Source organism: Silurus aristotelis (genome assembly GCF_946808225.1).
Source record: "Silurus aristotelis genome assembly, chromosome: 9".
Classification (NCBI taxonomy): Eukaryota; Metazoa; Chordata; class Actinopteri; order Siluriformes; family Siluridae; genus Silurus; species Silurus aristotelis.
In genome coordinates, this window is record NC_139582.1 from 25,752,179 (window position 1) to 25,824,267 (window position 72,089).

The 72,089-nt window shown below is 38.4% G+C and overlaps 1 protein-coding gene and 1 pseudogene across 2 annotated transcripts; both read left to right on the forward strand.

Moving 5' to 3' along the window:
* The first annotated feature begins 1,758 nt into the window (after positions 1-1,758).
* On the forward strand, positions 1,759-34,183 carry filip1l (filamin A interacting protein 1-like). The gene is made up of 7 exons (XM_083550617.1): positions 1,759-1,836; positions 1,954-2,050; positions 8,320-8,651; positions 9,340-9,510; positions 11,282-11,460; positions 20,434-23,167; positions 33,702-34,183. The coding sequence occupies exons 3-7, from the start codon at positions 8,334-8,336 to the stop codon at positions 33,888-33,890; spliced, it is 3,591 nt and encodes a 1,196-aa protein (XP_083406743.1). The 5' UTR covers positions 1,759-1,836; positions 1,954-2,050; positions 8,320-8,333; the 3' UTR covers positions 33,891-34,183.
* Positions 34,184-60,080: 25,897 nt separating this feature from the next.
* Positions 60,081-62,490, forward strand: LOC310731576 (annotated as a pseudogene). Its single transcript has 2 exons — positions 60,081-60,326; positions 61,164-62,490. The product of its transcript is annotated as an uncharacterized misc_RNA (transcript).
* The last annotated feature ends 9,599 nt before the right edge of the window (positions 62,491-72,089 follow it).

Below are 72,089 nucleotides of genomic sequence, written 5' to 3' on the forward strand. Positions count from 1 at the left end.
TTTCTTTAAAGCTCACGTGAATAATATCACCAGGATCGCCTTCTTTCACCTTAGTAATATTGCTAAAATTAGAAATATGATGTCGTTACAGGATGCAGAAAAACTTGTTCATGCTTTTGTTACTTCTAGATTAGACTACTGTAACGCTTTACTATCTGGGTGTGCAAATAAGTGCATAAATAAGCTTCAGTTAGTTCAAAATGCAGCAGCAAGAGTCCTAACTAGATCTAGGAAATATGACCACATCACCCCTGTTTTAATCAGTCTACACTGGCTCCCAATCAATCTCGCATTGATTATAAAATACTACTACTGATGTATAAAGCACTTAATGGTCTCGCACCGCAGTATCTGAGTGAACTTCTGTACCAGTATGATCCTCCACGCCTACTTGGATCAAAAGGTGCTGGCTATCTGTTGGTTCCTCAAATAATGAAGACTACAGCAGGGGGCAGATCTTTCTCTTATAAAGCCCCACAGTTATGGAACAGCTTTCCAACCAGTGTTCGGGACTCAGACACAGTCTCAGTGTTCAAGTTGAGGTTGAAAACATATTTATTTAGTCAAGCCTTTGATCAGTAGATTTTTTTTCTTAGGTAAAGGCTCAGATCTGGAGGGAACATGGATATAGAGTGTTTGGTGAACTGGGATATTTGTTTGCTGTCGTCCCCTCACATTCACACGTTCACTCAGGTTTGTTGACGGTGGTGTGGTGGGTTGTATTTTATCCCAGAGATCCCTCATGTCGGTGTTACCTTCTGGTTCTCCCTTTTAGTTATGCTGCCATAGCGAGTCTTGCCGGAGTCCAAACTGCACAGTGACATTAACTTTCATACAACAATAAGGACACTTAATAATCCATATCCTTCTCTCTCTCTCTCTCTCTCTCTCTCTCTCTCTCTCGGTCGAGTTAAACTTGCTCCTGATGCTTCAGTGACCACTGTTCCTGCCCCTCTCCCCTCCGTGGATCTTCCCACTTCGTCCAGGCCTGCCTCTGGATGGTGTTCTCTTCGACTGGAGGCCACTCTGTGCAGCCTGGGACGGTTTCTCATCAACGCCTTGGGTGGTTCCATGAAATTCCGGAGTAAGAACGGGCGCTTTGAGGATGGATTGGACTGTAGTTAATGTCAACAGTCTCCTACACTGACTCAGGAATACAGTTCGCTTCTGATCATCATCACTGCACCCCGCAACATTGTATATCTGCTTCAAATGGACATTCGGTGCAACCCAGATGAGGATGGGTTCCCTCTTGGGTCTGGTTCCTCTCAAGCTTTCTTCCTTATGCCATCTCGGGGAGCTTTTCCTTGCCACAGTCGCCACCGGCTCGCTCATCAGGGACAAACTTACTTACAAAGAACATATTTACTTTTATTCACCACATTATCTGTGTAAAGCTGCTTTGAGACAATGTTCATTGTTAAAAGCACTATACAAATAAAAATTAATTGAATTGAATACTCATGTGGTCCTTGTGGGTGACGTTGGTTGGCCTATACTATCTTGACTTCTTGACTATCTTAACTTGACCAAGTTTATACTTTTTGTAGTTGAGTATAAAGAAAGATATTTAACTTTGAAATGTAGTGAAGTTAAAGTAAAAGTCTCCCCAAATGGAAATGCTTGAGTAAAGTACAGATACGTGGAAAACTAGTTAAATACAGTAATGAATCACATTTACATTTACTGGTTACTACTGAAGTACACTGCAGGGCTTCTGGTACTCCTTTTCTCTCTCTCTCTCTCTCTCTCTCTCTCTGTGTGTGTGTGCGTGCATGCATTTGTGTGTGAGTGCAAGAAAGTATAGAGGGCTTGTTAAATATAGTGACTTGCATGGTAGGCCACTTCTCTTTTATTCACTCTCCCTCTTCATGGCTTTGGTGATTTTTACTTCCTCTGTACCTAGATCTAACAAACAGTAACCTTTTTTGTATGCTTTCTTATCTATTTAAGCTGAAATACTGAGATAGCAGGATCTTAACTACCACCCCACTTTTAAGAGGCACTGTGTGGAAGGAACAGAAAGAAGAACAGGGAAGAAGAGTAAGCGGTAAGAAGTTTGTAATACTTCATACTGGAATAGACATGTTCAGAATACAACATCAGCCAGGAATTATTTCATGCTCTTGACTCTAGAGGTAGGACTTACTTATTATTAAAAAATTACAAGCAATACAGTTGACAAGCACTAACTATCATGCTAAATGTGCCAAGCTAAATTTGTCAAAGGATTGCTATGGCTGAATAAATTGTATGTTTATAGCTTATATGCAACATTGGTTTTTCAAATTTGGCTCACTTTGGAGTCACACTTTTGTGTGACTGTGAATATTGCTAAACAAATTCAAGCTAGTAATAAATTACTTTAAAAAAAAATAATATATCAAAAATGTATTTATTGTAAGATATACAATATTAGAAAAGTGGATTTTGCTGTAACATTGCTTAACAATGAAAAATGGCTTAACATGGCATTTACTGAAATTGATTAATGTGAGGCTTTATTTATCCTGCATACTACCTACATACCCCACATACTGTTTAAGATGGGGGAGGGAGTCATGTTTCATTGGGTAGTCTGGAAACCTTCCCTTGTGTACATCTGGTAAGCAGTCATGAATATGATGGTTATTTTTATAAATACAATTTATTACCAATTATCTAATTATTTAAACTATTTATTATTTTATTATTACTTATCTGTTTAAATGATAGAAGATTAAATTAAATAATTAAATACAATTACTTAATTAGCTACATCATATGTATTTATTTATGTGTTTATATTTAATTAATATTAGCATATTTATATTACTAAACCGTTCCTTGAAACATGCAAATTCTGACTGAGAAAAGTGGATAAAATAAGTACTTGGGGGTAAAATCTATAATATTACAGTCTGCCCTACTTAGGCAGAGGTTTATAAAAATGTCCTTTAGTGCTGGATGCTAAAAGAGACTTAACAACCTTTAATGTAGTGCATTGTGGTCATTCATTCTAAATTTGTACCATAAGTGGAGGCTTAAATGACTCTGGGGCCACTAACTGACAATGTTAAAGGAGAAGCTGCTGAAACTAAATCAGATCATTAGTTCAGAATCAGTTCAAATTGTCTACAAATTGATACACTCAAGCTAGTTCAGAACTGTCTAAAAATTTATTATTTTTAAATTTTATTTTGAGACAAGCGCCTTAGTACATAATCTTTCTTTGATTTTAAACATATTAAAGAACAGAATGTATTAGTGCTAAAACATCTGTGGTCAAGCATTCTATAGACTATGCTGTTGCCTCTAGTTACCTCTTACTCTCGGTCTGGGTTAACTAGTACAAAGTTGCATACAGCATACACTATGCATAAAGCACAGATTTAGACCAGGCATCTTGTTTCATGGAGGAAAGCCACTGGAGCAGGCTCTGGGAAAAAGGCTCTATTTATAGTGATGAAATAGTTTTGCTAGTGCTAGTAATGTGTCTGTGAACAAAGTGAGCCTCTATAAGCCTTCTCAGAAAAGAAAAAGCTGTAATTACTGCTATATATATATATATATGTTTCTGCCTTTGCTGCTTTTACAGCTTTTAGCAAAATCAGTCGTTCCTTTTTATTTATGATTGGATAAAAAATTGATTGCCACTTGGCAGTGGCGGATTTAGGTGACATGGGCAGCTGTCCAGAGCACCATTTTGCCAGGGGCGGTTCACGCAAAAAAATAAAAATAATTGATCATTTTTTATATTTATTTATTTATTTATTTATTTATTTATTTATTTATATGTTTTTACCGATCATTAGCACGGTCATGGCAGTTATAATATCCTGTCACGGTGAAGGAAGCTAGGAGAAGTTCCCTTACTCATACACTCAGCAAAGGTGGGGGCTGGCTGATGTCACGTCAGTAAGGAGAGCTTCAGAAAAACCTGGAATTAGCAGGTACAATTGTTTCAAAGAAAACAATAAGTAATGCACTCAACCGCCATGGCCTGTATGCACGCTCATCACTCAAGACAGCCTTGCTGAGGGAAAAAGAAAATAAAAAAATGTTGAAGCTCATTTAAAGTTTGCTACACATCATGTGGACAAGCCTGTGAAATACTGGGAGAATATAGTCTGGTCAGATGAGACCAAAATAAAACTCTTTGGATGCCATAATACACACCATGTTTGGAGGAAAAATGGCACTCCACATCAGTCTAAAAACACAAATCCAACAGTAAAGTTTGGAGGTGGGAACATCATGGTTTGGGGCTGTTTTTCAGCAAATAATACTGGCAAACTTCATATAATTGAAGGAAGTATGAATGGAAAAATCTACCAAGACATTCTTGATAATCATTTGCTGCCATCTACCAGCATGATAAAGGAACATGCTGAAATGGACATTTCAGCAAGACACTGATCCCAAACACAGCTAAGGAAACTTTCAATTGTTTTCAGAGAAAGAAAATAAAGCTGCTAAAATGGTTCAGCCAATCCCCTGACTTTAATGCTATAAAAATGTATAGAAACTCGAGATCAGAGTTCATAGAAGTGGCCACAGAACCTTCAAAATTTGAGGACATTTGTGTAAAAGAATATATATATATATATATATATATATATATATATATATATATATATATATATATATATATATAATAAATGCCATGCTTTTCCATTAGAAATTTCAGTCAGAACATATGACTGCCATTATTGTGTCCATAAACTTTTATCCATATTAGGTATTAAATCAAATATAAGATTATTGTGTTTTTAGATGCCTTTACTCATTTCAAGCTTCAAGTTTTATTATTATATTGGCAGGTCATTTTACTTCTTTATAGTAATAAATACTTAAAGTTATTATCTGTAACTGGAACAAGAATATGTCAGCTTGCACTTGACTGAACCAATAACTGAGTTCCAATATATGGCATGCTTTTCTACCTTTGCATCAGTTCAAGTCTTGAAAGTGCATCCTTCTAAAGTAAAGTTTTAATTGTAGTGCAACCTAGCCAGTACTAAGAGTGATTCATATGTTAACAAAGCAGATGGTTTAATATTTAATAATGTGTGTTATTAGATTCTAATGTTCTCACCTGAGATCAGGAAATATTTGCAATTAGCAGAGATTATTTTGTAGTTTCTGACCATTGTAAGACCTGAATTTGGGATGAATTTGGGACCTTCACTCTTGGGAAAATCAGTTCTGAACAGTGACTGTTTTACACCTGTGAACAGTTTTCCTTACTGTAGAACAATAAACTTTAAATTGTTTGGAAAGGATCAGGGTTAAACAAAGATACATCAAAAAATACAGCAATATTTCAAAATAAAATACCAACTACCTTAACTTCAAGTGTATCAAAATAAACTACAAAATACAGCAGCCACAATATGTATTAAAATAAACTACTGTATCTTTCTATATAAAAAATACTAAGTAATACTTTTACAAGGGAGCATTACATTTCTTTGCAAACCTTCCATCAATTGACCTATTTGATCCTTCCTTCACCATTTCTTCAACACGAATTACCAAGCAGCAGAAACCGGGAGTAAAACAAAGTATAGCTTTATTGATCTATAAGAGTCAAACAAAGGAAACTATGAATGAGAGTGCAGGGAATAAAGAACTTAACTGGAGCGGGCATAATGAGGAGCAGAGGACCACAGGAGCACAGTGAAGCACAGGAGCAGTAAGGAGTCCGGGTGATCTAGGGTAAGTGTACGGTAGATCGGACAACGAGTGAAGGGAGAGAAAGCTCTTTTAAAAGGGGCTGATTAAGAAAAAACAGGTGCAGGAGATCACTACGAGGAAGAAACCTTCTCTGCTGGCCTAAACACTATCAGAAGCAGTGACCTACATTTACATAAATTCTAATATTTGTTCCATAAAAATTTATTAATTTATTCCCAACAGTTTATTCTCTTCATTTCGTAGCTTTCCTCTTGGCCGCACTGATTCCAGTACATGTATGTGGATGTTAGATTTTTTTGTCCAATCAGATTTCAGCCTCTATGTGCTGCCATGTCAATCTAATCTGCCCAGGGCCTTCAATGTCTGTACTGCTGGCCTTTTTACCTTAGAGAACTGTAACAAAGTTTTTTTTAACTAATCAGATTTTATATTTGCCTATCATATTTTATTTACATTTTGATGTTATTATAGACAAATATTGATTTTGAACTGCTCCAGATGATGTAGGGGGCACAGTTGCGGTTGTAGTGTAAAGGTTTGGACCTTGCTTTAGTAAAAATGGTATTTACCCTCCATATGTAAAATGCCTCTCTCTCTCTGTAATGCCATTTTGCCATATTGCGTTTTTCTACAGTATTGATGGTTTCTATAATTGTGACACGATAGTGGTGGTATTAAAAAGTGGATCAAGTTGGGTAAGTCCTCACTGAAGGACCAGGTACCAAATGCATGGCCCGCCACTGGCAAACACCTAGTAATTAAATTAAGATACAATTATGAGTCATTTGCAAACTGTTAAACATTAAACTGATTTTGTAAGTGTGAGAAAGAGTGCAGATTTTTGCAAACCCGAAAGCGAGGAGCATCTGGAGGTTGTGACACGTGCCATTCAGAAGCTGGATATAGCTTGGCCAGCTGATGAGCATAAAGCCACTTCATACCGGCAAGTGCAGAGACAGAGTGTTTACATGAGGGAACTGGGGTTTCGGCTGCATGCCGGGAAGAGTGTGCTTTCTCCATCACAGAGAACCATCTCGGTGTCATATGGGATTCGAAGACTATGCTCACATTTCCTCTGTCCACATTGCGTCCATCCTTACAGCTGTCAGGAAGGTCAGAACCAAGCAGTGGACACCCTGTCGAGGCAGACCCAGGGAATGGCACTTCCACCCTCATGTAGTGGAGCCGATCTGGGAGAATTTTGGCAAGCCCAAGTAGACCTGTTCGTGTCTCTAGAGACGTCCCCTATGGTTCTCCCTATATCCTTCAGCCACGCTGGAACTGGATGCTCATGGCATCTGAGGAGGGATCTTCTCTCTCAATCAGGTGGCACAATTGTCCACCCCGACCGGAGCTATAGAGGCTGTGGCCCCTGAAGGGGCCCAGCTCCGAGATTCTGCTTTCTCCACCGAAGTAGTAGAGACCATTCTTCAATCCAGAGCTCTATCCACGAACAGGTCTGCCCTGTTGGTTCAGTGCTGGAGTTCCTGCAGGAACAGTACGCAAAAGGGTTGGCTAGAAGCAGTGCATCCAAGAGAAACGCTACGAAATGAAGATAATAAACTGTTGGGAATAAATCAATACAATTTCATGTAACAAATATTAGAATTAAGGTTGTAAATGTAGGTCAGTGATTCTGATAGTGTTTAGGCCAGCAGAAAGGGGTTTGAGGCCCACTTGAGTAGTACAGGATGGAGAACACCATTTGATTTAAACCTGGGTCACTCCACTTCTTCTGATGGTTTCTATTTTCTGAGATCTATACTCTTTCTTCTATGTCATAAAGGCATTAATTTAAACAAGACATGGCCTAAGCTCCAAAATCAGTTAGAGAGACTTGTGATCATGTTCTAGGTTCCTATTTTTTTAAATTGTGCATACTTGTTTACAGTTAACAGACTCCTTAGACAATCTTTGGTATACCTGCATGGCAACAGTGCAAAATTACTATGGAAAACATGCATAGGAGACAAGCTTTTGCCTAAGAAAATCAATTTTGAGAAGGCATGCACAATATGCCCATAAGTACTACAACTATACACAGTTAAAATCCGGCAAGAAGGAAAAATACTTTGGAGGCAACCAGAATATGATACCAAAAAAACCAAACAAACCCACAGGCCTGCTACTCCCCAGGATATGGAAATTAAAGAAATGTTAACTTCAAGATATGAAAACTTTAAGAAATGGAAAATAAATAATTGTTAAATAAGTAAAAAGAAAGAATAAAAAAATTAGTAAGCAGACCAAATAGGAAGTCCTGTTGGTAATCTGATCAAGTCTCATAAAGTGGGTCAGCTATAGGATAGCATGGAATCATTCCTAAGACTTTTTTTTTAAGTGTTCATTATAAATTGGCATGATTGATCCCCAGAGCTTCAATAAAACAATTAATCAATATTACAACTTCATAATTGTCATAGAAACCTTATTAAATCTAGAACAGATGCAGTAAAATAAGCAGTAAGATTTCCTGAGTAAGAAGATTATTAATTTAAAGCTAATTTCCATAATAAAAGAAATAACTTTGATAATAACAACTTCTTATATCATGCTGCATCTTTGCTATGCAAATACTTTGAAATATATAGCTTTTACATACCTACACAAACTGTTAAATGTCCTCTTTGTTTTCTTTAGACAATCCAGAAGCCATGCGTTCCCGTAGCAGCAGTCTGGAAAATATTTCAGGGGTGAATTTCTCTCACATGCAGGCTCAGACAGAGCAAAGAGAATCCATGTGTGATGTGCCCTCAGCCAGCTTTCGGGATTCTGGACGATTATGTCACAGGGAACCGTCAAACAACACAAGTACAGTACAACACAAGCAAAAAATTAATTGCTGCAACCAGGTACACAAGAAAAACAGTAAGCTGACAGAGCAGACATCAACGCCATCATTGGGGAACAGCAAGGACCTCTCCCATGATGATCTACTTCTTCTGCTAAGCATTCTGGAGGGAGAGATACAGGTATTAATAAAGGGAATTCACTCTCAGTAAATTCATGTTAATTCACCTAGACGTCAAGCTAAAGAAGCAAAGAGTAGAAACTGATGTCAGAATGAATGTGAAATACTGTGTGAGGTTGCAGTGGAACACCTGGGAGGTAAGCAGATGTGTAGTGGAGCGCCATGCTTTTTTTTTTTCGTCCTTGGTGTTTGGTGCACTTGCAAAATGTAAAAACAAAAGACTATATATTATATATTATTTAGAATTATTACAGTCACTCAGACAGGTGATCATCTTATTTTTATTGGGGTTTCGAATTTTTGCTGTCGCAAGTATGTCGAAGTGCAGTTTCTTTTGAGTGTAACAGAAGTGTAATAACACATATGCAGTTCCTCTGTCTTGTAGTACTTTTAATGTAATATATTGTGGGAGCCTGTTAGAGATTTTTTTAGAGAATTTTTATATATCAAAGTTTTATCAGGCAGGTCTGGTATGTAAAGGATGTCAATAAAACAGGACACTTTAAAAGGGACAAAGATTTCAAAACATGGGGAAAAATAAAGAATAGTTTAACAGGAAACTACATATAACATGCTATATCATAGATAATATCAAAAAAGTTTTTTTATATTTATACTTGAGATGCTCAAAACCACTAAAATGTGCATTATCTATATCATTATCATGTGCATTATCTATATTTTTATAGGCCAGAGATGAGGTAATAACAGTGCTGAGAGCAGAAAAGATAGATATTGCATTACTGGAGGCCCATTATGGCTTTGTGACTCCTCCCAAAGTCCTTCAGGCCCTTCAGAGAGACAACATAAGCAAAGGTCATAGCTGCCGTGAAGACATCTATGAAAAGCCCATTGCAGAGGTAAGAGAAAAACAAAAACATTTTAATTGACTCTCAAATTAAAAAGGTGGCTATTTTCATTCTCAAGGTGAACCTGCAAAAACATTTTGTCCAAGCCCAAGAGCTTTATGTTAACAGATTTGCGGTTACATTTGTGCTAGGGAGTCATGGCCAGACAGTATTAACATAAATTTGTGGATTCGAAAAAAGAAATGTGAAAATTAAAGTACACATCTTTGAATTCTATGGTTTCACAAATCAGGACATAATAAAAAATCTTCCAGTCCTCAGCAGGAATTAGAATTAGGTAAATACAGCCTTGGATGAACAACAATGCATTACCTATTTTACCATGTTATTATTTATTTTACAAAATTAAATCCAAAATTGAAAAGCCAAATATGAAAAAAATCAAGTGCACCTTATGATTTAATAAGTTGTAAAACCAGCTTTAGCAGCAATAACTTGTAATTGTTTAACTGAATGACCTCACATTATTGTAGAGGAATTTTGGAGTACTCTGCTTTGCAATGTTGCTTTCAGTTAATTGAGGTTTGTGGGCATCTGTTTGTTCTCAGAATTCTTAAGGTCCTGCTAAAAATGTAATTGTGTTGAGCTCTGAACTTTTACTGGGCCAATGCAACATATTAATTCTGTTGTTTATCAGCCATTCTGTTATAGATTTGCTTTTGTGCTTAGGATCATCGTCCTGCTGCATGACCCACATTTGGCCATGCTTTAGCTTCTACACAGATGGCCAATTACTTTGTATCAACATAGAAATGTATTTGGTATACAGAGAAGTGAATGGTCAACCTAATGACTGCAAGGTGCCGAGATCCAGTAACTGGAAAACAAGCTCAAAACATCACCACTTTATCCCTGTGCTTGACAGTTGGAATGAGGTGTTTGTGCCAATATGCTGTCTATCATTTTTTTTCCATTATGGCCAAACATCTTCAATTTGGTCTTGTCTGTCCAAAATTCAATGTTCCAGATATCTTGTGGTTTGTTTAAATGCAATTTTGCAAACCTAAGCCATGCTGCCATGTTCTTTTTAATAAAGAAGACACTTCCTTGTGGACATCCTTTCAAACTAAATCTATACTTGTTCAGTATGCTAACATGCTGAATGAGGCATGTACCCACATAGCAATTTTTCTCTGGCCCAGCTCCGGCCCACACAACCAGCTTTCGCTTGGCCCACATAATAAAGGTGAAACAATAACGGTGTACTTAATTTTTTACACATGGTTTCTTCCATTTTGTCATGTTTCTGGCTCATCTAAGATTGTATTTATTACATTTTAAGACATGATAAGGACCAGATTATTTTTATTACAGTATATCCTGACACTTAAAACAATCCAATTCAGAAGGCCTTCTTTCTTTTTCACATCACTCTATATCATTTATTTTAAATTGCACAGTCCCTGTTGCACAGGCACATTTATTTTTTACCACAACAATAGCAATAGAACACAGCGCAATAGAACACTTACTCAAGTTAAGTATATTTGCTAATTGAAAAGCTGATTTTAAAGCTTTGAAAAACTATGGATGCCTTTTAAGAGTGACATTTTAATTGAGTAAGGATAGAAACTTTCAAAGGCATAATTGAAAAAAAATGTTTCCTTGCATTTTACAATATTTTACCTTTAGCACACATTTTAAGTGTCTGGCATGAAGTGCATATTTTGCTAAATATTTTCATTGTACAACAGCCAACAGCAAAATTATATTTTCCTGTAAGCTAACACAACTAATGTGTGTCTACATTTGCACTTCTTAGTTGGACAAACTTGTGGAAAAGCAGAAAGAAACATACAGACGTATGCTGGAACAGCTGCTGCTAGTAGAGCAAGCACACAAACAGGCACTCTACAGACTAGAGGATGAGAAGCGCAATCACAGCGAGTATATGAAAAAAAGTGACGAGTTCACCAACCTTCTGGAGCAGGAAAGAGAACGGTCAGTACCAACAACAAAAAAAGAGACAGTCTTTGCCCAAGCTGAAAAAGCATTATATAATGAGGAAATTCATGCAGTCCTTTGTTTGAAAACTCTTAAGAATGGACAGCCACCAAACATATCCCAGGCTCAGCTGCTTTAACAGAGCTCCTGCATGGATGTAACCTAGGCAATGCTGCTAATGTAGTAGCCTAAAATCCTGAAATGTACATTCTTTCAATTTACTAAAATAACTATTACAAATATGGGAAATTCAATATGGCAACACATTTTTGACATCAGTTTCCTTTTGCGTTTTTAGTTTTAGAAGAAGGGTCTAAGAGATGAATCAGAGATAAAAACATTTTTTAAATACTATGTCTTATGTATGAGATTTATTATCATGAGAATAATTACCGTAATTTCGGACATATATAAGCCACACCCACTGAATTTTAAAAAGATTTTTATTTTGAACATAAATAACCCGCACCTGTGTATAAGCCATATACACTGAAACTAATTAACTTTACACAGGCTTTAACGAAAGACAGTGTCTGTTACACGGGTAAAATATGTTGTGGCTCCATTTAGAGCAGAGCGGCATTTTGGGAATAGCCTGCCGCCGCATTTTTCCGCTATTACTGCATGTGTGCAAGACCGAGGAATATGTCCTTATTATTTTCTGATGCTCATTTCTAAGTTTCTTTGACTAACCCGTAACGCTGTTGCCAAGAAAAATAAAAAAGCATGAGTTTTGGAAACCTGTCTGTGCTTATATGATTTCTGTTGCAACTGGAATTAGCGAGCTATCTCTTGACCCAGACTCAACGCATTACAACGGCTTGTATCTAAACGGTAGCCTACCAAGAAAGTCATTGTTCACTGTCTTCCTCCTTCCTTTCACAACTATTTCTCTCAGGAGTTTATCTTTTGGCATCGTCGTGCGTAAAAAAACAAAACTTTTTTTCTCCCGATGCCGTGCAGCTCCCACCATCAGGAGGTTCAGAAACGTTGCACAGGATCCCTAGCAGAGGGAGTGTGAGTAACAACGCTCTGTTTCTACAGCCGGTACTTTATAGTTCCCAAAAAGGACAGAGGGTTGCGTCCTATTCTAGATCTATGTCAGCTTAAATGCTCACAAATCAGATCAGAGGACTTGTTGCAGTTGCATACTTTCATGTATCCATCTTTCCTTCTCACAGGAAGTTCTTGAGGTTTGCTTTCGGGAATCTGCAATTTTGAATAGTACCAATATCGGCTCCTTACATTTGGTCTTGGCCTCTCAACCCACACCTACACAAAGTGTGTGGATGCGGCTCTGGTTGCCCTGAGACTTCAGGGTGTCCGCATCCTAAACTATGTTGACGATTGGTTGATATTAGCTCAATCAGAGCATGTAGTGGGCCGCCATCGAGATGTCGTTCTCACATGCATGAGCTGAGGTTACGGCTGAATGGCAAAGAGAGTGTGCTTTCTCCATTGCAGAGAACCACTTATCCAGATGTCGTTAGGGATTCGGCCTTTATGCGTGCGCAGCTATCTTCTGCCCAATTTGCATCTATCCTTACGGCCATCAGGAGGATCAGAGAATGGCAGTCACTTACTGTCAAGCTGTACCAGAGACTGCTGGGGCTAATAGCAGCAGTTTCCAGTGTGGTTCCACTTTGCCTTCTGCACATGAGACCCCTTCAGGACCTGAGGGTTCTCTCGGAGGGGCAATCCGCTTCAAACAATCAAGGTCATGTGGCGAGCCATATGTGACATAGATGTCTGGAGATATCCCGGGTTCCAATCTCAGGGCCCCGTGTTGGGAGTTTCCGGTCTTGCGTAATGAGTGGCTCCTCCGCCCAAGGTCTATGGGGAGGGCCCCATATGCGGTGGCACATCAATTGCCTAGAGATGCTGGCCATGCTTCTAGCTTTGAGCTCCTGTACAAGCTGGCACTCCAGATCCTCTTGTAGGCCAATGGCTCAGGTGTGGCCGATGCTAGGCCTGTACACTTTCACCCTGTCACACTACTTCCAGGAGAGTTCTGGAAAAAAAAGTTTAGGCAGGGGGTGCAATAGTTCACCCCCACACAGAGTTGTGGAGGCTGTGGCCTTGAGGGGGCACAGTTCTGAGATTCAGGTCTCTCCACCAAAGTGGTAGAGACCATTCTCCAATCCAGAGCTCCCTTTACGAGAAGGTCATATGCTGCGAGATGGTGTCTGTTCAGTGTATGGTGCGATCATCACAGATGAGATCCAGTTAACTGCCTGGTTGGTTCAGTGCTGGAGTTCCTTCAGGAACAGTTCGCCAAAGGTTTGAAAATGTCTGCCCTCAAAGTATATGCTTCCTGCTTCTAAATATTATGCCCCCATGGCAGTGACTAGCTGGTGACATGTTTTCTCCATGGCACCCAGAGGCTTAGGCCTTTGTATTATACTCTAATATACTATATATATAGATATACTATATATAATATACTCTATATAATCTAGAGTGCCTGTGTGGTACTTAGCTGTTGTTTTGTAGGCTCTATCTGAGCCCTCCCTTCCAGCCGTTGGCCGAGGCATTTTGGGGGCATCTCACAGTCAAGACTGTGTTCCTCCTGACATTTGCTCTCTTAAAAGACTAGGGATTTGCAGGCCTTTTCCGTGGCCCCCTTTCTTTTGGAGTTTGGAGTCCTGGTGGATTATGTCTCTCACAGTGAACATGCACCTACGATGACAATTTCAGACCCCTCCATGATTTCTAAGTGGGAGAACTTGCAAAATAGCAGGGTGTTCAAATACTTATTTTCCTCACTGTACATAACCTAGAGACATTGTAATTTATGTATGTATTGTGTGATAAATCATATATGGTGAGACAGAAGTTTAATAAAATAATTTTTTTTAATCTTTAGCTGTAGAATCATAGTAAGTTTTTTGTAGATTTTTGACACTCACTTATCATTATACTTTCACGGTTTTCATTGTTTTTCATTGAATCAGTTGGACATGTTAGATAACAGAGAAAATTAAGGGACCATAGTGTTATAGATACTATGCCGACAAAAGTTTAAACATATAGCATCTGACCATGAGATTCACGTGTGCTTTTTGAACATCTCATTTCACACTTAGTTTTTATTTTGCATACTTTTACATTTTAAAGCATTTTTTTTAATTGGGAATTTTACTCTTACTTATTACTAAGAATGTTTTGTTTAAATTATTGTACTTTTCTATATTTTTAATCACAAGTCTGACAACAGTAGTGCTGACCCAGTTGAAAGCGAAACCCCATTAAATTCTGCTGAAGTTAAATAAAATTAAATGAATTCCTGTGCATATTTAACTCTTAATGACAGATCATGAGTCTTTTAACCTTGAAATGTTATGTTTTAATATGCAGATAGGTTGTTTTGCCCATAAAAAAATTGCCTTAGCTAAACTTAAGCTAACTTATTACATGGTAGTTCATGATTAATGGATGTTAACAAACATGAACAATATTTGCCTTTTGACTTGTATAATTAGCTGTAAATTCATGGCACAGGTAGCTTTGTATTTTGTTCATCACCACTCACCTCCAGACCATGACAAACACAACTGGTAAGGAGAGACGGCTTCACTTCTGCAGCTCTTTGACTGTGTGTGATGTGCCAATCAATGTGTGCTACACACTTGCACACATATATGCATATATTGATTTATTTAGAAAAAAATAAAAGGAAAAAGGGCAGGTGCTCAAGGTGATGTCTATGTGTGTATGTGTGAAGATCAAAGCAAGGAAGGCTGCAGGCCCAGACGGCATCAGCTCCAGACTACTTAAGACCAGTGCGGCATATTGCTGTACATGTTTGACCTGAGCCTGAGGCTGGGAAAGGTGCCACAGATATGGAAAACATCCTGCGTGGTGCCTGTTCCAAAGACATCGCGCCCAAAAGACTTCAGAGACTATCGACCAGTAGCACTGACCTCGCATCTGATGAAGACATTGGAGAGGCTGGTGCTCACTCATCTCTGACCTCTGGTGAGCCCATCAATGTATCCACTTTAGTTTGCCTACCAACCTGGCATTGGAGTGGATTTAGGATCTTCTTTCTAAATCGGGCTATTTCACACCTGGAAAAGGCTGGGAGCACTGTGAGAGTCATGTTTTTGACTTCTCTAGGGCTTTTAACACCATCCAACCTGCGCTCCTGAGGGATAAGATGGTGTACATGGGAGTGGACCATCATCTGTCTGCCTGGATACTGGACTACCTCACAGACCGACCACAGTATGCGGGGAAAACCAAAGAACTGGTAGTGGATTTCCGTAGGCACAAACAAACTTTATCACCAGTGAACATTCAGGGAAATGACATTGTGAGAGTGGAGTCTTACAAATATCTGGGTGTTTACTCTGGACTGGACAGACAACACTGAGGCAATTTACAAGAAAGGGCAGAGCATACTCTTTCTGCTGAGGAGACTTAGGTCTTTTGGAGTGAAAGGAGAGCTATTGAAGACCTTTTTTGGCTCTGTGGTTGCCCCTCAGCCATAAACTATGGAGTGGTCTGCTGGGGCAGCAGCATCTCTACTGCAGACAGGAAGAGACTGGACAAGCTGATCAGGAAGGCCAGCTCAGTCCTGGGGATTCCCCTGACACTGTACAGGAGGTGGGAGAAAGGAGGATGGTAGCAAAACTATCATCATTGCAGGAGAACGCCTCTCACCCCCTGTATGTAACCGTTACATTGTTGAGCAGCTCCTTCAGTGACAGACTGTTACATCCTAAGTGTCTGCGTTACAGAAGGTCTTTTCTCTCTGCTGCTATTAGACTTTACAATCAAAGCTGCTCCCAGTGAAACCAGTCACCAAAATACAACACTGTTATTACTTTTTAGCTGTGCAATAACATTACCTGTGTGCAATATTACCTGCAATATTACCTGCAATATGTGCAATACCACCTGTGTGAAATACTACCTCCAATGCATACTTTTTTTCTTCCCTTATTGTATTTATACATTATACTGTGTATATACTGTATATTATAGTATGTGTATATTCTTTTTATATATTTGCATTTATTTTTATTTCTTTCCTTTGCTGCTGTAACAAAGAAATTTCCCCACTGTGGGACGAATAAAGGTATATCTTATCTTATCTTATATGTCTGTTCACCACTGACCACAAATGTATGTCATTATAGCAGTGTATTTATTTATATATATGTATATAACTGTGTGGCAGATGTTGCAGTGCTTTTTAGGATTTGTAATATGAGTGGTGTGAGTGCAATTTACCCATAGACATATAAGACACAGAAGCCTCATTTGCACTTTCGGTCCATTGCTGTGATCAGTCAACATGTCTGCCAACCTGGTCCGGGCAAGAGTTGCCTGTAAACAAATGCAACTAACTGTGGTTTGTCTGTATAAAACAATCAGTTATGAAAGTTTGTATTTATCAATTGATATCAGTGGTTACGTAGGATACAATCTCCAGTTACATAAAATCCTGGTTAGAGTAACTAGAAAATGATATAATAAGGAATTTAGAAAACTCATACTTGTATACTTTTTGCCTTTTTTAAATTTTTGTTTAAGAATTGTATCCTAATGTCATATAATTTAATTCACAATGTCTTGTCACTGAAAAAAGAAATATTTTCTTTGTTTGACCTCACCATTTGAGCTTTCATTGTGCTTCAGTTTAGAACGTATCTCTTTGAAATACTTGAGGGGAATAAAAATAAATGTTCATCTTAAGTAATAATTTACCATCATAGAGAAAATGGAACAAACCGGTAAATACAAATCAAACTTGCAGACTCCTTTTTGTATTTTTTTATAGAACTAAAATTATGCAATTATTTACATAGATAGACTCCAAAATAGACTTTAACTAAGATAAATGATGGATTCTTTATGGAAATACATCTATGTGATATAGTACAACAACAGTTCATCAAATATATTTGCAATATAATATAAAGTGAGAAAATAATATATTTACAGTAGAATAACAATATGAATAACTATAAATAACAGTCAAAAAATAATACACTAAAAAAAATTTATTGTAAATAATAATAGATTGCTAACAGCATAGTATATAATACCCCCTCATGAGTGCTCAGTTGTAAAAATGGGAATAAACTCTGACATGGACGATTCCAAGTCCGGCTGCAAAAGGAGGAGGGTGGGCTTTCAGCTGGCTAAAAAACAGCTACGGAAATGGCAAGTAAGCCTTCAGTGGCTTTTTGCCAAAAGCACCTCAGGGCATGGGAAGAATAAAAAAGTATATAATATGTCAAGTTTATTTCCATAGCGCTTTTCACAACAGGCATTGTCTCAAAGCAGCTTTACAGAATTATGTGTTATATGTTATGTTATAGTAAAGCATATGCTTGTATGTATGATCTTTGGCATTTGATCTTTTGGCAAGTTGGTCTTATTAGCTATATTCAATGAAAATTAACTTAAACAACTTGTGCATTTAATGCTCAAGCATGTCTTACACAAACATGTTTTTTCACTGAGTCATTATGACGAAATAGTAGGACAAAAATTCGGGTGTTACCAAACACATTAATTAGGGTTCCATTACATTTAGGTTTATTAAAACCAGGTTGCTATTGTTTCATAAGGTCATATTAAATATTTGCCACTCTATTTTTTACTGTTTCTTTTCCTGCTTTTTTAAATACTGCATACACATTATATATATTGTGTATTCTACTAAAGACACTGAGAAGTTATCATGCATGGTCATCATACCATTGCTGAAACAACAACAAAAATAATAGTGGCCTTTTGACTTTCGCAAAGTACTACCACTGTATATCTTTTGATCCCGAACACAAATGTTTTTAGGATGACAGGAGCATAAACAGCCTCCCTTTTCAAACTTACTTTTAGATAAGACTGTATGTGTGTTAAAACTATAGCATATTTTTACTGAGACAAATTGAGATCTCAAAACACATTCTTACATTCTTCAAATCAGAAATCACACTTATAAAAGAAAATAAAGATGTATTTGTGAAAGATGAATAGATCAATTATGTTAGGTCACAAAGCCAATAATGGGGAGGAACTCCTTCAAATTTATGTAAATTTTCTATTGTAAATTTTCATGAGCAGGAGCTCACACTTCTCTTTCTGCTAATTATGCCACAAAACCCTATCCTTTAATCTACGTTTGTAATGTGGTAAGCAGGTTTGGGCAAAAAACATCAAAATTTATTTTAAAATAAAATAACAAATACTTTTAATATATCAAAATAAACTACAAAATACAGCAGACACAACATTAACTACTAAACTACTGCATTTTTGTATTTTAAAAATACTAAAAAATACTTTTACAAAAGAGCATGACATTACTAACCTTCCATTAATTAGCCTACTTGAGCTTTCCTTAACCATTAAACTGAACCAGTTTATCAAGTAAACAATGTTAAATGTCTTTGTGATCTCCCAGATGAAAGTTAGTTTTAAAGTAACCAACCGTTTAATGTTTAATGTTAACAGTTTACAAATGACTCATAATTGTATTCTAATTTAGTTACTTGGTGTTTCGTAACAAAGGGCTGACTTTGAATCAGCAACACCGACTCAATGACAAGTCATTCATAAAAAACAACAACGGATGGCACCTGTATTCATAGCAACTAGTTATGGTTACTAGTGTTACTAATTAATCATTTGATTGTTAATCATAAATATAATAATATATTATGTGTCAGGCAGTCATTCATGCAACAGTATGCAAAATCATGATCCTACTAAACAGCTAATTCTTTTAAGGTACAATATATGGCAATTAAATAATTATTTTCAATTTTCAATTAATTGAAAGCTGGCAGCCTTTACCTTGACAATCATCTTCGTTATGCATACAGTTTCTGTTCTGATCTCAACAGGCAATCAGAGGCAGGATGTTTATGATGTCATTTTTTAGACTTCTTACAAAGTATTGTACAGCATTTTAAAATTACAAAAATAAAAAAACACTTAGGTATTTTGATATAAAATATGAAGCCATTTTTAATAACCCTATAATATACCAATTTAAAAAGCCTATTTTATATTTGAAATATTGCCCATCCCTAGTTGTAAGGATGCTAATATTAAGATCTTAATTCTTTTGTGCATAAAGGCTTTTTCTGTCACATTTGTTTACAGTGCCAGAGCCTTTAATAGATTCAACAAGACATTAAGGAGAATGTATTCATACCTTTTCTATCTGATTTATCTTACTGGTTTCACCATCCCCTCTGTCCTAATCTATTGACTATTCATCAACAATAATTTAGCTTATGCTGCTATTCTTTAAGGTGTGTTAAGTTGTATTGTCCATTGTTATTTGTTTGGACATGCATATGGAATATGGTTGATTGAGAAAATGTTTTGTTTTGAAATATAAAAGCGTGCAATAAATCACTATTTTTTGTGTGATAATAATTAAATCCATCCTCTAATATGTGACTCCATGGCCATGTTTGAAACCTACCCTTTTACTTATGTGGTTCTTACAGTCTTAATATTTTGCGCTAATATGTAATGTAAAATATAAATTATTTCTTACCCTGGTAATGAAACCTTTACTTCTGCACAGTTTTTAGTATATATAAACATATATTACATACTGTAGTAATATTTACATACAAAATTTATCTGCACTTGTCACTTGCACTGCTACTCTATCTACACTATTTAATTGCAGACAATTAAAGAAATAATAAGGATTGCAAATAAAAACAATGGGACAATAAAATGAAACATGTGCCTGACCAATTTTGTACCATACAATTTTTTTGTGTGTGTGTGTGTGTGTGTGTGTGTGTCACAAAATAAATATTGTCAATAGAATTATGTTTTATTAGTGGGAACACAGAGTGTTAGTATCCTCCACCACTATATCTGACAGATAATATAGGTAATTTTGCCTGTTGTCTGCGTGTACTTTTTTAAATAGACTACATGTTTACAATGGCTGGAATGTTTTTTGATGTTGTTGTTTTTATTCAGATTGAAACTACTCAGTGATCAAGAAAAGACCTATCAGGAGCAAAGAGAGGAAGAGAATAACAGGAAGGTCACCAATCTGAAAGATGAACTGACAAAACTAAAGTCATTTGCCCTACTGGTTATTGATGAACAGCAGTGTGTCACAGAACAGCTGGCTCAACAAACTGCAAAGGTTAAGGAGCAGCAGGCTGCTGCCAGAGAGGCCCAAGAGGAGCTGAACTCTGCACAGACCAAGGCACAAAAATTGAAGAGCAAGGTGCAGCATTTGGAGGCTCAATTGCATGACCAAGCTGTTCAGTTCCACCAAGAGCAGGAAGCCATGAACACCAAACTGACTGATGAGAAAAAACAAAACAGGCATTTGCATCAGAAGCTGTCTACACTTTGTCAACAACTGGATGAGCTTGAAAAGTCAAACAAGGCCCTTCGTAGAGCAGAAGAGGAACTGCAGGAGCTACGGGACAAAAATAGCAAGAGAGAGAGTGGAAACTCTAGCCTTGTGTCAGAAGTGGAAGAGTTGAGGAAAAGAGTTTTAGAAATGGAGGGAAAAGATGAGGAATTGATAAATGTAGAGAATTTGTGCAGGGACCTTAAGAGGAAGCTGGAGAGGGAGTCCATACAAAATTGTAGTTTGACAGCAGAGTTGGACAAGTTAAATTACAGAATTATGGAGCTTGAAAATTTAGATGTTGCCTTAGGAAAGAGCAAGCAGGAATGTAGCTCACTTAAGTGCAACCTTGAAAATGAAAAGACAGTTACTAAACTTATGTCTAATGAATTAGATAATCTGAGGATAAGGATCAAGGAACTTGAAGATGCAGAAGGTCTATTAGAAAAAACTGAATGGACATTAAAAGAAGATGTTACAAAATTGAAAACACTAACAGTAATGCTTGTTGATGAAAGGAAAACCATGGCAGAAAAACTAAAGCAACTGGAAAACAAGGTTCAAAACAGCACTGATAAACTTCAGGCTGAACAGGACAAAGTAACAGGAGTTACAAAAAAGCTTATTGAAGAAAGCAAGAAAGCATTAAAAATCAAAGTAGAGATGGAGGAAAAAATTTGCGTTGCCACCAAGGAAAGAGATGATTTTCAGACCAAGCTAAAAACTGAGGAAGAGAAAAACAATGCACTTCAGTCAAAAATCAGCATGATGAAGAAGAAGCTTCAGTCATTGGAGGCTGTTGAAAGGGAGTTTTTGAGGAACAAAGCAAAACAAGATCACAGGAAAGGACATATCCAAAATGGTTTTCAACAAGAAAACATCAAAGTACAAATTTTAACCCAGGAGATAGAATGGCTTAGGAAGAAACTCAAAGAAATGAATGTAGATGAAAATGATCTAAAAACACACACTGAGTTTGAAACCTTAGAAGAGAGATACTCTAATAAAAAATCTCTTACAGAAGAGTTAGAGATGACAAGGCAGGAGCTTTCTAAATACCAACTGATTGAGAAGGAAAATTTGAACCAAGAAGACATTCTGTATAAGCAACTAAAAGAGGAAGAGGTCAAGTCCAGTCATCTGACCAAAGAAGTGGAAGCATTAAAAGAAAAGATACACAATTATATGGGGACAGAAGAGTCCATCTGCCACATGAAAACAGAATATGCAACTCTCCAAAGAAAGCTTACCCAGCAGGAAGTCAGAAACAAGGAACTTGTTAGAGAGAAGGAGAGCTTAACAAGGGAGCTGGAGCGATACCGTCGCTTTAGTAAGAGCCTCCGGCCTGGCATGATTGGGAGACGGTTTTCAGACCTACAAGTCTCCACAAAGGAGGTTCAGACTGAACCAACAGATAGCCATACAACGACTTCTAAAAGCCCTATAGAAAGAGCTGTTGTGAATGAAAAAATTCATGAGAGTAATCAACAGTATCAACCCAATTGTAATAAAATGAATCCAGCTAAATATAGTCCCTCACTCAAAAACAGTAATAACCAACACAACAATGTGGCACAGATTAGAAATCCAATTTTAAAAAATAAAGAGAAACAGCAGCTGAATAACTGCAAAATGCAAAACACACAAAATGGAACTCAGCAAGAGGATGTGTTTCTGAATCCGAGCCAACATCTCCACATCGAGGTGACACCAGTCTGTAGCCAGAACACAGCTACTCTAGAAATTACAAGTCCTACTAAAGAGAATAATCCATCTTTTACCACCACAGCAGTTATCCCAACCAGTGTTTGTACCACAAAACAAGAAAATACTATTGTTCAGAATGTACCAGTATCAACACAGAAGAATAAAATTCCTTCCAATGAAAACTCTTCCGTAACTGAACAATTAATTTCACCTCTTAGTATGCCATATCTCCAAACAGTGATTCCCGAATTCACAAGTTTATTGACACCAGACTGTTCAGTGTCACCTACTGACATAACAATCACAACAGGAATTTCTGATAGATCACCAGAGACAAAGGTCAAAGCAGGTGACAACGAGTTTTGTGTAACACCAGAAAGGCAAAATAACTGGCAAATACATAGGTATAATAGCTCAAGCCAAAGTGTCATCAGCAATGAAGACAACAAAATTCACATTCACTTCGGCATCTCTTATCTCCAGAATATCAACGCCAATGCAGAAGCCCCCAATTCCTGCAATTCTCAAAGAACCTCAGCATTATCCAGTGGAACTCCAGCCAAAGTTAACAGCAAAATTGCAAGTAGCATCAGGATAAGGCCTGCCTCCACTCCAATTACACAGCCATCTCAAATTTCAGTAAGTAATGTACAACTGAGCTAGACTGTTAATGCAACCACATACAATTAGGGGTGTAATAATTTATTTGAGATACTGTCAATAGTTTGAACAATCATGGATTTTACTGATACCTAGAGCTAGGTTGGATAGTACTTGCTGAAAATCAATTGATAGTTTTTTAAATGGATGCTGGATTTAAAAAAAACAAAAGCAAAAAAACAACATTCCATATAAAATAGTTCTGAACTTTATAAAAAAAATTTTTTTTAAAGATACTGAATTGTGAACATTTTCTGAATGAAATAACATTAATACATATAATTATAGAATTAATAAATAAATATAATGCTCCAACTTCCCCTAGATGTCCGTACAGCAGCGTCCCTGGCTATCTTCAGGCAACGGCTGAAGACCTACCTCTTCCTGAAATACTTAAATTAGCACTTTACAAGTTTGCTTTGTAGAATTCAAGTTTTATTTATATTAAGTTTGAAATCTCGCGTACCAGTGTATATTTATTCATTGCTAGAGACTCAAAGCACTTTTGTACGCCGCTCTAGATAAGGGCGTCTGCTAAATGCCGCAAATGTAAATGTAAATGTTCATGAAGGAATTTCAGTACGGGCCCGACCGGGCAGTTAGCTGGATCTAAGTGGTGTTGTACCTGGTGCCTGTTGCACGGGCCCTGGAACCGGAACCCGGAATCTTCCACTGCATCTTAGGCACATAGGGCTTGCCACCCTCGAGCCCTAAACGACCACTGGAGCGGTCTCATGTGCAGGAGGCTAAGTGGAAGCACATTGAATGCTGCCGCTGTCAGACCCAGCATTTGAACTGCTTCACACTGAGTGACTGGCCTTCCCTCACTTTCTTGACAGCTGCTTAGATGGATTCGGCACAAGCAGGAGACAACTGCGCCCTGCAAAAGGGTTGAATCCCATAGTATGCCTAAACAAGTGGTTCTCTGTGATGGGGAAAGCACACTCTTTTTGGCATTCAGCCTTAACCCTCCTTCATGTGGGCAAGCTGGGCGCCAGCTGCTCCGATTGAGCCAATATCAACCAATTGTCAATATAAATTAGATTGCGGACGCCCCGAAGTATCAGTGGGAACAATACCAAAGACTGCAAGACTGAAAGGAAGGAACAAGTATTTGTTAGCTTTAGTCCCAAAAGCAAACCTCAGGAACTTCCTGTCTTGTGTTTCATGACCAGAACCTACTTGGGCCCCACAAGGGTAAACAGACAGCTCACTAGAAGGAGGGATGCATGAAAGTATGCATCCTTTATATCTATCGTAATAAACCTATTCTCAGGCCTGATTTGGGATACAACCTGATTCAGGGTCAGCATCTTAAACCTGAGACTCAAAGGTGAGCAGTTCAGTTGATGAAGATCAGTAGAGGACACAACCCTTCATCCTTTTTGGGAACTGTGAAATACCGGCTATAGATCCTGGGCTCTACATGGGACCACCTAAATGGTCTCCTTCCTCAAGAGAGTATCTACTTCTTGTTTCATGACCAGAGCCTGCCTGGGCCCCACCAGGGTGGGGCACACCCTGTGAGTCAGGGTGGACGAGACCCGAACGGAATTGACTAGCCTTTGTCTACAGTGTGCAGGACCCACCGAGACATGTCTGACAGAACCTCCAGGCTGCTAGATCATCCCTTAAGGGAATCAGTCTCTCGAGACTGACCTCTGGTATGCCTAGAGCTGGAGCTTACGCCCTGGTGCAGCTCTAGGGGCCTCCTGTTGGAACCAAGGAGGGCGTTCGCTGGAGCTGCAGTGCCCTGAAGCACTGAAAGTGGCAGGGTTAGCTAACAAACCAGCTCCCTGAGGTTGGCGGGGCGGGCACTGTATATTGAGATGCACCGCGCCCCTTTCTGGTGGAGTACCCAGATGGTCCTGTATCAGGACTTTTTGGCCCAACTCCTTTATTCAAGGTGACGGTCCTCAGACCCATGAGCTCAGGGGGCTTCACCCTTGTGGATCGCACAGGATCCCTAGTATGGGGATAAGGCTTCAACCAAGACCTGGACACTTTGAAAAGGGGCAGAATCCAGCGTAGAGGCAGTGACGCAGGTTGCAGAAAGTGCAGGTCAAGCTTACTGGACGGGCAAGCTTCTGCTGATCGACCGGCCAATCTGTGTGCAGGAAGTTGAAGGAGGCCTTTTTGGCAAAGATCATGTTCACAGTTATCAGCAAATAAAGTGGCCAAACTGTATACAGTATAGCAGGCAGCACAGGAAACAACCCTAGGGGACTTCAGTGCTGAGGATGAGGTACAGCACCCATAATGCTGGTGGAACTTCAATGAGTCCAGGTGGAAAGTAACAAAGGGATGTTTCTGACAATTCCTTCAAAGCACTTCATCACAACTAAGATCTATAGTCATTGATTGGCTTAGATTGTGTTTGGAATGAAAAGTGATGGATTGTTTAACGCATTTGAGGATTACTGACTATTTCAGGAAGCAGGTGAATATCATTGTGAACACTGGTACTAGCTGGTCAGCACAGGCTCTAACACTCCAAACTGTGATGCTGGCTGATCCTACTGCCTTCCTTATGTCATGCTCCATGATGATAAAAGCACTTCCTTCTATGCCAGCACAATGAGGTCTTCTATTGTTGTTGGCCCTGCTTACAGCATTTGCACAGCTGCAGCTTTTAAAAACAAGTATAGAATGCTTAGGCAGATGATGTACACTGTTAAAAATGTTCCCGTTAAAAAACAGTTAAGAACTGGCAGCACAGTTGCCAGCAACTTACTGTTAAATTACCAGTGTCTTATTGTTTGTGAAATTTACAGTTGGCTACTGTTTTTGCAAATACAACATAACACTTTCTTCAATAAAGTATATTTCTGAAAATATTATTAGCATTTTTTCTAAACCTTGTGATTTAAGAAATTGCCCCAGTTTAACTACAAAACACCACATTACTACCATGTATAAATGTACTCTTTAACAGAAGTAAATCAGCTTTAGAGAGTTGTTTCAAAAGATCTCTTCTTTATTAAACTGTCTTAGAATAAAACCTAAATTACATTAGAGAAAATAACACAGATTCTTATTTACAGAACATTTGTATAAAATAAAAACAATGGTCAACCAAAAGCCCAAAGCTTATTACATGTATGGAAATACATCTAAATGTAAAAAAAAATTTACTCTGGAAAGAAAGACAAAGTGAATGACAGAGAACACCCAAGTATTTACAGTATTCTTGAGTGCATATGTATGTGTGTGATGTGTGTGTTGTGAGTGTGTGTATGCGATGTTTGTGTGTGTCGTGTGTGGTCTGTGGTGTGCATTACTTATACTACTTATATAAAGTCCCACTTAAAATCTATAATTTTTTTAAGTAGACTGGAGACACGTCCGCGTTGATATGACCCCTACAGCCTTGTGCTCTTTTCCGGATTTATCCCGATTTACCGCCTGAAAAACAAATGTGTGTGTTTAGAACTAGTGGAGGGGAAATCATTACTCACAGAGAACATATAGCAAAGTATATTCTTGTATAAAGAACAGTTTTTTTTCTGGAAAGAAAACAAGCTACAGCACGGAGATCTTTTGGGCAAAAAGTAAAACACAATAACACCGATAATTAAGGTTTTTTTTCTAACGCTGGAGGCTTCATGAATTTCAGAAAAGCATCCAGTCATTTTAGTGTGATACAAAGACAATGTGATTTCAGTGCAATGGAGTTTGAAAAATTAACTTTATTGAAGGATTATCAAATATTTTGCTGAATGAAACTCACCCGGTAATTGGGAGTAATGCTACCCGAGTCTGAAATCCAGCTGCACAACACTTTGGTGCATTTGGCGTATTAATCACTGAAAATTAGAAAATAGAAGATCGATTATCTTCCAATATCCACCATGCATGTTAGCTGCCATAGCAAATGTAATGAATTTTGTCGCGCAAACAAAAGGGAACTCACCTGTTAATGTTATGAAGACGGATAAGTCTTCGCGTGCTCACTGCAGTTTACAAAAATACTGTATAGTAATGTTTTCTGTTCTCTGACTAATAAATACAGCAAAATGCCTGTATATTGTGTCTACATCATTTTACAACAACAATAAAACAGTAATGTACTGCTTTTGAACATAACATTATTATACTGTTGAAATTCTGCTGTAAATTAACAGCAATTTCTAACAGTGTATATAACTAGGGCTGCAACAACTAATCAATAAAATCAATATTGGAATTTGCTGTCAATAAATTCCGGTATTGAATAGTTGGGCTGCTCAAGTTATGGGATAGCGTGATGGCAAGATAACACAGCCTCATGAGAAATGGCGGAGAGTACAGGTCAACCAGCAGCAGGTTCAACAAAGAAAACTAACCTACCAGTTATGCAGAGCTGGGCTTGTGTGGCATGAAAGTACCACAGTGATGCATGAGCACCCAAAAGAAAACAGTGGTGTTACAGATGAAAGCGAAACATTAGTACGGTACGCAAAAACTGTATAATCCTATTTTGTAAACTGTTTGTTTGCTAACTTTTTTTGATTTGCGAGCATTCAATTAAAACTGTTCAAACTAACACTAAATCTAAAAGCAGCAACAGCTGCAGTTAACGATTACATTTCAGCCACGTTGTGGTTTTTCCTTTTGTTTTGATACTCCAATCCTTTTTTTCCCCTTTTTTAATCAAGCCTGTTAGCCTGCTGCAATTCTCCATTTCATTCTCTTTTTATAGCATTTGTCTACTACAACAGTTCACTTATCTGTTTTTTAACCATGATTAATTAAGGCTTTACTTCATTTAAATACTTGTATTCAAAGATGGTATATTTAATTTATGGATATTTAATATAATTATTAAAAAAGAATGATATATTCTAGATGATTATATCTATAACTATAACTGTGTATTTTTTCAGCAAAAATTGTCAAAACAATGTTGTATTATATCTTTATATTATTATTTTAAGCATGGTTGTCAAATTGCCATCTGCAGTTATCATTAAAAACAATACAAATGTTGACTTATTGCTTCACCTTGCATACTCAAATGCTGTTTTTATTATTATTATTATTATTATTATTATACAAAAGGAAATTTGTTTAAATCCCCCATGCAGTCCTTAACAAGCAGCCACTATAAGCTTTTAAAATGTCTAAATTAAAGATAGTTGAACTCAATATGTGGCTTTTGGATTTTATTTTAAGTTCACTTTTATATATAAATACTTTGAATTGGGGTTTTATATATTTATAATAAGCAAAGCATCTAATAAAAAACTAATGATAAATTATCCAATGAATCAATAAAAAAATACAAATAAAATGTTAATTGTCCAATTAATCAATTCTCAAAAAACCCGTAAGTTGCAGCCATTGATTATCCTTTTACAATGGCACCTCTCAGGAGATTTAATATACTTAGTATTTAGTAACTTAAGAGCATCTACAAAATGGTAGGTCAGGTTTTCTTAATATGCAAAGGTTAGTGCCTACTAAAGTATTAGGATTATTATTACTAGTAGTAAATCTTATATTGTACTAGTTCCTTTTTACAATGTTAATAGTATACTGATTAATTTAAACAATAAATGAAGGGACAGGGTATTTATTATTTAAAACTGAAGCATTCAGGTAAGAACAACAAAAATCACTGCTCACTGATTGCTTCAGCTGAAACTTGTTTTCATGCATGTATAAACAGCTTTACTTTGTGTCAGTCTTTTGAAAGTTTGTCTGCTTTGGTTCCCTGATGCCAGTTTAGTTTCTCTGTACAGCATTAATTTTGCTGTTTGTTTGGTTTTGTGAGTTTTTGCCATTCTTGGTTTTGTATTAGGGATTTATTTTGGGGTTTGGACATTCTTTTGGAATTTTTGTTCCCCAGTTTGGAGCCTTGTTTTTTCAGTAAAAATCATGGAATTTTTTCCAGCCCCTTTTTTGTCTCTGCATATGGGTTCACACTAGAGGCCAACACGGGACTTTTTTCTAAATCCCCCTGCCACCTGCTCCCTCTGAATATTCTGAGCATTCCCACCCGCTCCCGCGATGTTTGTGTCCATTCCCACCCACTCTCGTAAACATTCTGTTACAGCTTATTAAGATTGCATAAAATGCACATAAACCTAAGTGCTATGATTAACTTAAAAAATAATAATAACCGACAAACAATTAAACTGGAAATAAAGCAATGCAAAAGTAAAGCTCCACACACCTTGGAACATCCTTAAAAAACTTATATAAAGACTTATGAACAACTTTCAAACAAAACATAACTAGCAGGATCTGTGGAATGGCGGGACTCGTGCTATGTTTGTTTAACCACCCACTTTGCAGAGGATTCCAATGCAGCCCTTAAGTTCACACATACTGCAGTGGCAGCTCGTGCAGCGCTCACTTCCGGGTTTGAGGTGTGTGTTTGCCAACTTTGCAGTACGAACAACAACAAAGTGCATTTAAAAAAAATTATAAATTAATTTGATGCCACAAAAACAGAGGTACAGTACACCGTACAGTACATTCATTGGAATAATTCCATATTTTCAACCATTAAAATATGAACTAAAACCAGAGCTTGTTAAAACGTGTATCAGTGTTTTTATTTTCAGTAATATACTTAAACAACAGTAAACATTTTCACATTTTATACACTTTGTATATTAACTGTGCTGTAATTAAGAGCTATGACTCAGTCTTTCATTAGTAAAAATCCTGTTTGATCTAAGCTTTATTTAATTTATAAAAGCCAGGATTTCAAATCGCAACATTTCTCTCATCATTAATATAATCACAGCAGCTATATATAACAGATATATCTTAGCAGAGAGGAGGACCGGCAGGGTGATCTCACATTTAAATTTTTATAAATTTCAATTCATTTTGCTTTAGCATATTTTATTAGTTACATAAGTGTTGGGACTTAACAAGCTTCTTGAATAAAACTATTGTCCAGAGTACATTTCTGTTTCAGTCAGATTCCAGTGTTGAATGTACTTTAATTTGAAGGTAGATTAGCACAATCTTGTATCTTGACTCTGATTTTCTAAAGAAACACATTTCCCTAGGCAGCCCTGGTTACAAAATGTGTAATCACCTACTGGGTTTGTGCTAATAGTATAATTACAATGATATTGATGTAATAGTAAATAACTATTATATTTTTATATACAATGTATAGTATATTATTTATATTACCCATTCCACATTTAACAACAATTGCACATAGGCCAGTTGACCTAGGAATCCATGCATGGTTTGATCTTTTCCTATGAAATATAATGTGGATGTCAGGAATCCACCTGCCACACCCCCATCGGCGGCTGTCATTGCCTCCGTGTGCGCCTAAGCTCCTGGCTTCAATTGCACACACCTGGGGCTCGTTTCTCACTCATCCCCAGCTCCTATATGAACCCCACATTCACCCAAACTTTTGGTCCATTATTGTAGGTTCATCGTGGTATGTGGTAATGCGTATGCGTATCCCGATACGTACCTTTCCTCTAGGACTCCGCACTCTCTCCACTTCCTTCCAAAGCGCACCCCAGATTACCTCGATCTTTCGGTTATTGTTTTCTCTGCACTCTCGTTCGGCTACTACATTTTCCTTTGCCACCTCTGCGACGCGCTTCCTCCCAAGCGCATGCCGGATTCTTCACACGGACCGTGGTTTACTAGTTCGGGACTTTTGTGGACCGCGCTTCCAGGGCGCACCACGGATATTCCATTGCACTCATCTCGCCGCTACTGGTATTTACGTTTGGATTTATCTGTTGTGTAAATAAACCGTGTTTCCCTGGTACTTCGGCTTCCGCCTCCGTTCCTGTCGCATAACAGAATAACGGACCCCTGAAAAGGAATATAAGGACCAAAAAAAAAAAAATTTAATTAAAAAATGATCAGATTACTGCCGTGGTCCCGGCGCGATCCGAACCTCGGAGGAAGGATTCGCTCCGCCGCGATGAAGCGGCCGCCAAGCTCCGCCCCGTGGAAAACCCGGAAATCCACGGAAAGCCACGCCCCCTTGGAGACATCACGGGATTCCCAGCTTGCTTCTCCGGCAAAACAGATACGTGGATACGTGGAGTCGAATTCGTCTTTCTACCCAACGGAAAGAGCAAAGATTGCACTCCACATTTCTCTACTGTCTGGGGAATCCCTCTCTCTGGCCAGTGAGTTGTGGAGTGCGACTGAAGGCGAATTTGGCTCTTGCGCCCATTTTGTCTGGCTTCTCACAAGGGCACTCGGGATAGTCACAGCGGATCTCCACTATCTCTCCCCAACCTCCGAGAGCACGGATCCGCTCCAGAGTTTCCCGGAGAGCTCCGTCCCGCTCCAGAGTTTCCCGGAGAGCTCCGTCCCGCTCCAGAGTGTCCCCGAAAGCGCCTCTCCGCTCCAGAACGGCCCCGAGACCTCCAGGTGGGCTCCACCCTGCTCCAGGACGGCTCCTCTCTGTTCCAGAGCGTCCCCGAGAGCTCTTCTCCGCTCCAGAGAGTCCCCGAGAGCTCCTCTCCGCTCCAGAGAGTCCCCGAGAGCTCCTCTCCGCTCCAGAGAGTCCCAGAGAGCTCCTCTCCGCTCCAGAGAGTCCCAGAGAGCTCCTCTCAGCTCCAGGACCTCCCGGAGAGCTTCTCCCAAGTATCGCCACCTCCCGTCTCCACTGAGGATGTCCTTCCACCCCAGGTCTCCATGGTGGACATCTCTCCGCCTCTGGTTTGTGCTGTCACTCGGCCTCTGATCTCCGCTGGGGGCGTCGCTCCGCTCCTGGTCGCCGTGGTAGAGGCCTCTCGTGCGCCGGTCTCAGCCGTGGGCGTTCCTCGGCTGCAGGTCTCCGTGAGGGACGTCTCTCCATCTCCGGTCTCCGCAGAGGGCGTCATGCTACCTCCGGTCTTCGCCAATGGCTCCGCTACTTTCCTGACCTCCGCGTTGGGCGTTGTTCTGTTCCAGGTCTCCAGGGTGAGCATCGTCTGGTTCCTGCTCTCCACGGGGGCTATTGCTTCGCCCCAGGTCCTCCTCTGCGTCTCCTGGTTCTGCTGCGTTGCTGGACAGGTCCCCTTCGCTCCTGGATGACAGTCGGGGTCCTCCTACGAGTGCCCTGGCCCACCGGGCATTCTGTGGGTTGGGGCGTCCGGTGCCGCCCCTTTGGGGGGGGGGTGGTGTCAGGAATCTACCTGCCATGCCCCCTTTGGCGGCTGTCATTGCCTCCACAATGCGCCTTCAATTGCACACACCTGGGGCTCGTTTCTCACTCATACCCAGCTCCTATATAAACCCCACATTCACCCACACTCCTGGTCCGTTATTGTAGATTCATGGTGGTATTTGGTAATGCCTTCGCGTATCCCGATACGTCCCTATCCTCTCGAACTCTCTCTACGGCTGCGCTTTCCTTCCAAAGGGAACCCGGATTACCTCGATCCTTCGGTTATTGTTTTCTCTGCACTCTCGTTCGGCTACTACATTTTCCTTTGCCACCTCTGCGACGCGCTTCCTCCCAAGCGCGTGCCGGACTCTTCATACGGACTGTGGTTTACTAGTTCGGGACTTTTGTTAACCGCGCTCCTGGAGCGCACCACGGATATTCCATTGCACTCATCTCGCCGCTACTGGTATTTACGTTTGGATTTATCTGTTGTGTAAATAAACCGTGTTTCGCTGGTACTTCGGCTTCCGCCTCCATTCCTGTTGCATAACAGTGGACATGGGCTCCTTGATTTCTGTCATGCTAATCGAGTTCAATGAAGGGTAATTGCTGTGATATTCCACTTCATTATTGTAAAATAAATTATTTTATAATAGTCCATCTTATTTATAATTAAATAATTACAAAGTTAAAAACATTATTAGGCATGCTACAAAAAGTCTTTTTTTTTTTTAAATCTGACAACTGAAAGGAAAAAAAATAAAAAGGCCTACAATCAAGTCTGAAATCTTACATGAAAACATGTAAATGGCTAATTTAATTAAACACGCTGTTTTGTCTTGAGAGAGCGCTTTGCTTTTACCCATCATTAAATGTTTCCTGTGTGACACCTTGGTAATTAGACATCTTTATATAGGCCATTAGTTGGGAGTGAACCAGCTGATATTAATTTGCACTGACAAGGAGCAGGATTGCTTTCTAATTACTGATTGATTTCAGCTGGTGTCTTGGCTTTTTGCACCTCCCTTTCATCATGTGTTCAATACTTTTTCCCTGTGTCATTTCACAATATTACATAACTTAATTTATGCACATATATGAATTGATTTCTTTGTATGCACCTTTAGAAATAGATTTACTGAGAAAAAAAACGCAGTCAATACTTATTTTACCTGCTGTATTTCAAACGTTTTTTCTTTTACACTTCACTATATCCACTGCTTCATTTTGCTGTATTATAAAAATTACTTTCTTGTAGATTGATAAATGAAACAAGACGAATGTTTGTTTATAGATACTACCGAGTGAAATAATAAAAAAAAAATAGTAATAAGTCTACAGCTTTTAAAAAATAAATAAATAAATATATGCAGTACATAAAAAAAATTATTTCTTGTATATGTCCATTTCATTAAAAAATATTTTTCCCAACAGGTACCTGCTGAAGCATTCCAGCAGTCTGGTCCAACTAGAATACCCAAACCTAAAACCTGCAGTACTTCAACAGGAACAAACTCCAGGGCTGCACTGATACAAAGTAAAGGAACTGCCCAGGTCCTGCCTAAATTGGGGAAAAACATGAGTAATGATTTGAATACAGAGAATCTAATAACAAAGTCATAATGAATGTTAATTTAGCAATCTTTTTAGAAACTGAGAATAGTTTAAGTGATTATTATTTGTTTATTTTTAGAATTATTTGTTAGATAAAGACCAGATATTTTCCTTGTATGCAATGCTCATGAAAAAATAGAGATTATGAGCAAAGCTGAAATTTTCTTTATATTTTCTTGGGTTAAATCAGACCTAGGTTGTCTGAGACTACCAGAGGTCCATAATATTTTTAGGGAACACCCCAATCCTAATATCATCCTCACACATTAAAAGACAACAATGATTTCATTAAACTTAAAAACTTATTTATATATATATATATATATATATCGGATTATATATATATATATATATATATATATATATATATATATATATATATATATATATATATATATATATAGTGAAGAAAATAAGTATTTGAACACCCTGCTATTTTGCAAGTTCTCCCACTTAGAAATCATGGAGGGGTCTGAAATTGTCATCGTAGGTGCATGTCCACTGTGAGAGACAATCTAAAAAAAAAAAATCCAGAAAATCACAATATATGATTTTTAAACTATTTATTTGTATGATACAGCTGCAAATAAGTATTTGAACACCTGTCTATCAGCTAGAATTCTGACCCTCAAAGACCTGTTAGTCTGCCTTTAAAATGTCCACCTCCACTACATTTATTATCCTAAATTAGATGCACCTGTTTGAGGTTGTTAGCTGCATAAAGACACCTGTCCACCCCATACAATCAGTAAGAATCCAACTACAAACATGGCTAAGACCAAAGAGCTGTCCAAAGACACTAGAGACAAAATTGTAAACCTCCACAAGGCTGGAAAGGGCTAAGCAGCTTGGTGAAAAAAGGTCCACTGTTAAGGATTTCATTAGAAAATGGAAGAAGCTAAACATGACTGTCAATCTCCCTCAGACTGGGGTTCCATGCAAGATTTCACCTCGTGGGGTCTCAATGATCCTAAGGAAGGTGAGAAATCAGCCCAGAACTACACGGGAGGAGATGGTCAATGACCTGAAAAGAGCAGGGACCACCGTTTCCAAGGTTACTGTTGGTAATACACTAAGACGTCATGGTTTGAAATCATGCATGGAACGGAAGGTTCCCCTGCTTAAACAAGCACATGTCAAGGCACGTCTTAAGTTTGCCAATGACCAGTTGGATGATCCAGAGGAGTCATGGGAGAAAGTCATGTGGTCAGATGAGACCAAAATATAACTTTTGCATGGGGGTGGTAGCATCATACTTTGGACGGGGGTTCTGCACATGGGACAGGGCAACTGCACTGTATTAAGGAGAGGATGACCGGGGCCATGTATTGCGAGATTATGGGGAACAACCTCCTTCCCTCAGTTAGAGCATTGAAGATGGGTCGAGGCTGGGTCTTCCAACATGACACTGACCCGAAGCACACAGCCAGGATAACCAAGGCGTGGCTCTGTAAGAAGCATATCAAGGTTCTGGCATGGCCTAGCCAGTCTCCAGACCTAAACCCAATAGAGAATCTTTGGAGGGAGCTTAAACTCCGTGTTTCTCAGCGACAGGCCAGAAACCTGACTGATCTAGAGAAGATCTGTGTGGAGGAGTGGGCCAAAATCCCTCCTGCAGTGTGTGCAAACCTGGTGAAAAACTACAGGAAACGTTTGACCTCTGTAATTGCAAACAAAGGCTACTGTACCAAATATTAACATTGACTTTCTCAGGTGTTCAAATACTTATTTGCAGCTGTATCATACAAATAAATAGTTAAAAAATCATAAATTGTGATTTCTTGAATTTTTTTTTTTAGATTATGTCTCTCACAGTGGACATGCACCTACGATGACAATTTCAGACCCCTCCATGATTTCTAAGTGGGAGAACTTGCGAAATAGCAGGGTGTTCAAATACTTATTTTCCTCACTGTGTGTATATATATATATATATATATATATATATATATATATATATATATATATATATATATATATATATATATATAATAAAATACCTGCTTGTTTAAATAACATAAAATAATATAGGATATAAATAATAGGATAAATCTAATTAATGCAATATGTTCTTTTATTATATTGAATAAATTGAGTTAAGAGTAAGATATGAGTAATCAATTATATTAGCACAAATAATATTGGTTCAATAAAATTCAATAAATGGAAAAATGAAACTAAATATTTTACATTTGTTAAACCCCATTTGGGTAATACAGATGTATATATAAGTGAATGTGTGTGTGTGTGTGTTTTACATTTTATATTACATTTTTTCTACATTTATTATTTAATTTTCAAGATATGTTCTACTCAACATTTTTCATTATATCAGCAAACTTTAACAAATGTCTTTATCCGTTCCATCCTTCATTCATTCATTCATTCATTCACTTCCTTGATATGTGGGATTGTCAGGATATTCTTAAGAATATTCATAAGAAAATGTTAAAAACAAGAATTTTTTAATTGCAGCTGGACTTAAAACGCATAATCCATATCGCTAAGCTGCCGTTAAAACCAGAAGTACCTCGCTTTCACCCATACACAAAATAAACTACATATTGAGTGAGTAGCCACAGTGACACGGCACTAACACTAGTTTCTTTTTTATACCCCTGGCATTGTTGTGTATGTTTTCAAATTTAATAATAATAATAATAATAATAATAATAATAATAATTATAATAATGATGAAAAAGGAGCTTAAAGTGGCAGTGCTGGAGTGAGACATCGTGGATGGAGCTATCCAAATAAGTTTATCCAAATAAAACTCCCTAAAAGACATTTAATATGACGAAAGTTCTTTATCTAAAATAAAATAACTTATTGCTCTTTGAAAATTCTGATAAATATGCAGAATTCAAAGAAAACTGACAATAAGAAAGAAGATACTCAAGAAACGAGTCTGCTATTATCCGACTCAACGCCATGGTTCCATGCAGAAATGGAAAAAGGATTTCTCAGAATTCAGGAGTTAATTGACGGACACCTGAGTAAGTGCGGAGAATCCTTGGTAAAAATGGGTAATGAGCTACAATCAATAAATTTGCCTTCACAAAGATGTCGTGGATGTCAAGCTGGCTTTTGATAATAAATTAAACAGCTAATAAATAAAATCGATGATCTCGAAAATCAATCTCGTCATCAGAATTTTTATCTTGTCAGATTCCCAAAAGTAGTGGAAGGTAGAAATGCTGTGGACTTTTTGACGGCTTTTGACTACCTAAGATTCTGGGGCGGGAAGACATGGTCTACAAAATTAAAAGAGCTCACTACACTTTGCAACGACGACCAGCGGAAAATAGCAAACCATGGGCTATTCTGATTTGTCTACTTCACTATGGAAATACACTTAATATCCTCAATATGGACAGAGAAAAGGGCAAGCTCACCTATGGCAACTCTACTATCATGATATTTTGTGGCATATCATTAACCTTATTTAGAAAGCAACAAAAATTCGGCGCACTCAAAAGATAGCTTTGAAATAAGGATGTGTCTTACGCGATGCTTCATCCTGCGACCCTGAGGATTCAGTTACCGGAGGGACATATGATCTTTCAACTCTAAAGCATCAGTCGAGACCTACCTAGAAGACATTTGACTAATTGAATTTTTTGGGCTGTTTAGAAATAAAAATAAATGTTTGTTTAATGACCTTTTAAGATGTTTAAATTTTCATTTAATAATAAAGTTAAAGAAGTTCATCTGAAAAGTAAACTTGTCATTTGCTCATCCTAATGTTTTTACTGTTTTGTTATTCATTATTTTACAATTGAACAATTAAAATCATATGACACCGTTGTCATTGGCTTATATTTATTATTTACTGAAACCTGATTAAATACAGTAATTTACAGTTTGTACATTTTTACAGTAAAATTACAAATGGGTAATGAATTACAAGTTACATTTTTATTGCATCAAAATATATTACTGGAGAAAAGACAGTAAAATATTGTATGTTTGACATTTTAAAATATACTATACTGAAAATACAGTACATTTACAGCAAGATAAATAATATTGTATATATTAATACAGTATTTTTTGCTGTAAGTTTTATTTATAGTAAGTTACTGTAAAATATACAGAAAACTTTTAACAGTGTAATCTAAAAAAGTTAATCTAAAAGTATTGTTCATGATTTCACTTGGATTGTAAAGTGCATTGAAAGATATAGAAAATAGCATAACAGCAACAAACTGGTTAAAAACAAAAAAAATAAAAAATAAAAAAAAATAGTCCAGACTATGGGTTTATCAATGTATATTCTAAAAACAAAGCATAGAACAGTACAAGCAGGTTCCCAGGCTTTGGCACACTTTTAAACTCATCCATGATCTCTGTGATGGTGGGGACTTGCCACCAGCAATGACATTTTAATATGCTTCATTCACAACAGGAGGCCTGAAGCTACACTGTCTAGTCTTCTCTTACGCAAACTGCTCGAAGAGATACATGAACGCTTCTATAGAGTTCTTTGCCTGGAAATCTAAGCATGTTTAAGGTCAAACTCAGTTTAATACTAACTGCCATAAAACAGTTGTAGTTGTAATTGTCTTTTCTACCATAACCATCTATCAAAAACATAACAATAAGAAAGTTGTGTGAAAGAAACCATGAATAAACAAACTTGCCATTGTTTTAAGGGATGCTTTTTGACCACTTTTAAACTCATTCATGTTCTCTGTGATGGTAAGGATTTGCCACCAGCAACGTTCTAGTTCTTGGCCCCACCCCTTATTCAAGTGCTTATTCACTATTCATAACAGAAGGGCTAAAGTTGCACTGTCTAGTCTAAAAAAGTACATTAAATTTATTTAATTTTACTCTATTTACACATTTGAGTAACATGCTTACTAATTTGCTAAATGAATCAGACTTGCATTTAAATGGCATTAAAACTTGCATGACATAAAAAAAGGGTTGATACAGGTTCATTTTTCTTTTTCATGAAGGAAATACAATACTAAAAAGCTTCTGTGCTAATCCATGGTTTACGTGGTTGTTTGTGATTGTGTTTCAAGAAGGTATCAAAATAATCCTAGGTTATAGGAGCTCAATAGTTTTATAAATATGCAAGCCAATTTACCAAACCTAAAACTATTCTACCACAGATGTAGACATTAACTAAACCTCTTAAACTGTATCTGCATGATTTTATGCATTGCACTGCTGCCAAATGAATAAATGATCAGATAACTGCATAAATATGCAGGTGCACAGATGCTTCTGTAAACATGAAAGTCAAGCATGAATAGAAATTGTAATGGTTTTCTGACTTGTAGACAAACATTTAACTGAATACTGTAGCATTGAATATCTATTAAAATGACCAGGAACTGTGAAATTACAAAATTAGAATAGATGTACTGGTAAAATATATGTACTGTTACTAATTCTTTGATAATATTCTACTGACTGAGTAAATAAAATGAAAACAAGACTACATTAGACTATTGTGGGGATTAAAATTTTGTTTTTAATGACTACGTACCAAGTACAGTTAAAAGAGACGTAATGTTTTTAATGTCATTCCAAGCATACACTACATTTTTGTTGATTTGCTAGCTAATGTCAATGTTAGTGATTGCTCTTTTCACTGGATCAATTTTAATTTTCTTCTCTCTTTTTTATTACTTGATGAAACAAAGAGGTGAATAGAAACACACAAACACATGGAGAGAAACACACAAAATATACACATGAACATAGATTTACTTTAGAGTCTGAAACATCAGAGACCAGAACATCTGTTTGATGTAGAACCACAGGCTCCCAGAGAGGGACAGTAGCGGTTTATACACATGATATCCAAGCAGAACCAGACCTGACACAACATGATTCAATTCAATTCATTTTTTTTGTATAGCGCTTTTAACAATGCATCAAGCATCCACTGTCTAATGTCTTTTACACACTCCTCAACATTGTTAAGCTGATCTCTCTCATCTGGCTTTGCTGAATTATACAACTGTGTATCATCAGCATAGCAATGGAAGCGAATACCATGTTTATGTATAATTTCACCCAGAGGCAGCATATATAAAGAGAAAAGCAGTGGGCCTAAGACAGCTCCTTGAGGAACACCAAACTTTACCTCAGAGGGTGTGGAGAATTCACCATTTACATGTTTTCATTTCCTGTTAATTTTGCTACTGTGCTTAATAAAAATCTAGGATTATGCTTGTTATTTTCTATGAGGGTGGAGAAATATGCTGATCTAGCAGCACTAAGAGATTTTCTATAATTTAGGAGGTTCTCCTTCCATGCTATTTGAAATACTGTTAATTTTGTTTGACGCCATTTACGTTCCAAATTCCGAGTGGTCTGTTTTAAGGTGCGTGTATGATCATTATACCACTGTGCTAATTTTTTATCCCTGTTCATTTTGATCTTAAGGGGAGCTACATCATCTAGAGTATAACGTAACGTTGATTCTAGGTATTCAGTGGCCCAGTCGAGCTCTGCGGGGTCAGACGGAGATCTATCTAATATCGTAATTTCTGGAAGATTATTGAAAAAACGAGCTGCTGTAACTGACGTGAAAGTACGCTTAACACGGTAATGTGGTGAGGTAGAAATGTGGTGAGGCAGATTTTAAAAGAGATGAGATAATGGTCTGAAATAGCTTCAGACTGTGGAATTATGACTACGTTTTTAATTTTTAATCCAAATGTTAACAAATCAAGAGTGTGTCCACCACTATGAGTGGGACCTATAACATTCTGATTAATTCCAACTGAATCTAGAATGGACACAACTGCTGCTCTTAAGGAGTCTTCCTGATTATCATGAATGAATGAATGAATATCGGACGGTATCCATCCCACCCGGGAAGGTGCTGCTCTCATTTCTTGTAGTATAGGTAATAGTCTCAGAACAGCACTAGTTAACAAGTGACTGTCTAGAGCCAAGGCCAGGGAGCAGACAGACAGGCTAAACCGACCGTCTGCTAGCTGCACAGAGTCGTCACTCAGGATCCACCATATTGAGACTGTGTCTGTCCCCCGAGCAAAACCAAAATATAGAAATTATGAGAAAGTCTGTTTTAGTAACCTGATTAACATTAAATTAAATAGGACTGAACGAACAACCAGCACCTCTGATCTAAAAATAGGATTGTTGAACATTAGATCTCTCACGTCAAAAGCGCTGACTATAAACGAAATTATTACCGACCAGGAGTTTAATATAATGTGTTTGACCGAATGAATATGTAGCATTAAATGAAGCGAGTCCTCCTGGGTATAGTTACATACACCAACCCCGTCTAAATGGCAGAGGAGACGAAGTCGCAGCTATCTATAATAATATTCTAAATGTCACACAAAACACTAAACAAAATGTAAAACATTTCAAGTTCTTTATAACCACCATAAAATAATCAGTGTCCGAAAGCAGGTCTAGTCAGTCAATTTCACTAATTATTATTTATAGACCCCCAGGGCCCTACTCTGATTTTCTCATAGAATTTGCAGATTTCATCACAATTTCGCTACTTCTTTAGACAAAGCATTAATTGTTGGTGACTTTAATATTCATTTTAATAATCAGGAAGACTCCTTAAGAGCAGCAGTTGTGTCCATTCTAGAGTCAGTTAGAATTAATCAGAATGTTATAGGACCCATTCATAGTGGTGGACACACTCTCAAATTGTTGTTAACATTTGGATAAAAAAAAAAAATAATTAGTCATAATTCCACAGTCTGAAGCTATTTCAGACCATTATTTAATCTCTTTTAAAATCTGCCTCAGTTCTACCTCACCACTTTACCGTGTTAAGCGTACTTTCACGTCAGCTACAGCAGCGCGTTTTATCAATAATCTTCCAGAAATTACGATATTAGATAGATCTCCGTCTGACCCCGCAGAGCTCGACTGGGCCACTGAATACCTAGAATCAACGTTACGTTACACTCTAGATGATGTAGCTCCCCTTAAGAAAAAAATGATCAGGGATAAAAAATTAGCACAGTGGTATAAATCATACACGCACCTTAAAACAGACCACTCGGAAATTAGAACGTAAATGGCGTCAAACTAAAATATAGCTGCAAGCAGCGATGGCAGGCCCTCGCACATTAGTGTATAGCTATACAGTGCCTCCCAGAAAACAATGCACTGTGGGCAAGTGCATCAAGTGGGTAAATATCAGTGGACTATTTTATGTTGTTACTGACCCATTTGGGGACTGTAGGTAAAAGAAACCCCACATTTTAGACAATCGGGGGCGCTAGTGAGCCACTTAAGAGACACACCTTTGTCTGACCTTTTTGTCCACACTTAACAGCTGACAAATGTAATGTGTGTGTCAAATTTCAAGTTAATCTAAGCACGCCAAAAGCCTTAAATATGCCTGAAATAAAAGTAAAGTTTGACGCGATGCCATGGCAACAGTGCTTAAGATATAAAAAATCCGTTCACAATTTAGCATCTATATCTCCGCGTCATGGTGACCAAGTCTGGTCTCAATTGCATGAATCCTTTAGGAGGAGTATTCAAAAGTTTACCGCATGCAGCTGTCAAAAAATCCACCTTTGTGACTGACACACTTCCTAGCGCCTGTTGGTGGCGCTATGTCCGAGATTCACAATAGGCATATCAATGTGATTGGAATCCTTGGCAGAACATACACACCGTGTGTCGTCCCAATAAGAAATTTTTTGCTTTAGATATGACACTTCCTGTTCTCTGAATTCGCCATAAATTTGTCGCCTCGCCATGGCAGCACCGTTCGAGATATCAAAAATCCCTTCACAATTCAAGCCTGTATTTCAGCCTTTGCTCGGGCATAGTGACGGACGACTCTGACGTGTGCGCCAAATTTCAAGAGTTTTCGAGCATGTTAAGGGTCCCCAATTGGCCAATGGGTGTATTAAAAAAAAATAAAAAAGAATAAATTCTAACAAAAACGATAGGGCTTCGCACCTTTCGGTGCTCGGGCCCTAATTAACAGTATTTCGAATAGCATGGAAGGAGAGCCTCCTAAATTATAGAAAATCTCTTAGTGCTGCTAGATCAGCATATTTCTCCACCCTCATAGAAAATAACAAGCATAATCCCAGATTTTTATTCAGCACGGTAGCAAAATTAACAGGGAATAAAAGCACTGCACTCACATGCACACTATCATTAGGTAGTAATGATTTCATGAACTTTTTTAATAATAAAATTGAGAACATCAGGCAAGAAATCCAGACGGTTAATATAAATCCAAATTATTTTACAAGTAACCGTGTAGATAGCAGCATAATTATAGCAGACAATCAACTACAAAGCTTCACTCCTATTCATGAGAATGACTTAATTTCATTAATTTCCTCATTAAAATCATCAACCTGCATTCTCGATCCCTTGCCTACGAGTTTCTTTAAACAGATAACTCCAGAGGTAATTCAACCTGTTTTAAAAATAATTAACTCTTCCATTAGCACTGGTTATGTACCTAAATCCTTCAAACTGGCAGTTATCCACCCCCTTATTAAGAAACCTGACCATGACCCATGTCAGTTGTTCAACTACAGACCAATATCAAATCTCCCCTTCATATCCAAAATCTTAGAAAAGGTTGTAGCACAGCAGTTATGCTCACACCTACTTATGAATAACTTTTTTGAAATGTATCAGTCAGGATTTCGGCCTCATCATAGCACAGAGACGGCGCTAGTTAAGGTGGTAAATGACCTGTTATTGGCCTCTGATCAGGGTTTTGTCTCCTTACTTGTTTTGCTCGACCTTAGTGCAGCTTTTGACACCACTGATCACACTATACTACTTGCTAGACTTGAGAACGTTGTTGGAATAAAGGGAACAGCTCTCTCTTGGCTTAGGTCTTATTTGACTGATCGCTATCAGTTTGTTGATGTAAATGGTGAGTTCTCCACACTCTCTGAGGTAAAGTTTGGTGTTCCTCAAGGATATTGAAATTATTCATAAACATGGGATTAGATTCCATTGCTATGCTGATGACACACAGCTGTATATTTCAGCAAAGCCAGATGAGAGAGATCAGCTTACCAATGTTGAGAAGTGTGTAAAGGACATTAGACAGTGGATGCTCAATAACTTTCTTCTGCTCAACTCAATTAAGACAGAAGTACTTTTACTAGGACCACATGCAGCTAGAAGTAAACTTTCCGATTACGTAGCATCTCTGGATGGTGTTTCTGTTTCAGCCTGTACGGCTGTCAAAGACCTTGGTGTGATTGTTGACCCAAGTCTTTCCTTCAGTTAGTTCAGAATGCAGCAGCAAGAGTCCTCACTAGATCTAGGAAATATGACCACATCACCCCGGTTTTAATCAGTCTACACTGGCTCCCAATTAAATCTCGCATTGATTATAAAATACTACTACTGATGTATAAAGCACTTAACGGTCTCGCACCGCAGTATCTGAGTGAACTTCTGTACCAGTATGATCCTCCACGCCTACTTAGATCAAAAGGTGCTATTTGTTGGTTCGTCAAATAATGAAGACTACAGCAGGGGGCAGATCTTTCTTATATAAAGCCCCACAGTTATGGAAAAGCCTTCCAATCAGTGTTCGGGACTCAGACACAGTCTCAGTGTTCAAGTCGAGGTTGAAAACGTATTTATTTAGTCAAACCTTTGATCAGTAGATTTTTTTCTTAGGTAAAGGAGCAGATCTGGAGGGAACATGGATATAGAGTGTTTGGTGAACTGGGATATTTGTATGCTGTCGTCCCCTCACATTCACACGTTCCCTCAGGTTTGTTGACGGTGGTGTGGTGGGTCGTCTCTTATCCCAGACATCCCTCATGTCTGTGTTACCTTCTGGTTCTCCCTTTTAGTTATGCTGCCATAGCGAGTCTTGCCGGAGTCCAAACTGCACAGTGACATTAAGTTTCATACAACAATAAGGACACTTAATAATCCATATCCTTCTCTTCCTGTCACACTCTCTCTCTCTCTCTCTCTCTCTCTCTCTCTCTCTCTCTCTCTCTCTCTCTCGTTAAACATGCTCCTGAGGCTCCAGTGACCTCTCCCCTCCGTGGATCTTCCCACTTCGTCCAGGCCTGCCTCTGGATAGTGTTCTTTCGACTGGAGGCCACTCTGTGCAACTTGGGACGGTTTCTCATCAACACCTTGGGTGGTTCCATGAAATTCCGGAGTAAGAACGGGCGCTTTGAGGATGGATTGGACTGTAGTTAATGTCAACAGTCTGCTACACTGACTCAGGATACAGTTCGCTTCTAAACATTATCACTGCACCCCGCAACATTGTATATCTGCTTCAAATGGACATTCGGTGCAACCCAGATGAGGATGGGTTCCCTCTTGAGTCTGGTTCCTCTCAAGGTTTCTTCCTTATGCCATCTCGGGGAGTTTTTCCTTGCCACAGTTGCTCATCAGGCACAAACGTACTTACAAAGAACATATTTACTTTTAATCACCACATTATCTGTGTAAAGCTGCTTTGAGACAATGTTCATTGTTAAAAGCGCTATACAAATAAAAATGAATTGAATTGAATATTAAAGTCACCAATAATTAATGCTTTGTCTAAAGAAGTAGCTAAATTTGTGATGAAATCTGCAAATTCTATGAGAAAATCAGAGTATGGCCCTGTGGGTCTATAAATAATAATTAGTGGAATTGACTGACTGGACCTGATTTTGGACACTGAATAGTTTATGCTGGTGTAAAGAACTTAAAATGTTTTACATTTGTGTTTAGTCTTTTGTGTGATGCTTAGATTATTATTATTAATAGCTGCGACTCCGCTTCCTCTGCCATTTAGACAGGTTTGGTGTACTATACCCAGGAGGACTCGCTTAATTTAATGCTCCATATTCATTCGGTTTAATTCACGTTTCTGTCAAACACATTATTTTAAATTCCTGGTCGGTAATAATTTTGTTTATAGTCAGCGCTTTTGACGAGAGAGATCTAATATTCAACAATCCTATCTTTAGATTAGAAGTTCTGGCTGTGCGTTCAGTCCTATTTAATTTAATGTTAATCAGGTTACTTCAACAGACTTTCTGAGAATTTCTAAATTTTGGTTTCGCTCAGGGGACAGACACAGTCTCAATATGGTGGAGCCATGATGGAAAGACAGGAACTGGCTGGGAAAAGAAAGAAGGCATACATATAAAAAAAATAAAAAAAAACAGAAGTAAAAATGACCAGAAGACAGGGTAAAGAAAAAACACTGAGCAGTCTGTATTAGAAAATGTAAAAGGAATGAAGAAGACCACAGTGGTGCTGTGTACTTGTGTGAGGTCTTTGGTCAAGCAAGCATGTCATCTCCAGCTGTATTAAAAAAAAGAGGCTGCTGTGCTGCCTTTAATCCAAATGCGGTATATACTGTATGCCTCCGTTCCAAGTACAAAAATACACTCCGAAGACTGCATTCTGGGAAATACTAGGATTTAATGTAAAACCATTAAAAAGAAAATACAAAAATAAAAATGGAAAGAAAATATATGAATTTTTCAGACATTTGAAAAATCTAGTATCTGGTTGAATTTTGGTATACAGATAGACACAGCTGGTAGATGTAATTACTCCTAAATGTGACATGAGACATAGGGATGATAAACGAACAGCACGTTTGACTTTTTTTGACTACTTTACAAAAACTTAACACTAACAAAATCATAAAAGTTCCTGATATGCTTATTAATCTGTAAATGTATTTTAATATTTTATAACAATTTACATGCAATTTCAATCTAAATAAAACCTGCAAATTTACAGCCATTGTGTCAATTATTTTGGTGCTATGTTTCTTTTTAATGTTTAATTTAGAAACACTCAATTGCATTTTACATGGGAAAATAAAGAATGTTAAGGTAATAATTTTTTTTTTTTTTTGGTGTCCATTATGGATTCTTATATCTGGGAGGTGTTCATATTATGCCTTCCATAATTTGAGTCTGAGGAATGTGAAAGTAAAAAGCTTTTTCTGTACTGATAAATATTATTGAACAGATCATTAATATAGAAAACCTATTCACATTCAATTACTCATTACTCTTAAGAGTAATGTTACTCATTTGAAGGTTTAAATTGTATAATTATATTGAGAAATACAATAATATATTTATGTCATTTGCCAAAAACATCCTAAGATAACGTCTCTAGGTTACGGACGTAACCCTAGTTCCGCGAGGGAAGGAGACGCTGCGTCTCCGTGCCACACTCCCTGCATCCCTGCGGCGCTTACCTTCTCTCGCAGGAGCTAGCGTCTGGTCCATCTCGCAGCCATGTCTAGCTTTCTGTTTACGCGACGTCGCACGCTGATGACGTCGCGTTCCAAACGCTTATTGGTCAGATTACACACCTGGTTCAGAGCGCGGTTACGCAGGGGCGTTCCCATAGCGTTTCGACGCAGCTCGAGTTCCTGAACGGGAACTGACCAGTGACCTGGATATCATCAGATAAATTACCTTCATTTTGCTTTTGGATTTGTTTAATCATTCTGTTTTAATTCAGTTGATTTCATCTAAGGCTGTAAGTGTATGTAGTTTTGCTTCTTGTTCTTTCCTTCAGTGATTCTAGAGTAGAGTAAATAGAGTAAATAGAGTGAGTATTGCTGCAGGTAAGATACATTTTTTTTACAATAATAACCATTTAAGGCTGAACACTCTGTTAAAGAAATTGGAGAACCAGCATTCATAAAAGTTAAACTTATTTGCTTCACCAGTACATGTTTCAGCCATGTACCCCCTTTAAAATTTTATAAATTTTTAAAAATAAGATTTAATCTTTTCATTTTTGAAATATGACTCATATGCAGAGGAAAGAAAAAAAAAAAAACTGGACAGGCATAATCCAAACAACATTCATAGGAAAGATTTTTGCCTGTTTGTGGTGCACAATAAAAATGTGCGACGATATGCAAATTGAAAGCATATTTCACATCAATAGATAACCAAAACCTCCACAATTTCTCTTGTCTTTTCTCTTTATAATAAATGGTCTTTAGCAACACATTCACAACAGCCAAAAAACCAAGAAGAGCCGAACTGATTTTCATAGCCAGAAGGGCTCGACCAAACAGTTTGGACTGTGGCACTAACTTCCGTGTGTAGTGTTATTCTTGTGCAATAAATGGCTAAATTTTATCTGATTACTCAAAAACCTTGACCAGAGTTCTGCGGTGGTCAATAAATATAATCACCAGTAACAGCGGTAAATATGATATATGTATGTAACATGATTTGTCAACAATTCAACTCAATTCATTTTTATTTGTATAGCGCTTTTAACAATGAACATTGTATCAAAGCAGCTTTACACAGATGATGTGGTGATTAAAAGTGAATATGTTCTTTATAAGTAAGTTTGTCCCTGATGAGTGAGCCGGTGGCAACTGTGGCAAGGAAAAACTCCCTGAAATGGCATAAGGAAGAAACCTTGAGAGGAACCAGACTCAAGAGGGAACCCATCCTCATCTGGGTTGCACCGAATGGTCATGAAAAACATTTTCAACAATATATAAACCCCGTTAAGTAGAAATTTGACAGAAATAAAGTCATTACCAGCTTCACTTATTAAACGCTCTAATTGAGATTTCAGGTGTACTTTCATTTGAAGTCACCATAATGGATATCAGTGTTGGTTTGAGTGTTGCTCTTGAGACCTTCTCAAATTAGTTTTTAGAGAAAGACCAAACCAAACTAAACTAAGTAGGTCAATGCTGAGCACCATGAAACAATCTAGTAAAAATTCATAACAAAAAAAATAACCCAAAGGAAGAAGATAGTAAGAACATTCAGCTGGATAATTTATTTGTGCTGCAATGTATGTTGTAAGTTTTGTACCCAGCATGCATTGTGGTGTAAAAGTTTGATAATAATCACCATTGTTGAGTTTCATGTGTTGATTAATGATGTCTGCTTTCCTTTTGTTTTTGGTTTAGTCGTTTGTCAGTCATTCTCCATCCCATCATTCTCCATCCTATAGATTCCATAGAATCCGATGGTCCATTTGTAAACTGCACACTTGTAAATAACATCTGTACATTCATTTAAACAATATTTTTACTTCTGTATATATTGCATTATTTAATTGTCTGTTTTACTTTTTTGTTATATTATGTCTGTACTTTCTCCTGCAGTAGAAGTTCCTGTGGCCACTTGGTTATAAAGCTATTTCTGATCCTGATTCTGATTTTTTTTTTTTTTACATAAGAATATATTGAATATGTGAAGTTCCACACAAGAAGTTCACTCAACTAAAAGCCCTTCCTGCTTTCCTTTCCAAAATTTGCACAAAGCTTCTGCAACCTACTTAAAGAATATTAGTTTACCTTTATATCCTTTGACTTAGATTCAGACCAGCCAATTTGCCTCCATGAGCAGGTATAGTTAGCCGAGCACAAGGTTCTAAGCGACTCTGGATTTTTAATGAATGGTTAATTAAAAAGTCGGAATGCTTAGCATAATCTATTGAATTAAGGAAGAAATACAACCAATAAGGTGATCACCTTGAATTAACTATATTCACTCTAAATCTTTATTATAAACTGGAGTCAGATTGGGGTTTAAAAATTGGATTCACGTAACAAATTGCAATCAGTTTTAGTAATCTTCTACAGCAGCGCAAGAAAGACTGCACACTGCCACGTGTTCACCCACACCAATATATTCTGTCGTTGGGCCATTGGGTGGGCCACCCTACACTACACAGTTACTGCCTTTATACAAGGCAACATACAGCATAACATCAATAGTTCTCTGTACAACTTTGACTTGAACACAGGCTCTACTCTTTTACACAAATGTAACCCACAAATCACACAAGAGGAATTAGACTTTTAGGTTTTACAGTATTTTGCCCTTTGTTTCTTAATTTTACAAAAAAAACTACTGGCAGCACAGCTGATAAACTACTACTCTTAATAATTGGTGAAGTTAATGTTATGTTACTATTGTAAAGAGTATGGAATAAATTAAATAATCCCATAAAAAATAATAAGTTCATTAGGTGATAACTACATCACCATGAATAGTTAAACAACATTACAAAATTAAATTTTTTCTTGATGTTTATTTTCATAACAAATGTTCTTTACAAACACATTCACCACAAGCAGAGAAATAATTATGCTAAAGAGTCAAGGGTGAAGAGCCCAGCTACAGCAACCACTGATCTCAAAAATAGTGAGGTCAAAAACATTTTTTATAAAATATAAACCCCTGTTAAGTTTTAAAGAATGTTTTGTAGAAATTTGAAAAAAAAATAAAGTAAAACTATAATAAATGAAGTTTGTAATTCTGTTTTTCTAGTTGCTTAAATCATCCTGTTTTAATTCAGTTGATTTCATAAGGCTGTAATTGTATGTAACTTCTTGTTAGTTTCTTCAGTGATTCTGCGTCTTAACAGCAGGTGTTCATCAGTGTCTAAATTTACTCACTTGTTTCCATTCACTCTGTTAAGTGGACTATACTAGTAAACTAATGTAGGAAATAGTTTTACAAGCAATAATGCAAACAGTATTACGTTCACTTGTATCAACATTAACAGTATTTAACTGTTAAATAAACATTAATTCCATGTTTTAGAATTTACAGGATTTTAAAGTAAACTACTGGCAGCAGGGTGGCCAAAAATCTACTTTTTTTTTTTTGCATGCATAAAAAGAGCACTTTTGGTGCTCCAACAGTGTGTTGAAGTAACACTGAAGCAGTGATGAAGTTAATGAGATCATGAAGTGACTAATTAAATGAGGCTTGAACTTTGATGGACACGTGTGAACAAGCAGAATCACTGATGGAAAGAGAAACAAGACCAGATAAACACAACTTACAGCCAAAGATGAAATCAACTGAAAATAAAACACATTAAATCTCTCAAGATTTCAGCAGAGGATGATTAAACATCTCTGAAACAACTTCACTTATTAAAAGCTTTAAAAGAGATTTCAGGTGTTTAGGTGTTCTTTTATTTGAAGTTACCATAATGGAGACCAGTGTTTGCTTTAGTGTTGAACCCTTGAACCGCAACCATTTAAAAATCATTCATGGTAAAAACAAAAGCAAAACAACTAAAACCAAAGGAAGAAATTTATTTGTGCTGCAATGCATCCTGGGAGTTTTGTGCTATTCTGGCACCCAGCATGCATTGTGGCATTAAAGTTTGTTAATAATCACCTTTGTTGATTTAATGTACTGATGCTGATAGACCATAATAAAAGATTAATTGAAAAGACGGAATGCTTAGAATAATCTAATAAAATTAAAGAAGAACCACAATCAATAAAGTGATCAGCTTGAATTAGAGATATTCAAGTTAAATTTTTATTATAAATTGTCAGATTAAAGGTTAAAATTAGATTAATGTAACAAAGTGCAATCTATTTGAGTAATCTTTTACAGTCGTGCGAGAAGGACTAACACGCAGAATACCTTCACCCACACCAGTGGATTCCGTCATTGGGCCATTGGGTGGGCACCCAACAAATTGGTGACCCCGACGTGATCTCCCAGTCTCAGGCGAGTGACGTCTTTCAGCGCGACATTTCAGATTCAACAGAACATGAGGAGTGTCTCCTTCTCCATCTTCAACTGATATGGTAAGTTCATTTTTATATCTTTTGTTTAGAAAGTCTTGAGGGAAAGAAAAGACGCACCCTATATAGACACATTTATAGAACGGGTCAACATACCCAAGTGATAGACCGGAGACCGTAGAAATCCGGTATAATCTAAGAGTATAAAAAAAAAAAAAAACATGGATTATCAGGGCAAGAATATGATGAGTGGAGACAAGGAAGGCTGTTGCCGTACGGATTAAGAATGCGTTTGTGCGTTTACACAGCAAAGAAGTGGATCTAGAATGGAATAATGATAAACTTTTACTGTGGTACTCCACAGTGGGGCAAAAACTGGAGTCGAAAAAACGTTATCATAAGACTTCGACTGCAATTCTTTATTTGCTTCATAAGAACAACAAAAATTATGGAACAAAACATGCGCTCCATTGCAAGCATTAAAGAGCTTAAAAAAGCGCGATCGGATGAGTTGAAGCAACTTCGAAGCGTGGGTTGAAGCATCTGCGTACGATAAGCAAACCTGGGCAAGACAGGGCGCCGTAATGGAAACAAAAATCAAGAGGCTTGAAAACAAGCTTCGGTTGGATAAAAAATATACCAAAGTGCTGGAAGACTGCTGTAATTCTGGTGGGCTTCCAATAGCTGCGCTTAGATCAGCCGCAATAAATTCGAAACTCGAAAGCGAAATTCACAGCAATAGTAATGAGAATGATGTTATGGCGTGCAGTAGCCGAGCCCTAAAAATAAGCCAGACAATGCGCAGTTCTTCCCCAGAACCGGTGAATAACCAGTATAATCATCATCTTAATAACACAGAGTTAAGACGCCGCAGCAGAGAATGACCCGAACTAGATCTGGAAGAGCCATTTGAAACATTTGCAGAATGCCTATGGGTGACATTTAAAGAATATTCGGGGTTTGGAAGATGCACAGCGTGATCAGAAGGTTTTAATACAACTCCTGAAAAACAATGCAGGCCCTCACATTCAGCAGGCCTTAATGCGTGGTGCTGATCCACCAGAAAATACTTGTCACTGGTGGAGTGGGCTTCCAAGTCAAGTCAAGTCAAGTCAAGTTTATTTGTATAGCGCTTTTCACAACAGACATTGTCTCAAAGCAGCTTTACAGAAAACAACAGTGAAGGTGAATGGTGTGCGTTTGTCCCTGATGAGCAGCCGTGGCGACAGTGGCAAGGAAAAACTCCCTTAGATGATATGAGGAAGAAACCTTGAGAGGAACCAGACTCAAAGGGGAACCCATCCTCATATGGGTGACATCAAAAGTTTGGTCATAAATCTTTCAACAATACAGAACAATTTGTGATCATCATAGATCCAGCATCAGCTTCTCCATGCCAGGGCCTTTAAACACTCGGCATCTACTTCTCCATGATCATCCATAGGTCCATAATCTTCACGAGGTGGGACGTGACTGGAGCTGGCCAAACCTCAGGATGCCTCGGGATGGGGAGAGAAAGAGAAGCAGTGGAGAGGAATTAGCGTAGCTGCTGTTCATGATATTAACAGCACAAGTTGATAATGTGCATGTGATCAGATGTTCTGGAGCACAAGGTTGTGATGTGATGTGTGTGATGTGTGTTATGTGTAGGCTTTGCTAAAAAGATATGTTTTTAATCTGCACTTAAACTGGGAGAGTGTATCTGAACCCCGAACACTGTCAGGAAGACTATTCCAGAGTTTAGGAGCTAAATGTGAAAATGCTCTACCGCCTTTAGTGGACTTTGCTATTCTAGGAACTACTAGAAGCCCAGAGTTTTGAGATCTCAGGGAGCGTGACGGATTGTAGCGTGTTAAGAGACTGGATAGATACATGGGAGCCAAACCATTTAGTGCTTTATAAGTGAGTAGCAGTAGTTTGTAGTCTATTCGAAACTTAATAGGAAGCCAATGTAGGGACGATAAGATTGGGGTTATATGATCGTATTTTCTTGACCTAGTAAGAACTCTTGCTGCTGCATTCTGAACTAACTGAAGCTTGTTTATTAATGATGCAGGACATCCACCTAGTAATGCATTACAGTAGTCTATTCTAGAGGTCATAAACGCATGAACGAGCTTCTCTGCATCAGAAATAGATAACATATTTCTTAGCTTAGAAATATTTCTAAGGTGAAAGAAGGCTGTTTTTGTAACTTGATTGATGTGATTTTTGAAAGATAAGTTGCTGTCTAAAATAACTCCCAGGTCTTTTACCGTTGAACTAGTAGTTACAGAACAACCGTCTAAATGCAGGCTGAGATGCTGGAGCTTCTGTGTACTATTTTTTGGGCCGATGAGCAAAATCTCCGTTTTATCAGAATTTAATAGCAGAAAGTTATGGGTCATCCAATCTCTTATTTCTTCAACACACTCAGTTATGCGAGCTAATTGAGCTGTATCGCCTGGTTTGGATGAAATATATAGCTGGGTATCATCAGCATAACAATGGAAGCTAATTCCATGCCTTCTAATAATATTTCCTAATGGAAGCATGTATATTGTAAAAAGCAGGGGTCCCAGAACTGACCCTTGTGGCACGCCATAATTTACTAGCATTATCCTGGATAGCTCTCCATTTAAATCTACGAAATGGTAACGATTGGACAGGTAGGATTTAAACCAGCTTAATGCCTGTCCCTGAATACCGATGTAATTCTGTAAGCGATCGAGGAGAAGATCATGATCTATAGTGTTGAATGCAGCACTAAGATCTAGTAAAACTAATAGGGAGATGTAGCCTTGGTCTGAAGCTAAAAACAGGTCGTTAGTGATTTTAACTAGAGCAGTTTCTGTGCTATGATGGGGCCTAAAACCTGACTGAAACTCTTCAAAGATATTGTTCTCCTGCAAGTGGTTACATAGCTGGGCAGCGACAATCTTTTCTAAAATCTTAGACATAAATGGGAGATTTGAAATTGGTCTGTAATTCGATAGCGTGTTTGGATCCAGATTAGGTTTTTTAATGAGGGGCTTAATAACTGCTAACTTGAGGGATTTAGGGACATGACCTAACGATAGTGAGGAGTTAATAATATTTAAAAGAGGCTCACCAGCTGTATATAACACTTCCTTCAGTAGTTTAGTGGGAATTGGATCTAACTGACATGTTGTTGATTTAGCTTTCATAATAGCATCATACAGCTCTTCCTGTCCTATACATGTAAAACAGTGTAGTTGTGGGGTTGTAAGTACGATTGTGTCGGGAGATGCTGTCAGAGGTTGAACTGCCACAATTGTTTTTCTAATGTTATCTATTTTTTCAGTGAAGAAATTCATAAAGTCTTCACTACTAAACTGTGATGGAACACATTTTTCAGATCCCTGATTTGTTGTTAATTTAGCGACTGTACTGAAAAGGAACCTGGGGTTGTTTTTGTTATTTTCTATGAGTTTGCTCAGGTGTTTAGCTCTAGCAGCTTTTAGCGCCTGTCTGTAGCTAAGCATACTGTCTTTATACGCAATTCTAAATACCTCCAATTTAGTTTTCCTCCATTTTCTCTCCAGATTACGTGCTGTTCTCTTTAGGGCATGCGTATGACTATTATACCAAGGTGCAGGTGCTTGTTCTCGAACCTTTTTTAACCGGATGGGGGCAACAGTGTCTAAAGTGCTAGTGAGGATAAGGTCTATGTTGTTTGCCATCTCATCAAGATGATCAGCAGTTATGGGTTTAATATGAAACTGAGATAAATCAGGCAGGTTATTTATGAATCTGTCCTTAGTGGTTGGAATAATAGTCCTACCAAGTCGATACCGTGGTGAAACACGGTTAATCTGCTCTACCGGTAGTGTGTACAGTAGGAGATAATGGTCTGTGATGTCATCACTCTGGGGTAAAATATCTATATCAGTGACGTCTGCTCCGTAGGATATTATTAAGTCTAGTGTGTGGTTAAAACGGTGGGTTGGTCTGGTGACGTTTTGTTTAACTCCAAAAGAGTTTAGTAAATCGACAAATGATAATCCTAGGGCATCGTTTGCATCATCTACATGAATATTAAAATCTCCTACAAGCAGCACTTTATCAAAACTGATCAAGAGGTCTGAGAGAAAACAAGCAAACTCATGAAGAAAATCAGCGTAGGGTCCTGGGGGTCTGTACACGGTGACCAAAACGAGTTTTCTGTGCATGTCTGAAAGTGCAATTTTAAGAACGAGCACTTCAAATGATTTAAAGCTGAATCCTAATCTCTGACTAACATTAAGAGAAGCACTATAAATGGTTCCTACACCCCCCCCACGACCAGTCTGACGGGGCTCATGCTTATTAACATATCCTGACGGTGTAGACTCGTTTAGACCCATATAATCACCTGGTTTAATCCAGGTCTCAGTGAGACAGAGTGCATCGAGATTATTCTCTGTGATCATCTCATTTACAATCAGTGCTTTGGGTGCAAGTGATCTAATGTTTAAAAGACCGAACTTTAGAACTTTGTTGTGTTTGTTTATCTGGCATTTTTCAGTTTTAACTGCAATAAGATTATTTCTGGATCTTGTGTATGTAATTCTTGGTTTTACTACCCGAGGAATAGATACGGTTTCTATAAACTGGGCTGTGTGTGAACATGTAACTATTTGGTCTGTAGTATGCGTGTTCTTATAGTTGAAGATTTCTTGATGTCTTACCAGTCAGATGGTGTGAAGTATCCTAGAGATAATCCAGAATTGAATCCAGAATTAAACAAAATAAAACACGCTCCATTGCGGCAACACAGTGGGTAGCTGAAGGTAGACAAGATAAGCAAATTGAGCAAAAACCAAAATTCCAGTCACACTGTACTTTTTGCAAGAAAAGTAATCATACAGTCAAAGACTGCTTTAAATTAAGAGGTTGGGGTTCTAACCAAAACTCCCACTCTAAAGCAGACAATGGAATACTGAAGCAATTAGTAGCTTTGATTATAAAACAAACAGAAAACAACCCAAAACAAAGGGAAGAGCAGACACAAAATCAAAATAGTCCATACAGCAATCTACAGCTAGAACTCGCTAACCTGTTAGCAAAATATAATAATCCCCAATAGGGATGCGTGGCCTCCGTTGAAATAGGGAGCATTATCAAAAGCGGCAATCGAATCAAAATAAGAGCTAGTGTTGGAGGCCGGCTAGCTAATGTCCTTGTTGATTCCGGTGCTGCGTGCTCCTGCAAAATATTCCTTTACCGTTTAGCATACACCAAATTCAGATCAAAGGCATAGGGGACACTGTAATGACAGCAACCGAAACACAGCCAGTACAGCTTGACTTAGGCGTGGCAGTGTTACAAGAATCATTTTGGTATTTACCAGACAACAGTGAGGGTACTGTGTTAGGAATCGACATCATGCAAAAACATGGCTTTGTAATTCACTGTTTTAAAAAACAAATTGAACTGCAAACTAACAAAACAGGCAAAAATCGTTTACCACAAGGCAACCTTAGCATCATGTCCATGCATAACACAGACTGAATCCAGCATTTTATCGACAAACATAGTAATGTTTGGGCTAATCATGAATACGACTGCGGTCTCACTGATTTTGAAGTTTGCATTGAGGGAGATCCACCTCCCCCACAAAGGCAATATCGTATCAAGCCAGAGACAGAAGCTGCCGTGCATGAGATTTTAAAACAACTTGAAATAAGGAGCATAATTCGGCAGTGCAGTTCTACTACCAACTCTTCATGCTTACCAGTGCCAAACGGAAAATGGCGACTTTGCATTGATTACCAGCATCTCAATAAAGTTTTGCCGAAAACAACACCGATTGTGGCAAACCCAGCTTCTACTTTATCTCAAGTATCAACAAATGCCTCGTGGTTTTTGGTGCTCGATGAACTCCTTGCTTTGTTGGAAGCAATAAAAGCACACACAGGGGCACTCTGCGTGTATACTGATAGCCGCTACGCATTTGGTGTTGTCAATGATTTTATGGCTCAGTGGCAACTCAGAAAATTCCTTACGTCTGCAAGAACGCAGATAAAACATTTTAACACCATAACAAAAATATGGCAAGTCATATAAGCGCGTGATACCCCCATTTCCGTTGTCAAAGTACGAGCCCACATCACCAAGCATCCTAACGAACATGAGCAAAACAACAACATTGTTGACCAACTGGCTAAATTAGCTGCAGTAGAAGGCAACAGTTGGCAGGGCAATACAGGTTTCTCCTATAGATCTCAAACAGTACCAAAAAGACTTGTGGGTCTCTGACGGAGATCTTGTACCGCATTTAAAGCATGATCAAATGCTTAATGTTATTGAAGGTGTAGCAAATTTAGCTCGTAAAGAAAGGTAAACATTTATAAGTAATTATAAATATTTAAGTTAAGTTAAATTGACGGTAATGAAATTAACATTACATTTACTTGTCTGTTCGTCCGGCAAGCAGACAGTATCATTTTATATTAATTCTATAAAAGAGGTATCTGCCTGGCCAAGAAAGACGTAACCCACTTTTATTGTTTATACCGTAAATCAAATTGAATTAATTTAAAAAGAGCATGTAGTTCAGACCAGGTGTTGCAGGAACTTTGCATTTGTGAAACGTACTCAGAGACAATCACTTGTGAAAAATATGGCATTTGATAAATGAGACAAAACACACATAAAGCCAGCTACACGAACAAACAAAAGGAAAGAAACAAAAATGAAAATAAAATGAACGAAAGTAAAATTAAAAAGGAGGAAGAGAAAGGAAAAGAAGCAAGGAGAGAAAAGAAGGAAAGGAAATATGGCAATGCTTAAGCTTCAAAATTAAGCACACCCTAACTGGGAAATCGTCACAGGAATTTTAATTCACCTAAAGATTCAATAAGACTTAAAATACGCATCTAAATTCGTTGGTAAAGGAAACGGTTACTTGCTTTGGCTTGTTGCACAAGAGTCCGGATGCGACAAAGAAATCTTTGAAGAGCCAGTTAGGGTGGGGTCAGATGTTCTTTCAGGTTCTCCTGAAGATCAGAGCAATGGTTGTTCTTGGAAGTGAAGCTTGCCGGAAGATCTTGAAGGAAGAGGGAGTCGTTTCCAAGCTGTTTCAAACGTCTGACCAACGATTGGTGGTGTTTGTGACATTTTAAAGGTCTCGAACTCCACCCATCTTTGGGGGAATGGCCAATACTATGGGTTGAAATTTTGGAGGGAAAAACTTTCCTTTGTTTCATGTGTCTGTGGTCGTGGTTTGGACTATAAAACTTTAAAGTTTTATCTGAAGTGTATTAAGACGGTATGGTGACTTTCGTGATCAAATAAAATGCACCATTGTTTGGGAAATAAGTAACAGATAATTTTGTGGTCATTTGGATACTAAACATGAAAAGGATTGACGGCATAAAGGCATTACATACATTGATTCGTAATCAAAGTGTAACTGATGTTACTCCAGTATTGTGTTCTGATAAAAAGGAAACATGAAAACACTAAATACAATGCACTTTCAATTTTGTATACATTTTGACATCCGGCCTTAAAAGAAATTACAGCATTAGAACAGGGGTAAATTAACTTACAGAGATCAGTAATTATAGTATAACTGATGTAATACAATGTCGTATTATGATCAAATGAAATGCACCCTTGTCAGGAAAGTAAAGAACAGATAATTCTAAGTCAATTAAGCCTTAATAGAAGAGACAACATCAACAGAGTTACATTAATAGAATTCTTAGGTACATAGAAATATAGGTTAATGTCGTGGGATGTGGAGCATCTTATTTATTTTGTTTTATTAGGAGAAGGAATGTTCCCTTGTGTGTGTGTTTATGTGTGTGTGTGTGTGTGTGTGTGTGTGTGTGTGTGTGTGTGTGTGTGTGTGTGTGTGTGTGTGTGTGTGTGTGTGGGTGAGGGTCAAACAGAGAATCTGCAAAGGGGGTTATCTGTCTTGTGGTAAAATCCAAACGCTCTGGAGCCGGTTGTATGTGGGTGGGTGTGTGTGTGTGTGTGTGTGATTAGAGGGTCTTTGTGAACTCAACAAGAGTTCAGGGTTTGGTCCTGTTTCGTGTCTTTGGAAGGGGGAGTGTGACACTTTACGGATATACCACCCCCAATAAAAGTTTCACCTTTTGATTGAGGTGAAGATGTCATAGGTTAAAAGGAATGCCTGGGACATGAAATCTAAATGACCTGTGCCAGACGCTACAAAGGTATTGTACTGAGAGATGGAAAATTTGTCGTTTATGAAGCCCTACAAAAACCAGTAATCAAGATGTATCATGAGTATGCTCACATATCACCAGCAAAGACATTGCAGCTGATACAAAGACAGTTTTGGTGGCAAGGAATGACAGCAGATATTAAAAGATGGTGCAACACCTGTCTGGTATATGCTACAGTTAATCAGGGCAGGCAAGGCCGAACAAACCTACTCAGGCCTAAACCACCCTGGGAAAACCTGCAATTAGATTTCATTGGTCCGCTACCCAGTGCCAAGGGGGGGGTACCGCTATTGTCTCATGATAATTGATACATTTTTAAAATGGGTTGAAGCAATTTCCACTCACAATAACACAGCGAACACAGTGGCACATGTGAAAGCGAACCAAATCATCCCTCTTTGGGGGGCACCGATTCAAATTTAATCGGACCAAGGTACTCACTTTACCGGACAATTTATGAGAAACATGTGCAAAATGCTAAACATCAAGCAAAGGTTCCATATCCCATACCTCCCACAAAGTTCTGGAATGGTTGAACGTGTCAACCACACCATTAAAGCACAGCACCAGAACAAGTGGACTGAGTCTCTACCCACAGTTCTGACTGTATTGCGAGCAACACCATCAAAGGCTACGGGCATCAGCCCATATGAAATTATGACTGGAAGTGTGATGAAACTGCCCTTTGATCCAGAGATTTCCCCAGCAGACTTTGGGCTCCTCATGCTTGCAACTCAGGAGACTGCTTTAAAACAATTGCAAGAGCAATTGAAGGTGTTATATGCACACGCTGCACTTAAACAACAACAGTCAGATCTGGCAAACGATGCACAATTCAATCCAAACTCTATAATTACATTTACAGAAGGAGACATTGTTATGGTTCGTGTCTTTGTTAAACAAAATGCATTTTCCCCTAGGTGGCATGGGCCATATGAAATTAAAGCTGTTTGCAACAGTTGTGTGGCTGTGACCATCAGAGGAAAGATGAGATGGTATCACATGTCCCAATGCAAACCGTTCAAAGATTCATTAAATTAACTGTGATATTTGTGCTATGTCTATTTTTCAGGACAGTAATAGCAATCCCATGGATGCCAGATGTCTGAACAGTGTTAGGTCCCACCTGCATTGAATTGGGACAATGGGTTACACTCACACACACCCCAAAATGTGGGAGATGAGTATGGAAATATACTAAGGGGGCCATCCAAATTGTACACTGCAATTACATATTAAGATATAGTTACATGGCCTCCCGGTGTAGCCCCAGATCCAAATTGTGCAACACAAATTTGCTGTTCCACTCATCTTCCGGTCAAAAACATAAAAGGATATACAGGTGCATCATTATCCTTACATAACATTACCGCCTAGTATAAACTTAAAAGGTATCCAGGATCAAACATTGGTGGTTTATATACTTTATATGAAAATGACAACCAGGGTCAAGATCCTAAAAAGTGTTACTCCACCAAGGATTTAGAACCAGCCCTTTACAGATGCACACATAGCATAACTCACAATGCTACTCATCTAAAATTCACAGAACTTCTGTTCAATCTGTCACACCCAACTACTGATAACAGATTAAAATCTTTTGTACCTCAGAAAAAATTAAATATCAATTATTCTGAACTTTTGTCTACGTTAATGATGTATACTGGCAATGAGTGTTCTGGCTGCATTGGGTTTTTTGCTACTTTCCCTTTAATTTACCCAGATCAGGTATATTTAAATTCCACCACTATACGATCTATTGGCATCGTAGTAAAAGATTAAATAATGAAATGGGACCACCTTACCGGGTATATGACTTTGAAGGGCACTGAGATCTTATTTACAACTCGCACCTGTTGTCATGAAACATCTAGCTATATTATTTGTACTTGTAACACTTTACAACCATTTGCCTCTAATAATTCTACAATTATTGATGTACAATCATTGCATGGTCATTCTAATGCTGTTCCAGTTTCTCATACACAGTGGTGTGTCATCAGTGAAATGAACTCATTTACGTATGGAGGTCTGACCTGCCCTGCAAATCACACCTTCTGCTTGGAGGTGACAGAGGATTTCTCTATGGGTCAGATAAATATCTTGGGGAGAGTGCCAATGGACATTGATGTCTCCCCATGGTGGGAGGACACCTTCTACGACCAAGGTACACAAACCTTGGTTGACACAATGGACTTGGTTCAGAATATGATTTTGCAGACTGAATATCATCTTAACCAAGCACAGGTGGAGACAAATCTGGCTAAGAGGACTGCAAACATCCTATCCAGCTTATCCACCCGCTCGGCACAGTATGTCTACACCTGGTGGGATTGGATAATTCAAGGGTGTGCCATTAGCAGTTTCCTCATCTTTGTATTCACTCTGTTCCAATGCTGCTACTTACGACACCATATTCATTTCCTACGTACGTTGGTTTATTCTGCCGTAACCCTTAGTACTTTGCAGGTACCAGCTTTGCATCGACTATAATATCACTGAACCTTGGACAAAAATCACCATCCAATGATGGCCCCTCGGGGACTGCTCTGAGTTTCCCCCAAGGGGCCAGGGGAGAAACTGTAAGGATGGTCAGATCTGTTCATGGTACCAGACCATGAGAACTGCCATGCAACTTCATGAGGCCAGACCCGGAGAACTAACATGCAACAAAACAATAAACCTTCTAATCTGAGGAGAGGATCTATTTGATCTGAGAAGAGAAAGCCATTTGTTCAGCTGCCCAGTCACCCATACTTGGGCCCCCCTTTTTCCCTCCTGGGGAGATGGCCAGATCATGGAAAGGTGACTGAGAAGGTCTCGGAATTCAATTTACTTTACTTGCATCATGTAATAATTACAATTTAGGAATGTATATCATTTTAAAGGTCTCAGTGTGATTGGAAATATGATCTCAGTCCCAAATCAGTAGAACAGACCCCAGGTTTGGGGAGATTCTGTGCAAGCATTGGCGGCCTACTTAAAGAATATTAGATTACCGTTATATCCTCTGACTAAGGGACAGTCTAGCGAGTTTGTGTCCGTGAGCATGTGTAGCGGCTATCACTGACTAAGCAAGTTATGACCAAGTAACTAAATCAATAGTTCTTTATGAATGAGCAAGCATTGAGCGGCCTACTTAAAGAATATTAGTTTACCGTTATATCCTCTGACAAAGATTCGGACTGGCCAATGTGCCTCCGTGAGCAGGTATAGTTAGCCGAGCACAAGGTTCTAAGCGACTCCAGGACCATAATAAATGATTAATTGAAAAGACGGAATGCTTAGAATAATCTAATACAATTAAAGAAGAAGTACAATCATTAAGGTGATCATCTTGAATTAGAGATCTTCTTCTTCTTCTTATTTCGGCTGCTCCCATTAGGGGTCGCCACAGCGGATCATCCGTCTCCATACCACCCTGTCCTCTACATCTGCCTCTTTCACACCAACTACCTGCATGTCTTCCCTCACCACATCCATAAACCTCCTCCTTGGCCTTCCTCTTTTCCTCCTACCTGGTGGTTCCATCTTCAGCATTTTTCTACCAATATAATTCATGTCCCTTCTCTGCACATGTCCAAACCATCTCAATCTCGCCTCCCTCACCTTTCACCAAAACATCCTACATGTGCTGTCCCTCTAATAAACTAATTTCTAATCTTGTCCATCCTCGTCACTCCCAATAAAAACCTTAACATCTTCAGCTCTGCTACCTCCAGCTCCACCTCCTGTCTTTTACTCAATGCCACTGTCTCTAATCCATACAACATCGCAGGTCTCACCACAGTCCTATAAACTTTCCCTTTCATTCTTGCAGATACCCTACTATCACAAATCACTCCTGTCACTCTTCTCCACCCACTCCACCCTGCCTGCACTCTTTTCTTTGCTTCTCTAACACACTCTCCATTACTTTGCACTGTTGACCCCAGGTACCTGAACTCCTCCACCTTCTCCACCTCTTCTCCCTGCAACCGCATCACTCCACTGCCCTCCCTCTCATTCACACACATGTACTCTGTCTTACTCCTACTGACTTTCATTTCCCTTCTCTCCAGCGCATATCTCCACCTCTCCAGGCTCTTCTCAACCTGCTCTCTACTCTCACCACAAATCACAATATCATCTGCAAACATCATAGTCCAGGGAGACTCCTGTCTGACCTCGTCCGTCAACCTGTCCATCACCACTGCAAACAGGAAAGGGCTCTGGGCCGATCCTTGATGCAGTCCAACCTTCACCCTGAACCAGTCTGTCGTACCTACTGCACACTTCACTGCCGTCACACTGTCCTCATACATGTCCTGCACCACCCTCACATACTTCTCTGACACACCAGACTTCCTCATACAATACCACAACTCCTCTCTCGGCACCCTGTCGTACGCTTTCTCTAAATCCACAAATACACAATGCAGCTCCTTCTGTCCTTCTCTATACTTCTCCATCAACATCCTCAAAGTAAATAAGGCATCTGTGGTGCTCTTCCTCGGCATGAAACCATACTGTTGCTCACAGATGGTCACCTCTTCTCTCAGCCTGGCTTCCACTACTCTTTCCCATAACTTCATGGTGTGACTGATCAACTTAATTCCCCTGTAGTTACTGCAGGTCTGCACATCTCTCTTATGCTTAAAGATCGGTACCAGCACACTCCTTCTCCATTCCTCAGGCATCCTCTCCTCTTCCAGAATCCTGTTAAACAATCTGGTTAAAAACTCCACTGCCATCTCTCCTAAACATCTCCACGCTTTTACCGGTATGTCATCTGGTCCAACCGACTTTCCATTCTTCATCCTCTTAATCAATGCTCTCACTTCCTCCTTACTAATCCTATCTACATCCTGCTTCACCAACTCCACATCCTCCAACCTTCTCTCTCTCTGATTTTCCTCATTCATCAGCTGCTCAAAATACTCCCTCCATCTTCTCAACACACTCTCCTCACTAGTCAACACATTTCCCTCTCCATCCTTTATTGCTCTAACTTGCAGTACATCCTTCCCAGCTCTGTCCCTCTGCCTGGCCAATCGGTATAAATCCTTTTCTCCTTCCTTAGTGTCCAACCTCTTATACAGCTCCTCATATGCCTTTTCCTTGGCTTTCGCCACATCCCTTTTTACCTGCTGCCGCATCTCCTTGTACTCCTGCCTACTTTTCTCATCACTCTGTCGATCCCACTTCTGTTTTGCCAACCTCTTTCCCCTAATGCTCTCCTGCACTTCCTCATTCCACCACCACGTCTCCTTGTCTTGCTTTCTATTTCCAGATGTCACACCAAGTACTTTTCTAGCTGCCTCCCTCATCACTCCTGCAGTAATTGCCCAATCATCCGGCACCTCTTCACCACCACCAAGCCCCTGTCTGACCTCTTCCCTGAACCTCACACTACACTCTTCCTCTTTCAGTTTCCACCGTCTTATTCTTCTTTCAATCCTTACTTTCCTCCTTTTCTTCTTCGCCTCCAAAACCATCCTACAGACCACCATGCTGTCTAGCTACACTGTCCCCCGCCAACACCTTACAGTCTCCAATCTCCTTCAGGTTGCATCTCCTACACAGAACATAATCCACCTGTGTGCACCTTCCTCCACTCTTATACGTCACCCTATGATCCTCCTTCTTCTTAAAATACCTGTTCACCACTGCCATTTCCATCCTTTTAGCAAAATCTACCACCATCTGCCCTTCCACATTCCTCTCCTTAAAACCATACCTACCCATCACCTCCTCATCACCTCTGTTCCCTTCACCTACATGCCCATTAAAGTCTGCCCCAATCACCAATCGTTCTTTCCTAGGTACACCATCTACCACTTCATCTAATTCACTCCAGAATCTTTCCTTCTCCTCCATCTCACAGCCAACTTGTGGAGCATAGGCACTGATGACATTTATCATCATCCCTTCAACTTCCACCTTCACGATCATCACCCTATCAGAAACTCTCTTCACCCCCACTACACTCTTACTGTACTCTTCCTTCAGAATCACCCCTACACCATTTCTCTTCCCATCCACACCATGATAAAACAGTTTAAACCCACCTCCAATGTTCCTGGCCTTACTCCCTTTCCACTTGGTCTCCTGAACACACAGCATATCTACCTTTCTCCTCTCCATCATATCAGCTACCTCTCTCTTTACCCGTCATAGTACCAACATTTAAAGTACCAACCCGAACCTCTACTCTCCTACACTGCTCCTTTTCCTGCCGTCTCTGTAGACGTCTTCCTCCTCTCCTTCTCCTCCTTCGGCCAACAGTAGCCCAAGTTCCACCGGTACCCTGTCGGCTAACGATACCTGTGGCGGTCGTTGTTAACCCGGGCCTCGACCGATCCGGTATGAAATTCTCATTTGTGATCCGCATATTTGATTTGGCACATGTTTTACGCTGGATGCCCTTCCTAACGCAACCCTCCCCATTTATCCGGGCTTGGGACCGGCACTAAGAGTGCACTGGCTTGTGCCCCCCTAATGGCTGGGTTATCTTGAATTAGAGATATTCAAGTTAAATCTTTATTATAAATTGGAGTCAGATTAGAGGTTAAAATTAGATTAATGTAACAAAGTGCAATCTATTTGAGTAATCTTTTACTGTCATGTGAGAAGGACTAACACGCAGAATACCTTTACCCACACCAGTGGATTCTGTCATTGGGCCATTGGGTGGGCACCCTACAACCCCCATTTAAAAATTTTTAAGTATTAAATAGGATATACCCCTTATCTCCACTCTTTTCATTTCTGAAATATGACTCATGTGCAGAAGAAGGAATAATTCTAAACTTAACAGGTATAATCCAAACAACACTCATAAGAAAGATTTTTGCTTGTTTTGTGGTGTACAATACAAAGACTTGTTCATTTATTATTAAAAAAATTTGGGAAAAATATTTTCCCAAATATTGTGTTTATTTCTTTTGAGATATCACAAACCTGTAGTACATATTGTTTACAACAGTAAACCTCACTGTAAAAAAATCCTGTGGTTGTGTCGAGAAATAATTTTAATCAACCTTATCTAGCGTGTGTTATAATCAAACTAACATTAATCCAACAAAAAGTAACCTAAATCAAATATAGAACTTATTAGATACAATAGAAGTAGTTTTGATAACACCTATTTAACTATATGTTAATCAAGCCTTTATTTACACCAAGTATAAAAATAGTAATAATAAGGTATTTACATGTGTGAGTAGGATAGAGTCTGACTGAATGTTATAAGTGTGTGGAATAGACAAAGAAGGACAGAAATCGACCTTGAGGGAGTTTAAGCATTTTTATTGGGATAGCAAGGCGGGTGGGCTGCTGCAGCTGCAGGAGACATGAAGGAGTAGCTTGGCCCAAGGCCGGGTGAAGGCACAGGAGCACGTTGGTTTGGCGCAGGAGATGTAGGGGAATAATCAGTGGGAGACCAGTGTGAAGGATAGGGAGAAAACGGTGGGGGACAGGAGCCTTCACTGCAGTTGTCATCATAAGCTCGATAGCGGGTAGCAGAGAGATCAGGAGAGGTCTGCGTGCCCATGTCGCGCGTAGAAGTGCTCTGCACTATGCGAGGAGGCAGATAGGGATTCGCTGGAACAGTTAGGCCAGAGAGTTGTTCAAGAAAATGAGCAAGCTCAGCAGCAAGTGAGGAGAGCTGGAACTGGCGGTATTGTCTGCGAAGAAGACCCATTGGAGATATTCCAGAACGTTTGCGTGGCAAAAGAGACCAACAGAGATAAGATGTTAGACAGGGTAAAATCACAGTGACTGCTAGGCGCAGGCAAAGGATAACACACATTCAAGAGAAGATTCTATATACTATGTAACAATCAGTTCAGAATGCACAATTAAAATATAACCTGGGCACTTGCAGCTATCAAATAAAATAATATAATCAAGCACATGTATACAGACAATCTAATACACTGAGATAACTCAATTCAATAAAAGTAGAATAGCAAACAGCATTATAAAAAGAGTAAAGCATAACACTTACCCATTGCAGGGGCAGGAAGACAAAATAGGCCGCAAAAATGGTGTTCACACTTGGAGGACTGAAACAACGTATGGTTGGATCCAGAGAAAATAAGGGCTTTGTACTCTTTAATTTTTTTTTATATAAAATCAGAAAAAGGCCGAATATAAGGGGAATTGGAAAAAACAGGAAATCCAAATATGGTGTTGTTTGGAGGAATGAGCACCAAGGTCAAAGATATGGGGAATTGAAAAAAAAGAGGGCAAGATCGGAAAATAAGGGGAATTACTGAAGGTGAAGAAATTAGAAAAAAATAGAAAGATACGGTGGCTACAGGGTATAAATACTAGCGTGAAACAGACAGTACTTGTACTTCCTTACTTTGGCGTGCTCTATCATTTTTGATGTGCTGTTCATTTTGATGTGAGGTACCCATCTTCTATTGAGCTCAATACGTGTAGAACGTATATGAAGAACGTGTATGGAATAAAGAAGTTTGCTTTTACTCATCCGAGACTGAGGATCCTTCATTGGCAGTTTGTGTCTATTATATTTAAGTTTTTCTAGAGTTGGCTGAGCATTATTGGGAATCCTCTGAACAAAGAATCCACCCTCGATGTGTCGCCTCAGAGACGGGCTCTGAGTTCCGACAGTTGCCAGAAATCTAGGATAATAAATACAGTTAAACCGGTTCTTTACATTGTAACAAAAAATGTCCTGTAAATTATTTATAAAATAATTTACAAATAATTTACAGGACATTATTTGTAAAATACTGTCAGCTCGAGTTAATTCATTTTGTTTGCAGAAACTGACTGCACTTAAATTGGCCAGTGGCCATTTGTTTATTTTTCTTCTGCTTCTTTCAGAAGCTCCAATTAGGGGTCACCACAGCGGATCATCCATAGTCTCCATACTGTACATCCTCTACATCTGCCTCTTTAAAACCAATTACCTGCAAGTTTTCCCTCACCACATCCATAAAACTTATTTTTGTTCTTCAGCCATCCTCAGCACCACCCTCATATACTTCTCTGCCACACTAGACTTCCTCATACAAAACCACAACTCCTCTCTGTCATACGCTTTCTGTAAATCCACAAACACACAATGCAACTCCTTCTGACTTTCTCTATACTTCTCCTTCAACATTCTCAAAGCAAATAATGCGTCTGTGGTGCTCTTCCTCGGCAATGAACCACCACTTCCTGCTTCGCCATCTCCACATTATCCAGCCTTCTCAACACATCAACACATTCCCCTCTCCATCATTTATTGCTGTAACTTGCAGCACATCCTTCCCAGCTCGGTCCCTCTGCCCGACCAATCGGTAAAAATCCTTTTCTCCCTCATTAGTGTCCAACTTCTCATACAGCTTCTCATATGCCTTTTACTTGGCTTTTGCCCCATCCCTCTTCAAATGCTGCCACATCTCCTACTACTAATGCCTAGGTTTCTCATGTCTCTGCCGATCCCAGATCGGTTTTGCCAACCTCTTTCTCTTTTTTGCTTTTTCTGCACTTCCCCATTCCACCACCATGTCTCTTTTTCCTCCTTTCTATTTCTAGATGTCATACCAAGTACCTTTCTAGCTGTCTCCCTTATCACTTCTGCAGTAGTTTCACAATCATCCAGAACTTTACCTCACCACCACTGAGCCCCTGTCTGACCTCTTCTCTGAACCTCATACAGTCTTTCTCCTTCAGTTTTCACCATCTTATTCTTCTTCCAGTCCTCACTCTCCTCCTCCTCATCTCCTCCTCCTCCTCTTCTCCTTCACCCCCAAAGCCATCCTACAGACCACCATCTGATGCTGTCTAGCTACACTGTCCCCTGCCAACACCTTACAGTCTCCAATCTTCTTCAGGTTGTATCACCTACATATAACATAGTCCACCTGTGTGCACTTTCCTCCACATTTATTTATTTATTTATTTATTTATTTATTTATTTATTTATTTATAACCCACTTGAGGAGCATAGGCACTGATGACATTTATCATCACCCCTTTAACTTCCAGATTCAAGTTCATCAAATTTAATAATAAAAATAATAATAATAATGAAAAAGGAGCTCAAAGTGGACTTCCAGTTATGGCAGCGATGGAGTGAGACAGTGCACGGAGCTCCCAAATAAGTTTATCCAAATAACACTCCCTTAAAGACATTTAATATGACTAAAGTACTTTATCTAAAATAAAATAACTTATTGCACTTTGAAGAGTCTGATAAATATGCAGAATCCAAAGAAAATTGACAATAAGATAAAAAATACTCAAAAAACGAGTCTGCTATTATCAGACTCAACGCCATGGTTCCATGCAGAAATGGAAAAAGGATTTCTCAAAATACAGGAGTTAATTGACAGACACCTGAGTAAGTTTGGAGAATCCTTGGTAAAAAATGGGTAATGAGCTACAATCAATAAATCTGAGAATGGTGGATGTATAAAAAGAAAAGCAGACGGAAATGGAAGAAACGGTAACGGGCCTTCACAAAGATGTCGTGGATGTCAAGCTGGCTTTTGACGACAAAATGAAACAGCTGATAAATAAAATCGATTATCGAAATTTTATCTTGTCGGTTTCCCAAAAGTATTGGAAGGTAGAAATGCTGTGGACTTTTTGACGGCTTTTGACTACCTGATTCTGGGGCAGGAAGATAAGGTCTACAAAATTGAAAAAGCTCACTGCACTTTGCAACGACGACCAGCGGAAAATGGCAAATAATGGGCTATTCTGATTCGTCTACTTCACTATGGAAATCACCTAATATCCTCAATATGGCCAGAGAAAAGGGCAAGCTCACCTATGGCAACTCTACTATCATGATATTTTGTGACATATCATCAACCTTATTTAGAAAACAACAAGAATTCGGCAAACTCGAAAGACAGCTTTCGAAATAACGATGTGCCTTATGCGATGCTTCATGAGAATTCAGCTACCGGAGGGACAGATAATCTTTCAACTCTAAATCATCGGCCGAGACCTACCTTCAACAACATCTTACGCACCTGATTACCAGATAAAACACTTGTAATTGGCACATCAATGAATTCCGGGTTATACACAGTAAACTCCACTTAAGCAATCACCCAAAAAGTATGTAAGAACAACTACAGTAAAACCCTGTTGTACAAGCAACCTATAGTACGAGCAAACGGAGATACAAGCAAACTCGCTCACAAAATTTTACCCTGTATCACGAGCAAATTTTGAAGGCACGAGCAAACTCACGCTGCCGGTTACCCCTTTTCGGCGGAGGGTCACATCAGTCGCTTAGTTGATGACGTATCACTCGGTTGCTCTTGTTGTTCAGTGCAGCAAAAACATAACTTTTTTTTGTTTTATATCTTTATTTCACTAGAAATCTTGAAAAATTTCTCCCAATAAAATCATTAATGGTGCTGTGAAAACAAAAGTAAATAGAATTACCATGGAAACCGAGGAGGTTATGAGCGTGGTGCACGTCTCACACTCGCAATCAACCACTACCACATAAGTAAGTGTTAAATTATATTTACATTAAGGTAATTTGCTGTGTATTTGTTTGTTAAAACAGGCAACAAATACTTTATAAGTGCAGAAATAAGCGATCATCTAATCAGATGAGATCTCGGAACGGATTAAATCACTTTTACATCCATTCTTATGGGGAAAATCAGTTCGAACGTACGAGCAAATGGTCACACGAGCAATTTTTAAGAACGAATTATGCTCGTACAACGGGGTTCCACTATATACCAAAGCAACAGGGGTAAGGGGTTTTTCTATTAGATAAACATGAATGACTTCATTCTGTTAGATGTGAACTTTATATTTAAAATCCACTGTGTGAAAATAAAAGCTTATATTTTTGTAGAATTGTTTACTAAAATGTGTGAATTTCTGATTTTTACTAGAATTGTTTGAAGTGAATGATACGTTTGCTTGAAAATACATAATATACATATTTGTAGGGATTGACAGAACCTGCTGGGAGCTAGTTAGTTTGGACAAAGAAGAGGAAACAAGTCAAGTTAGACTGTATGTTGCAATGCATAATCAGTCATGGGGGTTCAGAGTTTCACACTTCATTTGGGGAAGTGGTGGGAGTGGTGGAGGGGTTGGACAGAACACATTTAACTTATTGAATTTTTGGGGCCGTTTAGAAATAAAATAAATGTTTGTTTCATGACCTTTTAAGATGTTTAAATGTTCATTTATTAATACAGTTAAAGTTAATCTGTAAAGTAAACTTGTCATTTGCTCATCCTAATGTTGTTCCAAACAAAAAATACTTTTTCTACAACTGTTATTTATTTTTTTACAATTAAACAATTAAAAACATATTACACCGTTGTCATTGGCTTATATTTATTATTTACTGAGACCTGGTGATTTACAATTTGTACAGTTTTACAGTGAAATGACAAATGGGCAATGAAATACAAGTTACATTTTTATTGCATCAAAATACATTACTGGTGATAACAACACCATAAACTGTTAACCAAAATTACAATCTTTCTTGATGTTTATTTCTATAACAAATGTTCTTTACAAACACATTCACCACAAACAAAG

Excerpts from the sequence above, each read along its gene's own strand:
- filip1l (XM_083550617.1), top strand. The coding sequence starts at position 8,334 with ATGCGTTCCCGTAGCAGCAGTCTGGAAAATATTTCAGGGGTGAATTTC. Across the intron at positions 11,461-20,433 it reads CTGGAGCAGGAAAGAGAACG|ATTGAAACTACTCAGTGATC; the intron begins GTCAGTACCAAC and ends GTTTTTATTCAG. Across the intron at positions 23,168-33,701 it reads CACAGCCATCTCAAATTTCA|GTACCTGCTGAAGCATTCCA; the intron begins GTAAGTAATGTA and ends TTTTCCCAACAG.